We start from the raw sequence: 72,089 nt of genomic DNA, 5'->3' as shown, positions 1-72,089 counted from the left end.
CTGGAACAGACTGTTTGCAATATAATCTTCCATTTTCTGCTGCTTCAATGGCTTGGATAAACTCTCTGCTGCAGAATGCTGGCTCTTCCTCCTTTTCCCCATTCAAGTTTGTTAAAACAGGTTTAAAAATAAGTTTAAAACTGGGTTTAAAAAGATTAAAAAATGGGTTAAAATGGGTTTAGAAGGTTTGTTGTTGTTGTTGTTAGTTGCGAAGTCGTGTCCGACCCATCGCGACCCTATGGACAATGTTCCTCCAGGCCTTCCTGTCCTCTACCATCTTCTGGAGTCCATCTAGGCTCACACCTACTGCTTCATTAGAAGGTTTAAAAAGGTTAAAATAGATTAAAAAGGGGTAGGTTAAAAATACAATATTAAAAGAGGTTAAAAAGTTAAAATAAAAATAAAGTAAAATAAAATAAAGCTTTTACTTTTGGAGGAGCTCTTTACAGCCTTTGCTGCCTGTCCACCATCTTGGCTCCTCCCCTCCCTCCAGGAAAGTGGTTATTTTGATGTCAAATTTCACCAGTGGAACCTAAAGGTTTACTGAGTATTGCAAAAATGATTATAGGGACCATGCGTTTGTCACTGGATTAAAAACTAATTCCATTTATTTTATTTATTTTCATTTACCTGAGAAACAGAAGATGTTTGTTTTTGTTGTTGTTAGCTGCGAAGTTGTGTCCGACCCATCGCGACCCTATGGACAACGTTCCTCCAGGCCTTCCTGTCCTCTACCATCTTCTGGAGTCCATTTAAGTTCATGCCTACTGCTTCAGTGACTCCATCCAGCCACCTCGTTCTCTGTCGTCCCCTTCTTCTCTTGCCCTCAACCTTTCCCAGCATTAGGCTCTTCTCCAGTGAGTCCTTCCTTCTCATTAGGTGGCCAAAGTATTTGAGTTTTAGCTTCAGGATCTGGCCTTCTAAAGAGCAGTCAGGGTTGATCTCCTCTAGGACTGACCGGTTTGATCGCCTTGCAGTCCAAGGGACTCGTAGGAGTCTTCTCCAGCACCACAGTTCAAACGCCTCAATCCTTTGGCGCTCAGCCTTTTTTATGGTCCAACTTTCACTGCCGTACATTGCAACTGGGAAGACCATAGTCTTGACTATACGCACTTTTGTTGACAGGGTGATGTGTCTGCTTTTTAGTGTGCTGTCTAGATTTGCCATGGCTTTCCTCCCAAGGAGCAAGCGTCTTTTAATTTCTTGGCTACAGTGCCCATCTGCAGTGATCGTTTGTTTTAATGTTGCCTAATCAGAAGAGTCTGACAGTACAATCCTATCAGGTACATCAGTACAAAATTATATAGTCTGAGACTGTCCTGTCTTCAAAAGACATTATCACCTCAAGACATATTAACTAGATGCATCAATAACAAGAGTTCTGTGATAATTTAATATTATATAAAAGGTAGATGTTAAAAGAACAAATTAATATGTCTCATCAACTAACCATACTTTGATGTCTGGAATCCTTGTTTTCATATAATTACATTGGATTTACTGGCATATAATGGAGACGGTGAAGTTTTATGTGGTTACCAGCCTCTCTTACAAGTTTCCCCACCCAGTGGAATTTAAATTCTGCCAGGTTTAAATTTATATCTTTTAGGTTCATAAGATATATATTAAGACTATTCAAAACTAGCACTTGGGTTTCTTCTCACAAATTTAATGAAAGGTGAAATGCATCCTGTCTAGGTTGTCCTTAATTTTCAGTACCTTTTTGTGCTGCAGGAAGCCACGGTAGTAATGAAGAAATGGCAGAGAATTGTCAGCACTGCAAAATTGTTCTAATGAATTATGCTAAAACTACCTAGCTCAGGTATATTTTAGACTTTTCAATGGTATCCTATATTTATTAATTTGCTGTGATCCATAACATTAATTTATTTAAGATATAATAAAATAGAGACTTAGATCATTGGCTAGACTTAACATTTGCATTTTAATTATCCCCATCCCACCCCTGTAATCCAGTTTTCTTTTTCATGCATATACAAGAAAGCAGGCTGCCAATATTATGGTTAGTTGGTTAAAAGCCAAATATTTGACTTTATTTAATAAGAAATAGTATAATAAATATATCCATTTATCTGGTGTAACCAGGGCTTTTTTTCTCACAGAACGCTCAGAATGGCGTTCCGGCACCTTTTTTTGCAAAGAAAAAAAAAGAAAAAAAGCTCCCTCTATTGGCTTTCGAAAGCCTATTGCAGGGATAGGCAATCTTGGTTCTTTTTTATGACTCGTGGACTTCAACTCCCAGAAATCCTGAGCCAGCCACGCTGAGGAGAGAGAGAGGTTTCCATGCTGAGCCATGCTGGCTCAGGAATTCTGGGAGTTGAAGTCCTTGAGTCATAAAAGAGCCAAGGTTGCCTATCCTGCACTAGAGGAGGATATTAAAATTATTTACAAGGTTACTTCTTTAGGAACTAAACTTTTAGAATCTAAAACAGCTAATTCAAAAAAGCCAACAGAAAAGAATCTCACATTTTCATCTGCTTCTGACTTTTGGAAGGTAAAATTACATAACAAAATAATCTATTTCCTATGTTAACATCTCTGCACTGAAATCAAAAAGGTAACAGGAAAGAAATGAGAAACATTTTTCTCAATGTAATATATCTAATTTAGCTGATGCTAGAAAAAATAGTATCATTTGTACATACTCTTGAAAACTATTTTGAATCTATAACCATCTAAACCACTTTAAAGTAAACAATTCTTAAGAATGAAATATTCTTAATTTGGACTTTACTTTTACTGTTTGGACTGTTGTGTGTTTTGAAAAATAGATTATTTAGAATCTAGTTATGTTGCACTTCAGTCTTTAAATAATTAACCTAGTATATACATAACAATATATGATGTTTTCCATGGTGAGCTTAACATCAATAACAACATTTATTAAAAAGGCTAAAATAATTTCTGGTGGTATTATCTGTACATTAAAATTTTGTTTAGTCACAATCTTTCACTTTTCACATTTTGGACAAGCAGTGGTCATGTATCCTAGCAAAAGATGTTACATATGTGCATAAGCATAGTCAGTAGCATATGCCTTTTTAAAAATATCAAACATGCAAAGAAACAAAAATAAGTCCAAAATAACTGTATTACATCCAGAAATGCCAACTTTGCAACCAATATTTCTCATCCATAACTATGGCACCCTAAGGATACCTGCATACATGCAAATGCTTCTCTGGGATCAGTAACGCAGCATGGATTGCTTTTTCCTTCCAGTAACAGATTGCTGGGAAATACCAAACATGGCCTTGAGAATTCCAATGTTTGTTACAAATTTTTCTGGATGTGGTTGGAAAGAGGCCTAGAAATGCCAGCACAAATACATCACACTTGCTGAACGTGCACATGCAACTAATTAGAATCTTCAATTATATATGATATATCTAAAATGAGATGGACTGTCTCAACTGCAAGTTGCAAACCGTTCCGTTTTGTGGCAAAACAATCCAGGACAAGCTGATCAGCAGAGCTTAGAGAGGACTCATTAACACAATTTTTGGGAAGGAAAGAAACAGAAGGACAGTTTAACATCTTCCAGTTGATGTTATGTTATGTAACATCTTCTGGGAGTTGAAGTCCACGAGTCATAAAAGAGCCAAGGTTGCCTACACCTGGCGTATTGGCTTTCGAAAGCCAATAGGAATTGCTGCTGAGTGCGCCAAAAGACCCGGCCGACAAACGTTGCACAGGCAAGTTGTCTGCAGTGAAGGCAGGAACTTTGCACCCCTCCCTGCTGCTGCCCAACTACACCATCTCAAATAGGATGGCAATAAACAATTTAGGCTGCATTTACATCAGGGTTTGTCAGCCTTTTCAAAAATTGTACCACTTTTAGGACATGACAATATTCAAGCACTACCAGTGCTTAACAAGGTTTCAAAAACTTGATGACTAAAAAAAAGGGGGGGTATTTTGGGTTTCATTGGTTAGATTCATTTATTGTTATAGAAATGGCTAGTTTATAATATTATAGAAAAGCAAAAAGTTGAGGTTCAATGTTAATGCTTCCTTCTACTCCTGTAACAGAGGAAGTCAGAAGTCAGTGCCTTTTCTTTTTCCCTTCTCCCCCTCACTTTTCCCTTTTTCTCTCACCCTTCGCTCGCAAAAGCCCCCCCACTCACTCACACTTTGCTCACAAAAGCCTCCAGTCGCTCTCACTCACTCCTATGTCTCTTTCAAAGGCACCTCGATCAGTCTCTCCCCCACTCACTCCGTCTCTTTCAAAGGCCTCTTGCTCACTTACTGCCCCGTCGCTTCCAAACACCATTTGCTCGTTCACACACTCACTTACTGCCCGGTCGCTTCCAAACGCCATTTGCTCATTCACTCACTCACTTACTCCCCTATAGGTTCCAAACGCTTCCAAACGCCACTTGCTTGCTCACTCACTTACTGCATTTGGAAGTGACAGGGCAGTAAGTGAATGAGTGCCAGTGCCAGAGGCCATCAGCTGTTTGGCACCATAGACCGCTGCCACGAGGAACACAGCTCTGGATCGGGGTTCGGAGCAGCTCCGGGTGGGGGCTCAGCACGGGCTGTGGCGTGGCAACTGCGGGGAGGGAATGTGGCTCCAAGCCACAGGGGCAGGGGTGCAAAGGACGAGCAGCGATGCCGTAGCAAGACATCGGCATCGTTCCCAGTGACAGCACCTCTGAGTTCCGGCAACTTTTTTTTTTTTAGAAAAAAAGCACTGGGTGTAACATAACAATATTAACCAGTTGTTTACCAAATTATTTTGTCAGTTCCCTTAGATGGAACTCCAGCAGAAATCAGATCTGGCTAGTTTATTATCCGTTATTGACTCACAATCCAGGAAACAGAGAGAGAAGCAGATTTTGAATCAAAGAAACCCAAATCTTGGGTTTAAAATATGGGAATATGTTTGTACTTAATAAATGTTCTCTGACCTTCCTGTATATTTTTAAAAGACTAAACCTGCCGTTACATTATCTTGTAGTGGCAAAGTGGAGGAACCATTATTATTTCAAGGAGTTTAGTGAGCTGTTTTGATTTCTCCATATTAAGAAATGCCTGGACGTTTAGAGCTCATTGTGAGCTAGCCTGCTTGTTTTTCACTCTCCTTTGCTGCACAAAGGAGAAGGGGGAGGAGGTTTCTCTTGCTGTGAAAGTCTTAGACTTTCAATTCTCATCCCAGAGTCATATGCCAAGGTCAGGTTTTGGAATCTTCTGACCAGAGTCATATGCCAAGGTCAGGTTTTGGAATCTTCTGAATCTTCTGACCGCAAGGCCATGAAGTCATGATGCCAGGTTTTGATAAAAAGTGTGGGGTTGTTGTTAGGGAGGAGCTTCTACACAGAACCTAGTATTAGGTACTGTGGAAACTGGCTGCCCATGGGGCATCTCTGCTGTCATTATTAAGGTGCTCCTGGCAGCTTGTAAGATTTGGTGTCATCTTGCTTAGTATGTATGTCTTTTAATGTTATCCTTTTAAATCTGTTTGCTTAAGCTAATAATAAAATTTAACATCCATTTATTTACTGGTGTGCTTAATGTCGCTGGCTCCAAAAGAACCAATTGCCTGGGCATCTGATCACTGCCCTGACACTTGGCAAAACATATCTCAATTATTATTTTCAGGATAATAGCAAAGCACTATCTTTTACTTGTTTGCATGTCACTCAGTGAAGGAAGAAATAATATAATAATTACTATGACAATGCAGCAACAATGATACATTGGCATATCTGCAAGACTTACCATCTGCCTGCAAGCAAGAAATGGTGGGACCACAAAATAGACACAGTAATAGAAAATGTAAAGGCTAAAGTGCTTTGGGATTTTGGAATTCCAACAGACAAGCACCTGCCATACCACAGACATAACAGTTGTTGATAAGACAAAAAAGTCTGGATTGTGGATGTGACAGTAACTGGAGACAACAGAAGAGAAGAGAAAGAACTGGAGAAAATCTCAAAATATAAAGAACTGCAAATAGAAGTTACTTGACTGTGGCAACAGAAATCAAAGATAGTACCAATAGTAATTAATAGGTGCCTTGGGTTCACTCCTAAAATATCTGTAGTACCATTTAAACATCATCAGCACTGACAAAATCATCAGTCATTTGCAAAAGGCACCTTTAGTTAGACATTCTGTGATGATATCTATAATATTATTAAACAATAACATCTGCCTATCCTAGTTTTTGGAAAGGACTTGATAAGTGGACAAGAATGCCAAATCCAGTCTAAACATATGGCTGACTGCATAACCAACATTAATCATAACAACAGATGCTAGAAATAAAATTGAATACATTAATATTTCTTTACTGAGGTTTATCCAAGCTTACCTAAGAGGATAAATAAGTTTAATACTTACACTTCTGAATATATGTATAGGACTAAACAAGATTCAGTATATATTGTACAATATTGTGTTTCTAACAACAGCACATTTAAATAAATCTGTCTAATGATATAATTCAGTCCGTTCACCTCATCATGTATGCCAGTGAAAACATGAGCTCTATTTAGCCGTAGTTTTACTTCAGGGAGCTGAGGTGAGCAAACACTAGCAATACGGTATTTGCAATCGAGTAGGCTGTATGGTGTTACCAATGCCTGTCCATTACACAGCTAGAACTGGTTAGAGCAGTTGTGTAAGTTTTCAGCCATGCTATAATTCCAAATAATTAGGTTATTCATTAACTTCTTCTGGGATAAGTTTAATACGTTTGATGGATTTTGTTTAAACAAATGTGTGTTTCACAGATGAAAACCTGGTTTATTAGAAATGCTGTCACACTTGCAGGAATCTTTTGTTTAAAATATTAAAAACAGTATGGATTTGCAGATTCCAGTTCTAGTCATATGTATTAAAATGTGTCTCCTATATATAGAAAAGGAAACATCTGAGCAATAATACTCAAATTTTTCTGCAATTGTAGGCCTTTCTACAGTTGTACTGAACCATGGCACAAACTTATCATGGCAACCAACTACCGTATATACTTGAGTATAAGCCGACTCGAGTATAAGCCGAGACCCCCAATTTCACCCCCAAAACTGGAAAAAGTTATTGACTCGAGTATAAGCCGATCCGCCGTTCTGCAAGCCTCCGCCGCTGTCCGCTTCCTCGCTCCACGCTGCCATTCGGGGCCCGCGCGTTCCCCGGGCAAATCGCGGCGCCCAGCAGGCGAGGAAACACGCCCGCTCCAGTCGCCCCCCCTTCCCTCAGGAGACGCGAAGCAAGTGACCGCCCGGAGCTTACCGAGGACTCCCCAAACCTCCCCAAACGTCGGCAGGTCTCCGGACTTCCGCGCCCTGCCTGCCTGCTTCTTTCCGCTGCGGAAAGAAGCAGGCAGGCAGGGCGCGGAGGTCCGGAGAACTGCCGACGTTTGGGGAGGTTTGGGCACCTCCCCAAACCTCCCCAAACGTCGGTAGGTCTCCGGACTTCCGCGCCCTGCCTGCCTGCTTCTTTCCGCAGCGGAAAGAAGCAGGCAGGCAGGGCGCGGAGGTCCGGAGAACTGCCGACGTTTGGGGAGGTTTAGGCACCTCCCCAAACCTCCCCAAACGTGGCCATGCCCTCCACCTGTACCCTGCAGCATCTGTGCGCAACGGTCCGCAGCGGAAAGAAGCAGGCAGGCAGGGCGCGGAGGTCCGGAGAACTGCCGACGTTTGGGGAGGTTTGGGGAGGTGCCCAAACCTCGCCAAACATCGGCAGTTCTCCGGACCTCCGCGCCCTGCCTGCCTGCTTCTTTCTGCTGCGGAAAGAAGCAGGCAGGCAGGGCGCGGAAGTCCGGAGACCTGCCGACGTTTGGGGAGGTTTGGGGAGGTGCCTAAACCTCCCCAAACGTCGGCAGTTCTCCGGACCTCCGCGCCCTGCCTGCCTGCCCCCCCTTCCCTCAGGAGACGCGAAGCAAGTGACCGCCCGGAGCTTACCGAGGACTTGCGCGCGGCCGAGGCTTTGGTGCTTCCAGGATCGCGCGCACCTCTCCCAAGCCGCCGCCGTCCGGAGACCTGCCGAAGTTTGGGGAGGTTTGGGGAGGTGCGCGCGCACCTCCCCAAACCTCCCCAAACGTCGGCAGGTCTCCGGACCTCCGCGCCCTGCCTGCCTGCTTCTTTCCGCTGCGGAAAGAAGCAGGCAGGCAGGGCGCGGAAGTCCGGAGACCTGCCGACGTTTGGGGAGGTTTGGGGAGGTGCCCAAACCTCCCCAAACGTCGGCAGGTCTCCGGACCTCCGGACCTTCCCAAACGTCGGCAGGTCTCCGGACTTTTTGGGCTGAAAAATTCCACTTCGGCTTATACTCCAGTCAACAAAAAAACTTACCGAGGACTTGTGCGCGGCCGAGGCTTTGGTGCTTCCGGGATCGCGCGCACCTCTCCCAAGCCACCGCCGTCCGGAGACCTGCCGAAGTTTGGGGAGGTTTGGGGAGGTGCGCGCCTCCCCAAACCTCCCCAAACGTCGGCAGGTCTCCGGACCTCCGCGCCCTGCCTGCCTGCTTCTTTCCACTGCGGAAAGAAGCAGGCAGGCAGGGCGCGGAGGTCCGGAGAACTGCCGACGTTTGGGGAGGTTTAGGCACCTCCCCAAACCTCCCCAAACGTCGGCAGGTCTCCGGACTTCCGCGCCCTGCCTGCCTGCTTCTTTCCGCAGCGGAAAGAAGCAGGCAGGCAGGGCGCGGAGGTCCGGAGAACTGCCGACGTTTGGGGAGGTTTGGGCACCTCCCCAAACCTCCCCAAACGTCGGCAGGTCTCCGGACTTCCGCGCCCTGCCTGCCTGCTTCTTTCCGCAGCGGAAAGAAGCAGGCAGGCAGGGCGCGGAGGTCCGGAGAACTGCCGACATTTGGGGAGGTTTAGGCACCTCCCCAAACCTCCCCAAACGTGGCCATGCCCTCCACCTGTACCCTGCAGCATCTGTGCACAACGGTCCGCAGCGGAAAGAAGCAGGCAGGGCGCGGAGGTCCGGAGAACTGCCGACGTTTGGGGAGGTTTGGGGAGGTGCCTAAACCTCCCCAAACCTCCCCAAACTTCGGCAGGTCTCCGGACGGCGGTGGCTTGGGAGAGGTGCGCGCGATCCCGGAAGCACCAAAGCCTCGGCCGCGCACAAGTCCTCGGTAAGTTTTTTTGTTGACTGGAGTATAAGCCGAAGTGGAATTTTTCAGCCCAAAAAGTGGGCTGAAAAATTCGGCTTATACTCAAGTATATACGGTATATCTTAAACCCCTATCTGAGGCAGTTTTAAATCACCCTTAGATGTTCTCATGTTTTTTCTCCCAATTTGACTAAGCCACAAGCCACAACAATTTTAACATAGGATTAATCTGATGCACCTGAGTAACTATCGGAATACATTGAGGGTTCAAGATATATTATCAGCTTTCTACCACTAGATCCTTTTATAAATAACATTAAGCTTAAGTGCAATTCATAGTGGAAGCAACATGAGATTTCATATGGCTAACAGTTTATATATGAAATTTATACCCCATATCAATAGACTCTAAGCAGTTTAGATATAATACTAATAAAGTGATATTAATAGTAAAAGGTACAGTATTAAATTAAGTACAAAATTATATTAGATAATTAAATAAGATTGGTGCCAATGATTCCAGAGCAGGGATGTGCAGCCTACTTTTTGGTTGAAATAATAGTTTCAATCAACATGGATGAAATGTGCATCATGATGTCATGCTGCAAATCCCACCCCTTACATATATGTTCACAGTATGATGCTGCAAGTATAAAAAGAACAGCCTTTGTGCTACAATGTTATGATGTGCATCTCATCTGGTTTTTGGATATTGCAGCAGATAGGAGGAATGCAGCAGAGAGAGATAGAAGTTAAGAGTTCCCATTTGGTGTTGTTTAATGCATGCATAACTTAAATTTGAAGTCCTTGTGGAATTTGCATTATGCAATTAGCACTGTTAGTCAATAATACAATGGCCATTTGAAATATTGCAGCTTTCTCCAACAAAGAAATTGACGGGAATCATATATCATGTCTGTATGAAATTTAATGCAATATGTAAGCTTATCAATGTGGCTTATTCAATAAATCATGGTTAAGGTAGTAAACCTTTCTAGCCAGTGATTACATTTTTTTTAAAAAAAATCAGCCACCAAAATCCAGGTGATATAGCACTGACATGCAATAATATCAGGGGAAGGGGAGGACCAATATTTTTGGTATTTTTGTTTGGGATTTTATGGACTATTATTTTAAACAAAAAGTCAATAATACAATGGCCATTTGAAATATTGCAGCTTTCTCCAACAAAGAAATTGACGGGAATCATATATCATGTCTGTATGAAATTTAATGCAATATGTAAGCTTATCAATGTGGCTTATTCAATAAATCATGGTTAAGGTAGTAAACCTTTCTAGCCAGTGATTACATTTTTAAAAAAAAATCAGCCACCAAAATCCAGGTGATATAGCACTGACATGCAATAATATCAGGGGAAGGGGAGGACCAATATTTTTGGTATTTTTGTTTGGGATTTTATGGAGTATTATTTTAGAGTCGGAAACGACTAGCACACATGTGCGGGGGAACCTTTACCTTTACCTTTATTTTAAACAAATGTAGTAGTCAGTCTGTGAGGATTGGAGACATCTATTTGCTGACTTATTTTTTAAATCAGAAAAAAATTAGCAATGCCCTCTTGAAACATTTTGGTTAATGAATTGTCAAACAACTGTTCATTAAATGAAGAGTTTTCCTTAAAATGTTTTTGAATTTGTAGTGCTTTTTATCATATGAGAAAAGTTACAGAAGTGATAGAAACATTATGACACCTAGTGGTGTCAAGATAGGTTTGCAAGAGCATATTGTATGATAAGGTAAAGGTAAAGGTTCCCCCGCACACGCGTGCTAGTCGTTTCCGACTCTAGGGGCCGGTGCTCATCTCCGTTTCAAAGCCGAAGAGCCAGCGCTTGTCCGAGGACATCTCCGTGGTCATGTGGCCGGCATGACTAGACGCCAAAGGCGCACGGAACGCTGTTACCTTCCCACCGGAGTGGTCCCTATTTTTCTACTTGCATTTTTACGTGCTTTCGAACTGCTAGGTTGGCAGAAGCTGGGACGAGTAACAGGCGCTCACTCTGTTACGCGGCACTCGGGATTCGACCCGCCAAACTGCCGACCTTCCGATCGACAAGCTCAGCGTCCTAACCCACTGAGCCACCGCGTCCCTATATTGTATGATACTAATGGACAACTTTATGCAAAATTCTGTATGAATAAAGTTACATTATGGAAGTGATACCTATTTTTTTTCCAAAAATGAGTCCTTCACTTAATCCAGCCACTTCCTTTTGTACTAAGTGTAACAAATACAGTTCAGTTTTACCCAGAATAATCCAATTAATTATTTAGAATTTATTTGCACACTGCATGAATTATAATAATGACAGTTCAATTGCAATCTGATTCTTGAAATAACATTAAGACAGAAAGTTAGAAAACATTGCTATACTATTTGGCCAGATTCATACATTTTACTAAGCTATATTAACTGGTTTACATACAATGCTAAACTACTGATTGGTTTAAAATTACAAATAGTTCAATTAACAGAAGTTGCTCAGCCACAGGAAAACCACACGCCAGCCTATAACTTTTCCTTATATAAAAAGAAAAAGTATTTTGTTTTTAACTTATGGAATGAAAGAATATATAAACAATTGTAAGATATGGCAGTAGATACATTTAAAGAACAAATATCTCAACCCATTTAATCAGAAGTATAGCTGTCTTTACCTTCCAATGTTCTGGGTAATGACTGGGCTTTATAACAGCATAGACATTATGTGCATGCATTTTTCTAGTCGTCCCAGTCAATTATAGTAAAAGTGATTGTGTTTATCTTTTTCTTTTCACGTGAAATTGACCAGAATCATAGTTGGGTTTACACACTACACTAAGTTCTGATATCCTCAGTTTGGCTTAGTACTAGCAGGCCCATGTGGAGAATGTGTTCTGAAAAAATAACTGCTACAATGGCATGCCCTGGAATCAACCATTTCATTCTCACCGGCTCAAGGTTGACTCAGCCTTTCATTCTTCCAAGGCTGGTAAAATGAGGACCCAGATTATTGGGGGAAATATGTTGACTCTGTAAACAGAGAGGGCTATAAAGCATTATGAAGCGGTATATAAATCTAAGTGCTATTGCTATTTATTTACTAGAAGACAAAATGACGAGGTTGTTCCCCAGCATTCCCTCTAACAGTCTAGGACAGTGGTGGCAAGCCTATGGCACGTGTGCCGGAGGCGGCACGCAGAGCCCTCTCTGTGGGCATGTGCACCGTTGCCCCAGCCCCGCCTCCCTCCCGCAACCCCTACTCACCAGCAGCCCCCCGGAGAGTCACCCCGGGCAAGGCCGGCATGGAGTAGCACAGCCAAGGAAACGGCAGCCGGGCAGCAGGGACAAGACCCCACCCTTGCGCACCGTTGCGCACAGATGCTGCAGGGTACAGGTGGAGGGCATGGCCACCATGGCGCTGCAGGGCCTCCTGTGTGATCTGTGGCGGGCTGTGGAGGCGTCAGGTGGCCCTGCAGGCGGGTGGGGTGGGGCGGGGGCAGTTTGGGGGCAATCGGTGTCTAAAAGGTTCGCCATCACTGGTCTAGGATGTTGTTTACCAAGTCAGTTTACCTTTCCCTTTTTACTTGGGGTGGGGGAAACAGTCAGTTTCAAAGAAAGCATCAGGCTGCAGCCATTATTTTTATCTTCAAGGTTGTTATGTGGAGTGAGGGTGAGAGGGCCCAGAAGCATTTTTGGAAAAAAAGGACTAGAGAATGGCATTTTGCTTCAAGCATGCTAGAGTCCCTTTTAAAACAAATACTAAAGAATGAACTACCTGACCAACGACCTCCTCTGACTACAAGTCTCAGTCTTGCGTCACAGAATGGCAGAAAAACAGCTGTGTGTTATAATCCATTGTATTGTAGCAACCCAGGTCCTGACTCTCTTAAAGAAGCTGTAGTTGTCTACCATTACCACACTATTTTATTTCACAGTAAACTGCAAGATTTATCATGTTTATTTTTTTGCCTCCATTTAAATAATGTATTTTAACAAATTTATTTGCATTTTGGAAGTACTGTAAACTGATCATGAGGGGGGGGGAAGTTTTTAAAAAATCAGTATTTTTAAAAACCTATTCACTCAAATAAAAAACCTTCATTAGTTGAAGCAATGTCTAAAGAGGTATCCTTTATGGAAGCTTTTTGTTGTTCAGTCATTTTTTGTTGCTAAGTCATGCCTGACTCTTCATGACCTCACCACTCATAGATCAGTGGTGGCGAACCTATGGCACACGTGCCAGAGGCGGCATTCAGAGCCCTCTCTGTGGGCATGCACAACATTGCCCCAGCAGAGTTCGCCAGAGTAGCGAGCATGTGGCGTTTGGAAGCGACAGGGCAGTAAGTGAGTGAGCAAGCGGCGTTGGGCCCCTGGTGATGCCCCAGAGATGGCAAGGGACTAGCCCCGGCCACATTCACCCAGTCTGCTGTGACCACTGCAGCCACGCCCACCCAGTGGGCCATGCCCCCCCCCCGAGGGCACCACAATGCAGCCCTGGCACTTTGCGATAAATAAGTGGGTTTTGGGTTGCAGTTTGGGCACTCGGTCTCTAAAAGGTTTGCCATCACAGTCATAGATGATAGCACGGAAGACACCCCCCCTCCACTGTCTCCCAGTTTGCCCAATTCATGTTCATTGCATCAATGACACTAACCATTTCATCCTCTGCCCGCCTCTTCTCCTTTTGCCTTCAATTTTCCCAATATCAGGTTTTTTTCCAATGAATCCTGTGTTTTCATTTGGGGGTCAAATTATTTGAGAAGGAAGCTTTAGGGAGAAGAATTTTTCTCCTTCTAACTACAGTGACATTAAATAACAAAATGTACATTGTGATATCAAAGTGATAAACGCCTTATTTTTGTACTTGCTTCCTGACATCAAACACAAATTAAGTAATAGTGTTTGTATTGTGATAAAAGATGTATGGACTTACCGGTATTTCCTGGAATGTGCAAAGAATCCATATGAAAACTTAACTGCCAGACCATACATATATTTTAGAAAGGGATTTTCATAGATGACTTTATGTTTGAATGCCCAGTGGGAATTCTTCCTGATTTATCATCTGAAGATTTCTCTGCCATAATGTATTGTATTATATTACTTTTTTTTCCTTTGTAGTTGTTCAACTTGCCAGCTATTGTACAAGATTCTGCCTTATTTATTGCACTGGAAACCAGTTTGTCTAGTTTTTGGTTACGTTGAGTTTCACCCAAGCTTGTCATTCTCACATAACCCCACCTTGAATGTCTAATTATATACATGTTCAAAGCAATGCAAATATATTTCCTTTGGAATTGCACATAGATAAAACTATCTGGCTGCTTCAAAATTGATGGAAGTTGCAACTTGCCCAATAGTCTTTTTATAGCTATAGTATATTAAATTGGGCTTTCTTTACTTTTCTCTTACCTGTGGCTATTGTTTTTCAACACCACCAAATACATATACAAATACACAGATAACAAGCTAAGCCACAGTTTATTTAATCATGGCTCAATGACTAAAATAAATCTGCAAAGTTCTGTCACTAAATTATACAGTATGATTTACAAATCACCAAGCCTGGATTCATACAACATACCAAGTTGTATGTTGTAGAAGTTATTCCCATTTAGGTCTTCAACTCCTTTTTCCCTGGGCCTTCCATTTTAGAAAGTTTGGTGTTTACCTGTCATTACATTTTAAAGTGTAAGCCTCGTGGAGACAATAAATCATTTGGATGAATAAATATAGAATAACCTCAGCCACCTTTCTAATATCTTACTTTATTTTCTTTGATCATATAGTGAATGATCATCTTAACAGGATGTTTTAAATTTCCCTCTAGCCAAATTAGCACACTTTATTTTTCCTGGTTCAATTCAAACCTCTACATTACTAGATTCACGGCTTACTTTGGAAGATCATATAGTGGCTGTGACTAGGGGGGGCTTTCGCCCACTTTCGCCTGGTGCGCCAGTTGTGGCCCTATCTAGACCGGGATGCCCTGTGTACAGTCACTCATGCGCTCGTGACCTCTCGTCTGGACTACTGCAACGCTCTCTACATGGGGCTTCCCTTGAAGACCACTCGGAGGCTCCAGCTGGTACAGAATGCAGCGGTGAGAGTTGTCTTGGGAGTCTCCCGGTACTCCCATGTTACACCTTTGCTCCGCGAGCTGCATTGGCTGCCAGTTGTCTTCCGGGTGAGGTTCAAGGTTTTGGTAATGGTTTTTAAAGCCCTACATGGCATGGGTCCGGAGTACCTTGGGGATCACCTGCTGCCGGCGTCAACTTCCCTCCGCCCTGTGCGTGCCCACAGAGAGGGCCTCCTCAGGGTGCCACCGGTCAGAGAATGTCGGCTGGTGGCCCCCAGGGGGAGGGCCTTCTCTGTGGGCGCCCCGGCTTTATGGAATCAGCTGCCGGTTGAGCTCCAGATGGCACCTGACCTTCGCTCCTTCCGACGCAACTTGAAGACCTACCTATTTGAACAAGCCGGCCTGGCCTGATGGGGGATGCGCTGGGGTTTTTATTGGGGATTTTTTACATTTTTCTACTGTTTTTAGTTCGGGCTCGTATTTAATTCTCTTTTTAATTTTTGTATTCTGTATTTTTATATGTGCCCTGTTCACCGCCCTGAGTCCTTCGGGAGAAGGGCGGTATACAAATATTATTAAATTAAATTAAATTACTGTTTCTCAATTTTTGGCAGCTTTAAGGTGTGCGAACTTCAAGTGTTAACATCCCCTGACAGGGGAATTCTGGGAGTTGAAGTCCACACATATTAAAGCCGCCAAGGTTGAGATACACTGCTCTGCACCGCCTGTAAATTTGCTGAACTTCCAATTTCCAGCAGCCGGGACTCCCATAGCCGATTGCAAGGAAGGTGAGGAGGCTTAGTTCATCGACTGCCTTGCGCGCCGTAGATCACCCGCCAGGCCTCCCGTAAATGAATCTGGGGAGGGGGGGGAGATATATATATATATATATATATATATATACTACCCTCTGGAGGGCAGCATCAGCAAAGCCGAACTCAGCTCGCCAGGGCATCGTTTTTTCTGTACGTCTCTATGATTATCCAGCACTTCCGGGTTGCCACAGAAACCAAAACAATCGCCCTGCCGGAGCTTTCCGTGGAGGTTTGGAAGACTCCAGCTGAGTCACGTGATTTCCCCAAGGCTCGGCGTCTTTAAAACGAAGGCCTCCTGGTTAGGCGGGGTGAGGTTGAGGTTGAGTTGGCGCGTTGCGGAGAGGTACGTGTGCGATAGTGGAGAGCGGAAGGACTGGGTTGGGTTGGGTTGGGGGGGGAGGGGAGGGGGGAGAGGAGGCGCGGCCGGAGACGAAAACGAGCTGACAGGTAACGGCTGCGTTGCCTTCCCTCTCTTGGTCTCGGGGCGTCCGGATGGCAGGACGGGGGATGCGGCCGGATGTGTGTGGCGCGTGGGGGGAACGTTCGCTCTTCTCCTCCCCCCTCCCGCTCTCCGCCCCGAGACTGACAGTTCTGGTTTGCTTTTTTTTTTTTGCCTCGCGCCCCTTTCCTCCTCCTCCTCCTCCTCCTCCTCCTCCTGCTCGCCGCGGGGCTTTCCCTGCGGCGTTGCCGGGCTGTGCTTTATTAATCGTACAAGGAGATGCATTGAATACGCGCTCCTTGCCCCGCCGTTGTCTTCACGTGCAGTGAGCCGTCCCGCCCCGAATGAATTTGGGAAACTCGGGTGGGTTTCCAAAGAGGGAACAGCCCTTGCCTTTCAAGAGCTTGCATCCGGCTTAAGCTTTGCCTGGCGTTTCCCCCGAGTTCTTTGGCCGTCTGGTGAATCAGCCGGTACTAACTTGAAATCCCATAAGCCCCAACTTAGTGTGGCTGTTTGGTGAGTTCCGGGTTATGAGATCCAAACTGTTGGGTTATGAGATCCAAACAGCTGGCCGATCCCCGATTCTAAGTAACACCGGTAAACAGGGCTTTTTTTTTGTAAAAGAAAAAGGTGCCAGAACTCAGACATGTCATACAACCCGCCTTGCCTACCCTACAAGGTTCCATCCAAAAAAGGGGCCGGAACTCCGTTCTGAGCGTTCAATGAGAAAAAAAAGCCCTGCCGGTATACATGATTTGTCTGCCGTTATATTAATCGTCCCACCTTTACCTGCCAACCTCCAGGTGTTTGGACAAATTCCCAGCATTCACTACAGTTTCCTATGGGTAGGAAACTGGGGAGGACAGGTAGTTCTCGACTTAAGACAGCAATTGAGCCCAAACTTTCTGTTGTTGAGTGAGACGTTTGTTAAGTGAGTTTTGCCCCATTTTATGACCTTTCTTGCCACCGTTGTTAAATGAATCACTGCAGTTATTTTTTTTTATTATTTTAATTCCATTTATATCCCGCCCTTCTCCGAAGACTCAGGGCGGCTTACAAGCTTAGCAGTAGCCTTCATTCTATGTATATGCCTGCTTATTAGGGCTTTCACACACACCCCCAAGCGGCATTATTACAAAGTCAGCTTAATTGCCCCCAACAATCTGGGTCCTCATTTTACCTACCTCGGAAGGATGGAAGGCTGAGTCAACCTTGAGCCTGGTGGGATGCGAACCTGCACTAATTGCAGGCAGCTGGTGTTACTTAAGTGGGCATTAGCCCACTGCTCCACCAAGGCTCTTTGATAAGTTGATAAGTTAAGTAACCCTGTTAAGTGAATCTGGCTTCCCCATTGGCTCTGCTTATCAAAAGATTGCAAAAGGTGATCACATGACCTTGGGACACAGCAATGGTCATAAGCAGTGCTTTTTTGTATCAAAAAAAGTGCCAGAACTCACACACACGTCATACAACCCGCCTTGCCTACCCTACAAGGTTTACCTTTGTAGTTGGAAAAAAAACACCTTTAATTTTTAGTGTATCTAAAAGACTAGGATTTTGTTCAAAGTAAGTTAATACTATTAATGTTACCATGCGCTGTGTGGCTTTAAATTACAAGAAGGCATTTTATTAATCTTTTGGGACATTTACCACTGGCATACCCATTTAGTTTAATGAGTGGGATATGTCAGCTTTCTATGTGGAATGAAATTGGCCCAATAAAACAAAATTTGGTTGCTTGTAAAAGATTGAACTATTTTTAAGAAGTTGTCAAATAAGGTGGAAAAATTTACATTTGGAGTTTAATATGGATATTGACTTGAAACAAAGTTGAAATTTTGTCAGTGAACAGATTACTTTTAATTTACCTTTAAGTTAAACCCAATTTAATAAATAGATCTGATTGAACCTCATACTGTAGGTCTACCTTTACATCTGACCAATACATAATATATATTAATAATAATTAATAATACCTCCAAATCACAAGACATTGGCTTTGTTCTTATCCTTCCCCTCTGCAGTTTGAATATAAAGTATAAAAGACTAAAAGAGATTTTCGTAGACATCCTAGCCTTTGAACTATCCAAGGAACCGAAACAGCAAAGTTTTGCTATCGGGCAAGCTTCCACGCCTGCCGCCTTTCTTTCCTCTCACTTCGCCTCTTTTTAACTTCACACCAAACCTGTAAGGGAAGGCAAAAGGCTCGCTCACCCTCTTGTGAAAGATGGCCTCCATGTTTATGTGTCTCCCACCGCCATCATCAGCTTCCACACCACATGGTCTGACCGAGCCAATCAAGCCATGCTCTGGCTGTGGTGGTCCGGCGCCTCATGGCCCCTCCTAGAGGAGGCAGACAGCGCCAGAGGGGACCTCACTCGCACTGTACTGCCAGCGGGGCATTTTCAAAAACAAATGAGGATAGGAAGGGAAACAATAGGAAAAGAACGCAACTCTGGAAAAAAGGTGCTGGAACTCCGTTCTGGTGCACTCTACGACAAAAAAAGCCCTGGTCATAAATATGAACCAGTTGCCAAGCATCTAAATTTTGATCACATGATCATGGGGATGTTACTAAAGAGCCTTGGTGGAGCAGTGGGCTAATGCCTCCTTAAGTAACACCAGCTGCCTGCAATTAGTGCAGGTTCGAGTCCCACCAGGCTCAAGGTTGACTCAGCCTTCCATCCTTCTGAGGTAGGTAAAATGAGGACCCAGATTGTTGGGGGCAATTAAGCTGACTTTGTAATAATGCCGCTTGGGGTGTGTGTGTGAAAGCCCTAATAAGCAGGCATATACATAGAATGAAGGCTACTGCTAAGCTTGTAAGCCGCCCTGAGTCTTCGGAGAAGGGCGGGATATAAATGGAATTAAAAAAAATAAAAATAAAAAATACAGAGGTGGTAACTGAAAAATGGTCATAAGTCATTGTAACCGAACAGTCACTAAATGACCTGTCGAGAACTATTTGTACAAGTCCACACTTTGTCAGCCAGAGAGTGCTTGAGTTGGGGAAAGCTAATGCAGACGTTGGAAGGGGTGAAATTGCTGAAATTAAGCTTGTTTAATGTCCGCTAATCAATTTGTGGATCCCACTACGAGATTTGGAGGTATATTTCATGAACTTCAGTATAGTTTCGGGAGTTGAACTTGAGGAAAGGAAATGTTTCCTTCTCAGATGCTTTCTGTTTTCAGTTCCCCTGTTAATTTCTCCCCAAAACAAGGAAAAGAGTTGAAATAATGTCCTGTTTCCAGAATCACAGTGCCACTCAATGACTTGTAGCTGGCTCCAAAATGTCTAGAGCAGTGATAGCAATAGCAATAACAATTAGACTTATATATTTCTTCATAATGCTTTACAGCCCTCTCTAGGCAGTTTACAGCGTTAGCATATTGCCCCCAACAATCTGGATCCTCATTTTACTGATCTTGGAAGGATGGATGGCTGAGTCAACCTTGAGCAGGTCAGAATGAAACTCCTGGAAGTGGGCAGAGTTAGCCTGCAATACTGCATTCTAACCACTGCACCACCACGGCTTGCTTGCTTGAGTGGCAAAAGGTTTGATAACAAAAGATAAGGATAACCTTTATTATCACTTTTTCCTGTGAACACATGAAAAAATGAAATTCTAATGCCTACTCTCACAAGAATATATATCTGTCTGTTTATTCATCTGTGTGTAATGCATATGCATATATATATATATATATATATATATATATATATATATATATATATATATATGTATGTATGTATGTATGCATGTGTATGCATGTGTATGAGATGGCAAATCTTTTGGGGTCGGCTTGTCAAAAATCCAGAAAATGACTAAATTGACTGCTGGCGTGTTACCCCACTCCCTTTGAACAATTTCAGCCCTAGTGCCATTGTTGTTGTTAGTTGCGAAGTCGTGTCCGACCCATCGCGACCCTATGGACAGTGTTCCTCCAGGCCTTCCTGTCCTCTACCGTCTTCTGGAGTCCATTTAAGCTCACTCCTACTGCTTCAGTGACTCCATCCAGCCACCTCATTCTCTGTCGTCCCCTTCTTCTATTGCCCTCAATCTTTCCCAGCATTAGGCTCTTCTCCAGTGAATCCTTCTTATTGCCACTCAAAAAGGCTAACTCACTGCCAAGAATTCAATTCTGACCTGCTCAAGGTTGACTTGGCTTTCTATCCTTCTGAGGTTGGTAAAATGAGGACATTTTTTTAGAGAATTTTGTAAATAAAGCCCTCATATTAGACAGTTACAGATTTTAGTTAAAGTAAAAGCATGCTGTTATTTGGTGGTGTACTGAGAAGTTAGAATGGACTTGGTAAGTCACTCATTATTTAAAGCAAATATATCTCTAGCTTTAAGAAGAATTTTCAAATCTGTTCTGATTTTCATGTGCATATTCTTCTTGTCTTCCTTTCTCATTGCACTCCTACTAAAATTACTTTTGTCTTCAAAGCTACCATTTGCTGAAACAGAAAAATGAGTTAGAAGAAGTCTCATCACCACAGCATTTAGACTATATTTGGTTTATTACGGTATATAAATTTATTATTTTTAACTAAAGAAATTCTTAGTATAAGTTATCAATTCATAAAGAGTATCATTGCACATTAAGAAGCTATATAATGTGAAGATAGTTAATACCGTTTTTAACTAACCATAATTTGAAGATTCAAGAAGAAAAAATCCTTATGTGTTATGTAAATAACTAAAGGGGTAATATGATTCAGATAATCACGTGGGTTTAAAAGCTGACTCTTTGTTTTTTTGTTTGTAGTGGGTTATCTAAGGAATAATTTAGCCTAGATGTGTTTCTGCACTTCCTGGAAGAATGACAGATGACAAAGATGTACTCAGAGATGTGTGGTTTGGAAGAATACCAACCTGTTTTATGTTATATCAAGATGAGAGTACCGAAAGAGAAGCGGAACCATACTATGTAAGTGTTTAATTCCATGAAAGAGCTATAGTTGAAGAACATTGTAGCTGGGTTTACACATCATACAAAGTCATATTGTGGCTTAGTGTGATATATCAACCCAGAGAATTATTTAGTAATTTATGGTTCAGTAAACCATAACCTAGGATGTACAAATCTAGTCACTGTCTTGTATATTTCATCTTAACACATGATTAACGGTTCATTGGATACATATTTTATGTCAATAAACATTGGATTTTTTTTATTTCAGATCAGCATTATTAACATTAAGTTTGATAATAGGATTTCATTTTGTTACAGGACTGATTCTTCCATTCTGTCTGGCACATTGTCCCATGTTTCTAATATATATTCAAACATGGCCATTTGTTCAATCTCTGTGAAGTTCTGTGAGCTAGACTTCGTCAAACGGGAAAGGATAAAGTATGTTAGGGAACAAAAAAACTGAAGGAGTATCTTTGGTAATTTACAGTTAACAAAAATCCATTCTGTGTAAGATCTTCTTAGATTAATTCAGGTTTCTGACTTCCTAAGAACTGTTCACTTACTATCTTACCTGGTGAAGAGTTCTGAGAAACCAAACCACATGCACGCCATTTTGTAAATTTCGAGTTGGCCTGTTATTGACTTTCTTTTTGTCTCTTCATTCTGTTCTCTTATTCTTTCCATTCCTTTTCTTTTTTGAGATAGCAGTATGAGGATGGGACGATTTATTTTTCTATTTTACTTACAAGAATTCATTAATGAAATGCAAATTGACAAATTTTATTGTCTTTCATGATTATTGTACATAACATCTTCTTGTATGTCCAAATTCCATTTGAAATATGTTTCTTATGAAGTTTTTATTCTGTCAGTAAAGGTTTGTCTGAATCTTTAATTAGTATGCAAGAAATTATGCATTGTGGATTATATCGTTAACTTTTATGCCCTTTCAGCCTAATTGCTTGAATGTCAGTCTCCTAAAAATAAAAAAAGCTCTCTTCTGTGGATTTTAGGGTGTTATTGTGCAGTATGTTTTTTAAAATCACATAACATATACTGAAATTAATGTTTAATTGGCTGGAATCAGAATTTTTTTATTGAGTTTTGTAAAAAAAAAAAAGAAAGGCATTAAATGCAGATTTTGCCCCATAAAGTATAATGTGCTTATTTGTAATTTCTCAGCCTTGTATTTGTGGGCTGAAACAACAATAATGCCTTATTGTTTTAGCAACATTTTATAATAGTGGAATAGGAAAGATTCCTCTATCTTTCTCTTTCCTTCTGTAGTAACCCCATACAGTGCATTTATGTTTTATAGTGTATATTTTAGTTTAAATTACAATTTTTGAATTAAATCCATGCATTCTGTTTGAAACCATTTCACAAAATGTGCAGAATCCATTTTTCAATTTTTTCCCCAGCTGCTTTTACCTAGGATAAGCTACCTGACACTTGTAACTGACAAAGTGAAAAAACATTTCCAAAAGGTTATGAGAAGAGAGGACATTGGAGAAATATGGTTTGAAAATGAAGGTACCCCTTTGAAATGGTGAGTTAAATTTTTGAATGCATATTTTCTAGATGTCAGCAATCTTAAATGAAGTGAAAAATTCCCACCAATGCTTTATAAAGGTAGATTTGCTGGCAACCGTTTACAATTTTCACAATCAAATAAAAGATGGTATTGAACTTTTCTAAAACAAAAACCTTGTTAAGCACAGTCAGTGTGGCAAAGAAATGTTCTTTGCATGAGGTATGTTCTTAAAAGATTGCATATATCTAGACATGAGCTAATTCTTAAAATAAAATTATAGTTTAGGAATTTAAAGTTTTAACATTTGTCTATTATGTAGGAATATATTTATGTCTTTTGCACAGATATTGCTTATTTCAGGAGTGAATAATGAGATTATTTACATCAATCTTTTATTTTGGCACACATGGAACCTTCTTGAACAAGCACTGATTGTGATTTCTGGTTAAATGAAAGTTTGCTTGTTTCAAATTTTGGTTATGCTATCTTAAATATGAATCCTGGTTGGTAAACTACTGGCACAGACTAAAGAATAAAATGCCTATCAGTATTTCTTCTGCTACTGCATACTCATATTTTCTAGGATATAAATAACTGTAACCATATCCATAATTGAGTGGCAATGATGTGATTAAGCAAGAATCTTGCTAATCTCAAATAAAATTTGAAAAGAGCTTGGAATTGTTTAGCTTTAAGTATATTTAAATATAGGGACATGGCTCAGTGGGTTAGGACGCTGAGCTTGTTGATCAGAAGATCGGCAGTTTGGTGGGTCAAATCCCGAGTGCTGCGTAACAGAGTGAGCAACTATTACTCGTCCCAGCTTCTGCCAACCTAGCAGTTCGAAAGCACGTAAAAATGCAAGTAGAAAAATAGGGACCACTACGGTGGGAAGATAACAGCATGCCGTGCGCCTTTGGTGTCTAGTCATGCCAGCCACATGACCACGGAGACGTCCTCGGACAAGCGCTGGCTCTTTGGCTTTGAAACAGAGATGAGCACTGGCCCCTAGAGTTGGAAACGACTAGCACGCATGTGCGGGGGAACCTTTACCTTTACCTATATTTAAATATGGTACTTAATTATTAATACCAAGTAATTAGCATTTTAGCAAGGAAGAGGTGGGGCAGAACAGATATCATATTCTTATAGTCTCTTCCTGACATAAAACATTTGCATGCACCTTAATTATTGTACCGTATTATACATTTGGCAAATAAGGGAGCGGATACAATTGCAAGCTATCCTAAAATGTTTAATCCCATTATGTATAATATGAACAATGCAATAACATCATCTGTATCTTAATATTTTTTAAACATTCTCACAACATTTTTGATTTCCATTTCTCTATTTCTTCTTGGATATTAACTTGGTAGTTACTTCATAAGTTTTATTTTTAATTATACTCACACTGTTAGAAGTGTTGTGCATTTCATCCATTTTCAGTGTAATTCTATCTATCAAAATCACTTTCCAACTTTTCTTCCTATTTTAATTGTAAATGTTCCTTGCTTTTCGTGCCTGTAATTTTGGGAACCATATTTTTCCTCTGTGCACATTGTTCTCTCATACTCACTTTTGGGGTTATCATTTTCAGATACTATTTTACTTATTCACACCCCATTTCACATCATTAGGCATCCTTGTTCATATTTACTAACATCCAAACACCATAGACTTCTAAGAGTCTGTCCAAAGTGCCCTCTTCTTGTTGCGTTCCAAGCAGTTTCCACATTTTTTTTCTTTATATCAACTTTGCTCATGCTGTTGGAAGGTGCATATTTGCTTGCTCTGCACTCATTTTATATTCATTTCAATTGCAGGTTTTTTTCTTCTCTTCCATGTCCTTTTTTAAAATCCATTTTAAATACTATAATTTATTATTTAAAATCTGTTCTTGATACAAGCTTTCTTGTATCATGTCTGATCCTATAGTTTGGTGCACCTCTTCAGTAAAATAATTAATTGCATTATTTTCTTCAAAGCTGAGTGATCAAAATAGAATTTTGATACATCTCTCCAACAGCTATCTTGTTTTTATAGCAAATGCATTATTTAATGAAGGGAGAGTGCTGTAGATGTTCTTCATCTCTTGAATCCATAGGGCTTAAGATCAGGAATATATTACAATTGCTGTTTTATCAGCTTTATGAAATTTAAAGAATCTGGGTTGATGCAGAAAAGAGGCAGATTCAGCTTTCTTACTTCAGTGTTCTGGGCTTTATCCATAATTATATATGGCATGGCCAAGCATATACAGGTGAAACTCGAAAAATTAGAATATCGAGCAAAAGTTCATTTATTTCAGTAATGCAAATTAAAGGGGGAAACTAATATATGAGATAGACTCATTACATGCAAATCAAGATAGTTCAAGCCGTGATTTGTCATAATTGTGATGATTATGGCTTACAGCTCATGAAAACCCCAAATCCACAATCTCAGAAAATTAGAATATTGTGAAAAGGTGCAATATTCTAGGCTCAAACTGTCCCACTCTAATCAGCTAATTAAGCCATAACACCTGCAAAGGGTTCCTGAGCCTTTAAATGGTCTCTCAGTCAGGTTCACTAGGAATCACAATCATGGGGAAGACTGCTGACCTGACAGTTGTGCAGAAAACCATCATTGACACCCTCCATAAGGAGGGAAAGCCTCAAAAGGTAATTGCAAAAGAAGTTGGATGTTCCCAAAGTGCTGTATGAAAGCACATTAATAGAAAGTTATGTGGAAGGGAAAAGTGTGGGAGAAAAAGGTGCACAAGCAGCAGGGATGACCGCAGCCTGGAGAAGATTGTCAAGAAAAGGCCTTTCGAAAGTGTTGGGGACTTTCACAAGGAGTGGACTGAGGCTGGAGTCAGTGCATCAAGAGCCATCACACACAGACGGATCCTGGACATGGGCTACAAATGTCATATTCCTCTTGTCAAGCCGCTCCTGAACAACAAACAACGTCAGAAGCGTCTTACCTGGGCTAAAGAAAAACAGACCTGGTCTGTTGCTCAGTGGTCCAAAGTCCTGTTTTCTGATGAGAGCAACTTTTGCATCTCATTTGGAAACCAAGGACCGAGTCTGGAGGAAGAATGGAGAGGCACACACTGCAAGATGTTTGAAGTCCAGTGTGAAGTTTCCACAGACTGTGTTGATTTGGGGAGCTATGTCATCTGCTGGTGTTGGTCCACTGTGCTGCATGAAGTCCAGGGTCAACGCAGCCATCTACCAGGAGATTTTGGAGCACTTCATGCTTCCTTCCGCAGACGAGCTTTATGGGGATGCTGACTTCATTTTCCAGCAGGACTTGGCACCTGCCCACACTGCCAAAGGCACCAAAATCTGGTTCAATGACTGTGGGATTCCTGTGCTTGATTGGCCAGCAAACTCGCCTGACCTGAACCCCATAGAGAATGTATGGGGCGTTGCCAAGAGAAAGATGAGAGACATGAGACCGAACAATGCAGAAAAGCTGAAGGCCGCTATTGAAGCATCCTGGTCTTCCATAACACCTCAGCAGTGCCACAGGCTGATAGCTTCCATGCCACGCCGCATTGAGGCAGTAATTGCTGCAAAAGGGGCCCAAACCAAGTACTGAGTACATATGCATGCTTATATTTTTCAGAGGTCTGATATTGTTCTATGTACACTCCTTGTTTTATTGATTGCATGTAATATTCTATTTTTCTGAGATTGTGGATTTGGGGTTTTCATGAACTGTACGCCATAATCATCACAATCATGACAAATCAGGGCTTGAACTATCTTGCTTTGCATGTAATGAGTATCTCATATATTAGTTTCCCCTTTTAAGTTGCATTACTGAAATAAATGAACTTTTGCACAATATTCTAATTTTTCGAGTTTCACCTGTAGGAGACAGTGCAGCTCCTAGGAACACTGAGGACAGCCTGCTATTGATTAGAGAGTAGAGTAGAGTAGAATAGAACTGGAAGGGACCTTGGAGGTCTTCTAGTCCAGCCCCCTGCTCAAGCAAGAAACCTATACCATTTCAGATAAGTCTAAGATTTCTTAAAAATCTCCAGTGATAGAACACCCACAATTTCTTCTTTTTTATATACAAGTTTTATTGATTTTTTAATATTTACGTATACATGTATTCGTGAAACAATATGGTGGTTGGGTAGTTAAAATAAGAAATAACCAGTTGTAAATAGTTCAGGTTACATCAACAGATGTCCACTCTAATTCCCTTAGTTATTACATAGTCAAAATAGGTAAGTTAGTACACTTCTAGTTGTAACCTAGTCAATCAACAAAATTTAAAATATATTTTCAGTAATACATATCAATATCCTGTTTTTAAATTTTATCTAATTGCAATAGGATATTCTAGAATAGCCCATAGTATATAGGAAAAAGCTTAATTTTGGGGTAACCCACAAATCCCTATTTCAATAAAAAATAATTCTTTTGTCTACAAAACTTATATTGTTCATTACAAAGCATTCTTATGTTTTACCATTAAAATCTAATTTTCATCTTAACAAATCACCAGTTATTAGAAATATATTTTTTGCCTTAACCATTCAACAATTATTAAAATACTATCTTTTATATATAAAATTCTAGATTCTATACTATAGTTCAAAAGTAACCACTGAATATTCTGTAAGTCATCTTTACCATACATCAATTATTAAAATACTATCTTTTGATATGTCATTCCAAGTTCTATAATATAGTTCGGGGTTATATTCTAAAAGCTTACTTTAGTTTTCCTTTACAGATCTAAAAGCTAAATGTAAAATCAGTTATATTTTTTAGAGATTCCCCTTAATCCATAGAAAGATATTTTTATAGTCTAGAAATCCCAAAAGAGAAACAAGTTCAGTTTTTTAAATCTAACTCTTGCCTTCCTTTTGTGCCAATCATGCTTCCCTCTTGGCATCTTTAAAATCTCAAATGTATCTTCCTTTCTTCCTATGTCCCTTATTTGAATCCAGGGAGCGTATCCAAATGTCAGTTTTGCAAGGAAGATGTCCCCTTTGTACCCATTGTATTTTTGCTTTGATAATTCAGTTTTTGATGGTTGATATAATATAGTTGTCATTAAATCAGTCAAATCTTTTTGTTCTTCCAATTCTATCTGGGAATTGGTTATATACCAATTGGTTAATACCAGCTACCAATTCTAGCTGGTATTATGGTTGTCATTTGATTAATTGGATTCTCAATATATTATATTTGAAGGCCTTTAGTGTCTTTACTTTTGGTGTTGTTTTCTTCAGGTGCTGCTGCTTTTTGGGTTGTAAGTTTTGTAGTTGCCATTAAAGTTTGGACTTTAAGGTCTTCTGTGGGTTGCTTTTGTTGTTCTTTGAAATCTCCTATTTTAGTGTTAGTTTCCACTTCTTCTATTTGATTTTGGGTTATCTTTTCCTCGTTTAAAGTCAAAATTTGATTTGGTGGCTTTAAGTTGTCAGATTTTTCTTGCAGTTTGGCTTTAATTTTCTCTGTCATTGCCAAAATCGTGTCCAGTATCAGTTTATAATCAAGTGGTGGGATGTATTCATCCATTTCGTTGTTGTTTGCAGTTAAATTTCCCATGGAGGCTGTTTTAATAATAGTCAAAGATTTTCCACCTCCTGAAGAGTTGTATTCAGTGCCAGGTGTTCCCACCCTTATCTTAGTGTCAAGGACAGCTCTGTTATTCAGTCAGCTCTCACAACAAAAAAAGGAAATTTACTTTCTGTTCCAGGTTTCGCCACAAGATGTCATCAATAACATATAACATGCAATGTAAGAATTTTCTTTTTCCAAATTAATATAGAACTTTTGTAGGATTAGTCCAATTTTTTTCCTTAATTCACAGCTTAGAGAAAAGATAGGATAGTGGATTCCCAGCAACAAATAGAAGCTTTTTAGTAAATAGAGATGAAATTGCCTAATTGCTTTGCTGAATTAATTGAATTTCTTTTGTAGCTTTGAGGCTTTAAGATTTGTTCCCAAGTAGAAATTCGCCATTTTCTCAAAAAATGGGGAAAGAGATTTTCAGGAAAGTCCCGCAGGAAGATGGTTAAGGGAATAAGAAAGGTAAAAGCTCACCCAGGTCCTCCAGATTGCTTCTTAGTGCTAGGTAGTGCTTTTGGCTTTCGGCAGGGAGTGGCTTAATGATCGGCCATCTTTATGGCCGGTCTCTTCTTCTTTGGGCTAAAGAAGTTTCTCCTTAATTCCAGGTTGCTTCTTTCTTTGAGAACCATTATTTCTTGTCTTGCCTTCTGGTGCTCTGGTGAATAACGTGACCCACTCTTCTTTGTGGCAGCCCCTCAAATACTGGAATACTGCTATCATGTCACCCCTGTTTCTTCTTTTCTTTAGATTAACCAAACCCAAGTCCTGCAGCCCACCTTCATATGTTTTAGTCTCCCGGCCTTTGATCATCTTAGTTGCTCTTCTCTGAATTTTCTCCAATGTCTCAACATAATCATACAGTGGATGTAGAAATCTATGCACCCCTGTTCAAAAGATAATCAGATTTTTTTTCACCTTTAAAATAACATACAGTAAGCTGTATAACTCAATTGAAAAACAAACTGAACTCTTTTAGGGGAAAAAAACTTACAATATTGTGGTTGCATAAGGATGCACACCCTTACACTAATACAGTATGTTGTTGAAGCACCTTTTTATTTTATGACAACATTCAATCTTTTGGAGTATGAACCTCTCAGCATGTCACATTTTGCCTTGGGAATCTTCACCCGCTCTTCCTTGCAAAAGAGCTCCAAATCTCTCAGATTGCCAGGGTATTTCCTATGCACAACCCTCTTAAGGTCACCCTACAGATTTTCAATTGGATTAAGGTCGGGGCTCTGGCTGGGCCATTCCAAAACTTTGATTTTCTCCTGTAGATTTTCATTGTCATGATGAAAGGTCAAATTCCTCTTTATCTCCAGCATTTTAGCAGAGGACTGAATGTCTTGTGCCAAAATTGACAGATATTTGGAACTGTTCATGATTCCGTACACCTTGACTAAAGCCCCAGTTCCAGCTGAAAAAAGCAGCCCTAGAGCATATTGCTGCCACTCCCATGCTTTACTGTGGGTATGATGTACTTTTGGTGAGGCGCAATACTTTCTTTTTTTTTTCCAAAACAAACTTTGGAATTATAGCCAAAATGTTCAATGTTGGTCTCATCAGACCATAACACATTTTCCCACTTGCTTTTTGTCAGACTTGATGCAGATTTTTGCAAAATGTAGCCAGGCTTGGATGTTTTGTTGCTGTTGTTGTAAGAAAAGTCTATTGTCTTGCTACCTACTCCAAAGCCCAGAGACATATGAAGAATACAGGAGATTGTTGCCACGTATAGTAGACAACCAGTACTTGCCAAAAAATCCCTGCAGCTCCTTTAATGTTAAATATCATTGAATGTTAAATATCCTTTAACATTGCTGTAGGCCTCTTGGCAGCCTCTCAAACCACTTTTCTTCTTGTTTTTTCATCGATTTTAGAAGGATATCCAGTTCTTGGTAATGTCACAGTTCTGCCATATTTTTTCCACTTGTTGACCCCTGTCTTCACTATGTGCCAAGGTATACTCAATGTCTTATATTTTTTTTGTCCTTCTCTCCTGACTGATACCTTCCAACAATGAGATTCCTTCTGATGCTTTGTAAGCTCTTTGAAGACCATTGCCTTTGCCATAAAAGGCAACTCTGACTAAATGTCAGAAAAATCCTACTAGAACAGCTGAACTTAAATGACTTGACCAGAGTCACTTTAATTGATGGTAGGTGTATGCTGACTACTATTTAACATCAGTTTGAATGTGATGGGCTAATTCTGCACACAGCTACATCCCTACTTATAAGAGGATGTATGTGAACATTTATGCAATCATGTTATTGTAAGGTTTTATTTTTTTTCTCTTTTAAACTTTTCAGTTTGTTTTCAAATGAAATGTACAGCTTATATGTTATATTAAAGGCGGAAAAAATTCTGAAGTGATTTATCTTGCTCTGATTTTTTTTATATCTCAAAAACCTGGCATTTTAATAGAGATGTGCACACTTTCTATATCCACTGTACTTATTCCCACTTACCTACTTCTCCCTTTTATCTCTTTTATCTCTAGCCTATTGTAGATCATCTTTTTGGGCTACGCTAGTGTATAGTACTTCATATAGACTTTTTTCCCCCATGGAGATCATTCTGTTAACTATTTTTAATGATTTTGTTTTGCAATTCTTCAGTTGCATAATACTGAAATATTAACTAATGTTTCCAGTTGAATTTTTTTTCTTGGTGTTTTTTAAATTGATTAATAGAGCTGTCCTACCGTTTTAGAAACTCTATATTAAAAGCCAGATATGAGTTTGGTTATATTAATCTATAGTAATATTTCCTGATATTATTTAAAAACATGGTGTGTTGCAACATCATTTTGAAACCTAACATATTTTTGTGGCAATTGTGACTTATGTCACCATAAATGATTTAGTCTTTGAAGAGCTGAAACACTCTTGCAACTAGCTATTGGATATATGTATTAATAACAGACTTTAATTTTTCACAACCAGCAGATGGTGCTAAATAACTACATATAATCATATATGCCATGTTCAGCTTTTCCTGTACATGGTAGGTCCCTTTGATCACACAAATTAAGCAAGTAAAAAGTATGACCTATTTTTACTAGGCTGAATTATTAAATGATGCGTATGTTTAATAAGGAATATTGAATTCCCATATTAGAATGGAATTCTAGCTTGTGCTTTATGTTTATCTTATCTTACGTTTTTTCCATTAATGTTCAGTTATTGTATTGTTAACAAACATTTATGGATGATTGTGGGTTTTATGACAATATAGATTTGAGGATATGGCCAGATGTGTATATCTAGATCTAGCTCTCAGCCATTTTGTTGTGTAAAGAACAGTCTCTTTCATATCTTTTTTTACTTCCAGAGTCTTTTAGATGCATTTTCGTATTATAGTAGATTCTCTTTTAGTGAATGATACAATTTCACTTTTTAAAAAATCCCTGATGCATTCCCATTCTGATAATTGGTGTTCTCTTTGCATTACAAAAAGTTTTTTTTTCTCGAGTTTGACAAAGAGGGCTAGATTAATTTAAAACTACCACAACTTTCAAAATGCCCTGAAAATTAGTAGGAAAATCATGAAAAATATAGAGTTACAGTTTACTGCTGTGTAACCACTTGAAAAATATATGACCTGAGAAACTGTATCATTACAGTAATGTAAAAGTTTCATTGTATATAGTACAAAAACATTGTCTTATAGTATAAAAACATACTTATTTTTGGAGAGGGGCTTTGCACATCTTAACATTGTAGCCTTTGGTGTCTTTTGCTAAGAGAAGAATTAAGATTTTTGAATAATAATAGGATTTCTGTTGCAAATATTATGTCTAATAATGTATCTTGCAGCTTTAGAGAGTCCACCTGCCTGCTTAATCATTTTAAATATTTATCGCTTTCAGTTTTTGTCAGCCACAACCTTGAAGTTTGACACGAACTGCCAGTAAAACTTACAGAACATGAGGTTAGACATGGGTTGGAGGTTTTCATTCGATGACTTTCTCAAAAATCTAAAAGACAAACATGACTCTTTGGAATTGAAGGTTAATTTAGAAGTAACATCTGATTCACTTTAGGTAGAGGAGTTAAAATTCTATTTTTCTTAATCTGGGTTCTTCTATAAAACTGTTGCAAATTTTCCTGTACTTGCAGCATTTTAGCCAATCTATTAGCTTACTCTCTATCCCGTTTTTCTTGCCATTGATAAAATAAGTTCCATGTTTGAAAATATTCTCTTCTTTTTTTTTGATTTGCAGTGTAAGTCTGTCCATTTCAGCACAGTCCAGTATTTTCTTGATTATCTCTTCGTCCAATGGTGTTTCTTTATTTTTCCAGTGCTGAGCAAATACAATCCTTACTGCTGTTAATACATGTAATGTTAAATATACACTTTGTTTATCAAAGTTTTCTGGGATTATACCTAATTAAAAAAGTTCAGGTTTAAAGTCTACATGTTTCCCTAACATTTTTTCTAATCAGATGTGTATTTTTGTCCAAAATTCTTTTGCTCACAGGTGAGAGTATGTACAAAGTTTTTGATTAAATTTCCAACATTTACTAGACATATTTGTAAACATTTTTGCTAATCTGGCAGTTGGTAAATGCCATCTATAAAACATTTTATATAAATTTTCTTTATACAAAGTTGCCATTGTCAATTTATAGTTTCTTTCCCATAAAGGTAAAGGTAAAGGTTCCCCCGCACATGTGTGCTAGTCGTTTCTGACTCTAGGGGCCGGTGCTCATCTCCGTTTCAAACCCGAAGAGCCAGCGTTTGTCCGAGGACGTCTCCGTGGTCATGTGGCCGGCATGACTAGACGCCAAAGGCGCAAGGAACGCTGTTACCTTCCCACTGTAGTGGTCCCTATTTTTCTACTTGCATTTTTACGTGCTTTCGAACTGCTAGGTTGGCAGAAGCTGGGACGAGTAACAGGCGCTCACTCTGTTACGCGGCACTCGGGATTCGACCCGCCAAACTGCCGACCTTCTGATCGACAAGCTTAGCGTCCTAACCCACTGAGCCACCATAGATTTTGCCATTTCTCTAATTGTATATTGTATCCAAAAAAATTTGCCCATATTATTGTTTCTTTCACTTGTTCATCTTCCATTTTCAAATTTAATAAAAAGTTACACAATTTCTTAATCAGTTTTTCATCAGAGGTCAACAACATCTGATCAAACATTGTCTGGTCTTTATAAAAACCATATATTTTAACATCTTTATCATATCTCGATTGCATTTGCAGTCGAGGCCACCATAATAAGTCAATACACTGATATTCCAACTCTTGTTTAGATTTTAATTTCCCATCTGTATTCAGAATATTCTTATATGTTAAGATTTTTTCTAATTTAACCAAGTTTGGGTGTACAAATGCTTCCATCGTTGATAACCAATCTGGGATTTTCATATACATTTTTAGTTTTATCTTTTCCCTTATCGATAATAATGCATTTCTTATATAGTGGTTTTGGAAATATCTATGGATTTTATTCTTTTCATACCATAGAAAGGCACGCCATCCAAGTTGTAAGCCATGTCCTTCTAAATATAACAATCATTTATTTCTGAGAGTTATCCATTCTTTTAGCTATGTTATAGCACATGCTTGGTAGTGTAAGACCCAATCCGGTAGTCCAAATCCTCCATTTTCTTTAGCTTCTTGTAGCATTTTCAGTTTAATTCTAGCTTTCCTTCGTTGCCAAATGAATTTCAAGATCAGTATATTCAGATCATCAAAAAACTTTTTCTCTATTTCTATAGGTACTATTTGGAATAGAAAGAGGAGTTTTGGTAAAATATTCATTTTCACAGTAGCTAACACTGATAGTTGTAAATTTTTCCATTTTTCCAAATCTAATTTTATTTGATTTAATAATTTTATATAATTTTTCTTCTTTTATCATTGCAGATCTTGCTGTTAAGTATATTCCCAAATATTTAACTTTCTTAACTATTTGGAAATCTATTTTTTCTGACAGGGTTTTTTTTGTGCTTATTTGTAAGTTGTCTTCTCTATTTAATTTCAATCTTGCTATTTCTCCAAATTCTTCTTTTCAATAATTTAGAACAGACATGACAAACTTGCGACTTCACGTGACGTTGCGCAATGTATTGGGACTGTTTTGCCATTGCTGGCAATGGGGTGGGCGCAGCTTCTGCATGATGCGTCCAGCCCGCAGGCCGGCAGTTTGACACCCCTGATTTAGAAGATATTTGATCTTGGATAGATCTTTGTTCCTGAAATATTATTAATGTGTCATAGACAAAACTATCTTAGAAGATTAGTGATATGTGTACAGCTGTAGCTGCTTTTGCTTGTATTGTTGTTTCCCCAAAGATTAAAAATAATATGGAATATATTGTGTAGTGGGTCCGACGCAAGAGAGACGCCAGCCGGTGTGTGAGTTCAGCTCTTTATTGGAAGGGGAAATGAACTGAGGAATGAGGGCTACCTGGCCTCCTTATATACCTGGACAGGTAAGCTAACAGCCAATGGGGTTGGTCCTAGGTTTCCCGCCGAAACTGTCCAGGCCAACGCCCCCTGAGGGCTGTTGCTATGCAGATGCCTGCATACATAACACCCCTCCCCCCTTAGAGAAGACCCACATAACAACAACAACATGCAACTACTATAACTATGAGTATATATATAAAAAAAAACAGTGGTGTCCTTGTGTGAGGATCACTTGCACACATAGTCCGACAGGTAGGCTGGTGTCCTGTGTGGACGGGTGGATCGTCTGGGTGTGCTTGGCCCCTGGGCTTGGACCGTGGGTTCCTGAGGCCTTTGTGCAGGGCTGCAAGGAGCCAGCATCAGGAAGTCCTCCTCCTCTGGTCCCTGCCCTGTGACATCCTCAGCTGGGTTGACCCCTCCTGGAGTGTGGTCCTCCTGTTGATCGTGTGCGTTGAGTTCAGGGATGTGTGTGACGCGCTCAGGGGCGTGTGTGACGTGCTCAGGGACTCTTCCTCTGAGCTGGTCGATGTGTCGCCTTATGCGTCTGTCCCCCTCCACCCCTACAATGTACGAAAGGGGTCCTGTTTTCCCGACCACTGTCCCCGGAACCCAAGGATGTCCAGCCCCATAGTTCCTTGCCCAGACCAGGTCCCCCAGGTTGAGGACCCTGTGTGTGGATGATGATGGCAATGGTGATGGTAGTGATGCTGGTGGTGCTGGTGATGATGGTGATGTTGCCCTACCGGTTTCGGCTGCTACCCGGTCTGGGTGTAGGCGGTCCAGCTTGGTGATGAGGCGCCGTCCCCATCGCAGTTCTGCTGGGCTCTTGCCGGTAGCCACGCATGGTGTTGTGTGTTGGGCTAGTAAAAATTTGGCCAGTCTGTGGTGCCAGTCCCCGCTGATGATGCGCCGGAGTGCGTCTTTGGTCGTCCTTACCATCCGTTCGGCCTGCCCGTTGGTAGATGGATGGAAAGGCGCAGAGGTGGCGTGCCTAATCCAGTTCGCCTTCAAGAACGCCTGGAAATCAGCAGCAGTAAACTGAGGCCCATTATCAGACACAATTACGTCGGGGAGGCCGTGTGTGGCAAAGAGAGCTCTGAGCACCTGGATTGTCCTCCCCGAGGTCATGTTGGGGACAGGGACTACCTCTAACCACTTGGAGTGACTGTCCACCACTACTAAAAATAGTTGACCCTGGAATGGCCCCGCATAGTCAATGTGAATGCGGGACCATGGCGTGTGTGTGGCCTCCCACCGGTGTACTGGTGCATGTGGCACTTCTGGCCTGGATCTCTGGCACGTATAACAGGCCTTGACCCGATCCTCAACCTCCTTGTCCAACCCGGGCCACCAGAGGTAGCTCCTAGCCAGTGCCTTCATCCTGACCACCCCCGGGTGCCCTTCGTGTAAGGAGTCCAATACCCTGGCGCGTAGTGCGGGTGGAATGATGACCCTGCTACCCCAAAGGAGGCACCCTTTGTGTGTGGAGATTTCATCGCGTCTAATGAAATAGGCCTGAAACCCGGGGATTTGTCCTGCCACCCTGTGCAAACCCATGAGTGCACCCTGCCCATGATGTTGTCTGTGGCTGTGTGGCTGGCAATGTCCTTGGCAAGAACTGGGCACTCGGGTAGTTCCTGCAGGGCTAGGATCTGCGTGGCTGGTGCTGGGTCTGGGTCGTGTGTGTCTAGGGGGAGCCTACTTAGACCGTCTGCGTGGCCCATCTCCTTCCCTGGCTTGTGTACCAGCTTGCAATTGTATGCTGCAAGGAAGATGGACCACCGGAGCATCCTGGGGGACAGAATCTGGGGGGTTTGCCTGTCTGTGGTGACCAGGCCCAGGAGTGGTTTGTGGTCCGTGAAGACAGTGAACTCCCTGCCATATAAGTAATCGTGGAATTTCTTGATTCCTGCCACGATTGCCAGGGCTTCTTTGTCTATTTGGGCATAGTTTCTTTCTGCTCCAGACAGTGTCCTAGAATAGTATGCTATGGGGACTTGTGCCCCGTTGGGCTCAAGGTGGCTTAGGACAGCGCCCACACCATAAGGGGATGCATCGCAGGCGATACAAATGGGCTTGGACTCGATGGAATGGGTTACTGTGGACTTGTCCGACAGCAATGCCTTCAGGGCCTTGAAGCTCTGATCGTGGGTGGCCGTCCAGGCCCACGTTGCCTGTTTGTCTAGCAGCCTGTGGAGCGGTTCAGCGATGGCTGCCTTGTGTGGGAGGAATGTATGGTAGAAATTCAGCAGACCCAGGAATGCCTGAAGCTCTGCTTTGTTCTTGGGTGTGGGTGCTAGTTTGATGGCCCTCACCTTGGATTCTGTGGGGTGGATTCCCCTGGCGTCTACTCTGAACCCCAAACATTCTGTGGAAGGAACGCCTATGCTGCATTTTTCCTTTTTGAGTTTGAGGCCAGCTGTGCGCAGCCTTGCCAGCACTTCCCTAAGCCTCCCTGCCAGTTCCTCTGCTGATGCTCCTGCGATCAGGATGTCATCAAAATAGGGGCAGACTCCTGGAATGCCCTTGAGTGTCTTTTCCATAACCTCCTGGAAAATGCCGGGAGCAACGCTGACTCCAAACTGCAGCCTGTTCACCCGGAACGCCCCCCTATGGGTTACTATGGTTTGGATGTCAGCTGTTTCCCTAGTGACCGTGAGTTGCTGGTACGCCTGTGCAAGATCGAGCCTTGCAAAAATGGCGCCGCCTTGGAGGGAAGCGAGAACGTGGCTGACCGCGGGAACCGGGTAAGCGTGCGGGTTTAGGGCGCGGTTCACCGAGCACTTATAGTCGGCGCAGATCCTTATTTCCCCGTTGGGCTTGAGGGGGGTCACAATGGGGGTTTCCCACTCCCCTCCATCTACAGGCTCTAAGATTCCGTGGGCCACCAACTTGTCTAGTTCGCGCTCGATTTTGTGTTTGAGCGCAAACGGGACTCGCCGCAGCCGGACCCTAACGGGGGAGACGTTCGAGTTAAGCTTGAACGATATGGGGCCCCCGGTGTACTTGCCTAATGACCCGTCGAAGACGTCGGCGAACTCCCGGCAAACGGCCTCAACGGAGTCCCCCTGGATCCGATGGATCCCGGATACTGAGATTCCCAGGGCCTCAAACCAGTCCAGCCCGACCAGGCTGGCTCTGCGGCCCTCTACCACTACAACATCCAGGTGCCCTTCGCGACCCTTAAAACCCACTGAAATGGTGGCCTCCCCCTTCACCTTGACCGGCGAATTCTGAAAATTGGTCAGGGTTAATTTAGTAGGCCGTAATTTAATCCGTTGCTTGCTCCGGCTAATTATGTGGTTAAGGGTCTCGTCCGAAATAATCGAGACCGCTGATCCGGAGTCAAGCTCCATGCTGCAAGGGACACCTTGCAAACGGATTGTTAATCTAATTTTGGGTTTGAGCAGCCGGCGGCTACCCGTATGGTTAATGGCCAGCCGGCTCTCGACATAGCCAATTTTTGTTTTGGTGGGGGCCCCAGTACCTTCGAACGGCGGTTCCTCCGGCTGCAGCTCGTGGATCTCCTCTCGGGGGCGGCGGCTACGGCAGACGGCGGCTATGTGGCCTGTTTTCTTGCAGGACCGGCACGTGGCGGACCGGAACTTGCAGAGGCTGTGCACGTGGTTCCCACCACACCCTGCGCACCTCTGGGGAACGGCGGTGTTGCTGGGAGGCCTGGTCCTGTCTGGGCGTCTGGCTCGCTGGTCGGGGGTCGACTTCCGCTGGAGGAGGTCGATGCTCAGGTCGTCCTCCTCTGTGGCCCCTTGCCGGTGGACGCTGGTTGCCTGGTTGCCGGGCCGGGTTTCCTGGCAGGCTTGGACGGCCCCGCAGGCCGCTTCGTGGGCTAGGATGGCGTCCTCGGCTTCCTGGAGAGAGACCTCCTCTCTTTCGAACAGGCGCTCCTGCAACCGCCTGTCGCGTAGGCCGCAAATCAGCCGGTCCCGTAGTCGCTCCTCCAAATTTGTGAACCTGCAAGCGATGGCAGCTTCCCGCAGGGCGGCGAGGAAGTCGGCACCGGTCTCGTCGGGGCGCTGGTCCCTTTTCTCGAATTGTGACCGTGCGGCCACCTTGGAGCGCCGGGGCTTGAAATGTGCGTTGAGCCTGGCCACGAGGTCTCGGTACGCGACGTTGTTGATGGCCTCCTGGGGGAACAGGTTCGCGGCGACTTCCAGCAGCGCTGGTCCCCCAAGGCAGAGCAGGGCGGCCGCCTTTGCACCGTCCTCGGATATCTGATTGAACCGCATGTACAGTTCAACGTGAGCCAGGTAACAGGTCCAGGTTTCGGGGCGGCGGGTCTCGAATTCGCGGGGTTGTCCGGCTCTAGCCATGGCGGCAGTTGGTCGTGGATGTGGCGCTTGGCGTTGCCGGTTCGGCTGGCAGTCGTGGGGGGAAGAAGGAAAAATGTCTTTCCCTTCAGCTCGCGGAGCGTTTCCCCAGTGACTTCAGCTCTTGGTCGGCAGCAATCCCACCCTCGTCGCCACTATTGTGTAGTGGGTCCGACGCAAGAGAGACGCCAGCCGGTTTGTGAGTTCAGCTCTTTATTGGAAGGGGAAATGAACTGAGGAATGAGGGCTACCTGGCCTCCTTATATACCTGGCCAGGTAAGCTAACAGCCAATGGGGTTGGCCCTAGGTTTCCCGCCGAAACTGTCCAGGCCAACGCCCCCTGAGGGCTGTTGCTATGCAGATGCCTGCATACATAACAGAATAGGCATTGCCTCAATTCTTATTTAAAAATATATTGAAGTACATTCATACATATAATATGTCAAATTTGCTTACTAAATTTTTATCTGGAGATATCTGTCAAATTCATTTTCTCTCTGGCCAGCTTAATTCTGTTATGCCTACAATGTTGGTATATTTCTCTTTGGAAATGATAGTGTGGGAGGAGTTGTGGTTACTTAGCAGTTTATTAATATGCCTAATTTTCTGTAAGAGTGATGTCACTTTATCTGATTTAAGCAAGTGAATTTTACTTCCAACTAAACAACAGAAAGTAGGCTATACTGTGAGGATGCATATGGTCCTCCTTCATTTCTGCTCAAACGGCTTTTGTTTATTAAAAGGATCAAACCAGGAATGTCAAAGTAGGTGTAAATATAGAATTTCTGGTGTACCAGAGAAATGCATGCAAATTCTTCTTTTCATTTTTCAGATAGCACACTTTTTCATGATGACCAATTTGGATAAAAAAATGGTTAATTTTAAATGCAAAACTAAGGTATACTTTCTGAATCTGAATCCTGTCAGGAGTTTATCAGCTATTACCAGAACTAGTCAGCATGCCTGATGGTTAAATATAGATCAAATCACCGGAGGGACTCAAATTGGAGAAAGATGGGTTTAGGAAACCAGTAAATTTAAATCATGTTTTCTAATTCTGTATTATTGTCACAGACCATAAAAAATGAAGCACAATTCCAAGTTTGCAAATAATAAACAGTTGAAAATCAGAGCGGAAACATCCAATTCCTCAAAACTGTGCTAGAAGGCAGTTCAGCATTTATCACTGAAATGAATTTGGCTAATGACCTGGTTAAAATTGTTTTGTCAGAATCATTAGGGTAATTACCACTGGCAGCAGCCATCATGCTAGATATGTGAGCATTTGATCTTTAGACCATTGTGAAAGTATTTGGTGTAACTAGGATGTCATTTGATCTTTTTCTGTAACTGATTTCCAAAATTATGACTCCATTCTGCACAATGGTTATGTACTGGACTGCAAGGAACAGTAAATAGCTGATGAACATGGCTTATAATGCAGGCTATTTGTTTTAAAACTTTATGCAAAGTGTTGTACTGTTAATCTGTTGGAAATGGGATTGCACATTTTAGCAGGGTTCCCCCCCCCCCCACTAGCAGAACATAGCCTGATGGGGAATGTGATGACATAATAACTAGAAAGGAAATGGAGTTTAAGCATTCATTGTTTCAGAATTTAGGAGGATTTTTAAATAAATAAAATGAATGTGTTAAGTTTGATTTGTTTATCATTGTTAGGGGCTCTAGGCACCACAAAACAAGTCATAGTGTTCTGTTACAATTCTTGCAGTGCAGATTATTAATGTTATCCTGCTCTCTGCTTTTTAGGCACTATCCCATTGGTTTACTATTTGATCTTCATGCTTCAAATGCAACCCTTCCATGGAATATCACAGTACATTTTAAGGTATATAAGCAATATATCTCTTTAATATATATTTCAAAATGATATATTAGAAGCAGGATTTATGCTTTAATTTCTGGAATGAAAGGGAAATGGTAAATATCAACAGATAACAAGTAAAGGACTTGTATATTATTATTTGTTTTCAGAGTAGTATGTTTTAATACTCTCCATCTATCAGCTTAAAAAACATAGTTGTAATATCTTTGGGGGGGGACCGAAAAGAACTGCAGAAATATTGAAATTTCTGTTAAAAATGCCTACTCATGTTCATGCATAATAGCAATAGCAATAGAAGCAATATAGCACTTAGCCTTACATACTGCTCCATAGGGCTTTACAGCAGTGGTCCCCAACCTTTCCAGCCCTGTGGGCTGGTGGGAGTGGCGATGGCAGGTAGGAGAAGGAATGATTTTGCACAAGCGGGCGCATATGCATCCGCTACTTGCACAAATGGAGCATCACATGCTCTCCCGCTCACCCAATGCTTGCGTGGTCTGGTTCCCAATGGGTTGAGGCCCAGGAGTGACCCCTGGTTTACAGCACTCTCTGAGCGGTTTACAATGTCAGGATATTGCCCCAACAATCTGGGTTGTCATTTGACCGACCTTGGAAGGATGGAAGGCTGAGTCAACCTTGAGCCCATCAGGCTCGAACGCCAGACTGTACACAGAATTAGCCTGCAATACATCATTCTAACCACTTCACCACCAGGCCTCTTACATATAGATACATGTGGTTAATATACTACGAGCAATAAGCCATAGTCCTGCATATTGACTTCACTACTAAAATTTGGCTCACCAATGAGTGCATAGATCATTAATAATTCTTCGTTGTTGGCAACTAGTTGCTATGATCTAGTGTGTTTATTGCTGAGTTGCAAGTTTGGTAAAGTACAACATCTTTCCCTCATTAAAGCTATTATGTCTTGATGTGTTATCAAATGTTCACTTTCCTAATACAGGTAGTCCTCGACTTATGACCACTATTTTGCCCAAATTTTCATTTACAAACAAGACAATTGTTAAGTAGGTTTTGTCCCATTTTACAACATTTCTTGCTACAGTTGTTAAGTGAATCTGGCTTTGCTTGTCAGATGTTAAAATGTCTATATAGATACTCAATCAACCAAGGTCATGGTTGTCCCAAAGATGCTTTTTTCCAAAAGGCAACTGGATTTTCTCGTGTTTTTTTTCCTTTGAAAATGTTTCACTTCTCATTCAAGAAGCTTCTTCAGTTCATTTCTTCAGAACTGAAGAAACGTCTTGGAAGAGAAGCGAAAACATTTTCAAAATACAAACAAACAAGAAAAAAGCACCTTTGGGTCAATTGTCAGGTTTCAGAAGGTGATCACCTGACCCTAGCATATTGCAACCCTCATAAACACATGTGAGTTGCTAAGTATCCAAGTTTTGATTATGTGACCATGGAAATGCTTCAGTAGTTGTCAGTGTGAAAAATGGTCATAAGTCATTTTTTTTTCAGTGCTGTTGTAACTTTCAACAGTCATTAAACAAATGGTTGTAAGCTGAGGGCTACCTATAATGTTCTTTGCTTTCCTTTGCTCTTCTAAACTACTTTTGAGTATTTTTTGGATTTTGAATTACGATGTTATATTTTTAGAACTTTCCAGAAAAAGATCTTCTGCATTGCTCCTCTAAGGAAGTAATTGAAGCTCATTTCATGGCTTGCATAAAAGAAGCAGATGCCTTAAAGCATAAGAGTCAAGTAATCAATGAAATGCAAAAAAAGGATCATAAGCAACTTTGGATGGGGTTGCAAAATGGTAAGAGCCACTTTTAAGTGAAGTATGGTATATTCAGTCATTTAATAAACTTTTGGGCTAAGGCATTTCCAGTTTCTACTTGTACGTCAGGAATTCAAGAAATTGGAATGTAAGATACTGTGTACATTTTATAATTATCCTAATATGTTATTGAGACATAATTCAATCTTGTTTGTTAAGATCATTTTATAACAGTTGATCCACAGGTTAACAGTTGCTATCCTTTGTCACCTTTTGATTTAGAAGCAGTAGATCATGGCAAACTAACTTTGCATCCCTAATATCAAAATGCCAATGAGATAGTGAAATGTTGATAGATCTAGTAAAAATCAAACTTGCATAGCCCAACAGATTATATGGTACAGGAGGGCAGATCTCTTTTTTTAATTGGGAGCTTTATTCAGTTCTTTATTACTGAGAGTCATTGAGTTGGGCTCCATACAAGTAATGATAATTTCTCTCGGTGCCAGAAAAAGGAGATAATAGTAAGAGGAAAGAAAAAGTCGGAAGTAGGTATATGTGGCTTCACAGGCCCAACTGAAGGGCAGGCTAGTTACAACATAGACAGGTAGTCTTTGACTTACGATTATTTGCTTAGTGACTGTTCGAAATTATGTTGGCGCTCAGAAGAGTGACTTTTGATTGGTCCCATGACCGCCGCAGAGTCCCTGCAGTCACATGATCAAAATTAGGGCACTTGGCAACCAGCAAGTTGCAGCCTCCCAGGCTCACGCGATCTCCATTTGCAACCTTCCAGGTTGGCTTTTGACAAACAAAGTAAATGGGTGAAGGTAGTAAAATTGTGCAGAGTCATGTGATGACTCATGATGACTGCTTTGCTTAGCAATGGAAGTTGTGGTTCCCAACTGTGATCGTTAGTCGAGGACTACCTATACAATGTTTTGTGTTGCAGTGATCTGAACAACTCATCTCTGTTATCTGGAGTTGGAGTGGTTTGCAGTAACCTGGTGGTGGGCTGCTGACATGAGTAAGAATAACTGATAGTTACTGATTGCTTGAAGCAACAATAAGTCACACCAGGTTGCAGAGGACAGGGAACAATGAAAGCAGGGTAAGGAGAGAGACCTTATCGATCAATAGTTCTGTTTTTTTAAAAAAAATAATGGCCTAGGAGTGCTATTTCTTATAAAACTGTTTCTTACAAAACTGTTTCTCATATAGTCTTATATAAGACTATCCAACCATGCATTATTTAATTTATTTTCATCTCAGCAGTATTAGAATAGCTAGAATCACTACTGGTTTAGTTTTTGAAATGCTGTGCGGAAAGAGGACCCTTGAAAATATTAATAATTAAAAAGTGAGTTTTAACTGTTTAGGGTTTCACTGCTTAGCGTTGTTTAATCAGTTTCTCTTACGATTTGTGACATTCAAGATCTGGAGCAGAAGTGTTGGTTTGGCTTGTTTGGGAGAACGGTTTGATAATCCAAACTAAGAGGTGGGCTAGAAATGTTGGTTGTATATAGGTTTCAATGTGTGTCACTGGAAACTGCACCTGTAGAAGCCGACAGATAATATTTTGAAAACTTTCAAAGGCTAATTTTGTGTTTGAGCCATTAGTAAAAGAGAAATAAGAAAGAACCTACGAAACCAAGATAACTTTTTAAAATACATGCGGCATCTTTCAGTATGGCTTTCATTATATAGGGGATGATGTTAAACTCCTCTGTGAAACAATATTTATGACCACAAAAAAAGAAAAGAAAGTAGCAGTTGTTACAACTGCCTGATGGTTGATGATACATCTGCAAGTTGCTTTTTCTATGAAACATTGTGCCTTTGTCTTTTCTACCTATAAGCCTTCTGGTATAACTCTTTGCTTGACACAAAGAAGCCTCTAAAATTCCTTTTTATTATACCATTTTTTCTCAGTTTGTAGAGAAATTCATGTAAATGGTGGGAGTTTACACAACAAAGATTGATGTAAGAAGAGTGAAATAGCACTTCATGATAATCACTTGGTTAATTTGCTGTTCTGTTAGAGTGAAATGTAGATGGCATTAAAAACAAAAGGATGAGAGAAATATATAGAAAGTTTCACCCCTGGTAATAGAAATACCTACTACATCTACGTATTCTAAATTCTGTGTTGAATTATATTTCTTTCTGTTGAAAACTGCCTACTTGAAGTGCTTTATTTGTATATCTTGAGCAAACTGGTTACATAATGAAACAAAGCTTCAATCCCTTTTGTATTTCCCTGGCAATAAGCTCTCTGGAAATTATATCTGAGTGAAATTTGTTGTGTTGGATTTCTTCTCATTCAACTGATATCAATAAACTGATACCAATAGAGAAGATGTCAATAAATTGAACTGGCACTACTATCAATTTTTTTGATTTATAATAAAATGGGTCGTATATCAGTAGAAAGATCAGCACCAGATATGTGGTGCTTGGTATTTTAAGTTTTTAAAAATATAAATGTATGTCAGAGCCATCACATTACAGTGCAAAAGGATGAAGGGTAGTGAGATGGAGGCTTAGCTCCAGTTGCCTATTGCTTCACTCTGCATTTTGTTCCCTGGGATATTTTTTTTTTGCCTACCAAAAATATTGTTAGTAGAAATCATATTTGTAGGGGAATGTAACTATCAGAGAAAAATAAAAATAAAAATGCTACTCAGCATTACCCCACACAGCTTTCCCCCCCACTTTAGATAGCTTTGGGGCAAATTCATATTTAAATTTATTTAGACCTGATGTTTTTAAGTTCAATTATAAAACTTTAAAGTGCCTGGAAAAATATTAAGCCAGAATGATAGTAAAATAATGTTAGCTAATGTTTTAAATGACAGCATTTGCACGATTAGGAGGCCAATGCTCATGAGGTCTAATCTTTAATTCTTAGCTATCTACAAAATGTGGACATGTCTGGAAATGTTACTGAACAAATCAATAGGTCTGTATGATGTAACTTAGGTTTATTTATCAAAAGTGATTCAGGCCATGGAATCAATTAGTCTCTCTCTTTTTTTTTTAACCAAGAGGCAATCTATCTTGTGTCAGTAAAACACTTTAGGTGACCTCAATCTACTTTGGGCTGGTGCTGCAGGAGAAGACTCTTTCCACAATTTGATGAGATTGCTTCATTGATGAGATTGCCTATAGTGTTTCCACTCTAAGCTGCTTCTCCTCTGCCTAGAACAGTGATGGCGAACCTTTTAGAGACCGAGTGCCCAAACTGCACCCCAAAACCCACTTATGTATCATCGGGTACCGGGTGGGCATGGCCCATTGGGTGGGCCTGGCCTATTGGGTGGGCATGGCTGCGGTGGTAATGGCAGACTGGGTGGGACTAAAAAGTTCAATCAATCGATTCCAACTTTGCGAGATTTTTTTTCCCCCCGCAAGAACTTGAAATTGATTGAACCTCTTTCTTTTTTTTTTGCACATGGCGATGGAGGCCTAATGCGAAAAGGTTTTATAAAACTAATTTGAAGTCCTAGGACTGGGGCAATGGTGCGCGTGCCCACAGAGAGCGCTCTGCGTGCCACCTATGGCACGCCTGCTATAGGTTTGCCACCACAGGCCTAGAACATGTCCTGAAACTGCCTGTTGTAGAAAACCTTCATTTCATGAGTGCAAAAGTGTTGTAAGAGAGTGGGATCCCACCTACCTCCCCAACACATTAAAAGCTAAAGTTTCTCACCCAAAAGTATAAATAAGTGGCACTATAAAGTTGCCTCTCATGAGATTTGCTGGCCAGGAGCTTTAGCTTCCTGGTACTGGGGAGACACAAAGATTGGCATAACTAACTGCCTTGCCTGCCCCCTTCATCTGTTGGCAAACTTCTAGGAGCTCTGAGTGAGCTTCAGGCAGGTTGTCAATTGTGGAAACTGAAGCAACTTTGCGTTCCCAAACTTTCTTTTTATTTCTCACTTTCCTATCCAAATAGAAAAAAAATGTACCTTTTAATGCAAATATGGTATCACAAAATGTAGCATGTTAACTAGCTATTCAATAAGTAAATTGATCCCAATCAACTTACTTTGAAGCGTGTGAACATTTACATATTTTATCTACAGCAATAGACTAGGACCACCATATTAAACTTATTTGTGAAAAAATCTCTGGTTTTCTAACTGGTCTTAATATACTTTAATATACAGTATTTGATTGCTGAAAAATAATTCATCCTAAGAAAATTCAATATGATCCTTCCATAAGAATATGGATGTAATCAGTGGTGGGATTCAGCCAGTTCGTACCAGTTCGGCAGAACCGGTAGCTAGTTTTTTTTTGTTGCCCAGGCCCAGAATTAACGCCCTGTTGATTTTTTAAAAAGAGATGGTAGAACTGCCTCTAGATTGCTGTCAAGTGATGAGAGTGTTAAAAGAGGACTGCAGGAGGATCTTTGGTTTTACAGTGTTATAAAAGAGGTCATGAATGGTTCATAAAGTAAACATGAGTTTCCTAGATAAGGAAAATAAGTCACCAGTCTCTAAGAAAAATACTGTTTCAGTACGTTCTTGTTATTTTTCAGAAGATTGGAGTTATGCAGACAAGAGGACACAAGAGGCTTATGTTTCTGTTTATATAGAGAACTTCTTGGAAACATACCTGACCAATCATACTTTCGAGTTTGGCTCTTTGGGATCCCGAAACCTAGTTACCTTGTGTGAACTACATGCCAATCCAGATTGCGCTTTCCTTAGTTATGGCTCATTGGTATGAACCCAAACATTTGATAAAGCGCAGTTTATAACTGAGCATATTGGTCAGGCATAACTAATTGTGATTTAGTCAATATTGACTATTTTATAAACCATGCTTAAGTATAGCTCATGTAAAGCGTGAATCCACTCAAGGAGTACAATCTTTCTCTTACTGTGTTCAGCCACAATAAATTGCAATTATGTTAGGAAAATGCGAACATTCTACAACTGTAGGAAGTATTAACGATTCTACAGTATTAGCAAGATATTCAAATCTTTAAATAAAAAGATCCTTAATCTGCAGGATGACAGCTACCCATCACTTCATAATATTGAGTGACATTCTAGAGTGAAGTATTCATTGAATTGTGCATTTAGGGCCAGCACAAGGTTGTTGTTTTTTTCCTACCTGGGCAAAGGCTGAGTAAGATGCAGTGGTGGGATTCAGTCAGTTTGCACCACTTTGGCTAACCCGGTAGCTAATTTTTTGTTGCCCAGGCAACTTCCGGAAGCGGCATCCACACAGAGAACCAGTTGTTCACATATCTGAATCCCACCACTGGGTGTAATGTGAAATAAATGCAACTATAACAGTGTAGTCAGGTCGTTCATATCCGTTTCCCTGTATTTCTGTATATAGTTGTTTGCAGTTTTGCTGTTGTTTTTCTTAATCCTAGTAATTGCTTTTTATTTTCAGACAAATTCGAACAGTTTTGGGCTATAAACCGGAAGCTCATGGAATATCCCGCAGAAGAGAATGGATTTCGCTACATCCCATTTAGAATATACCAGGTCAGGGAATATATGACTATTATTTTTAATAGAGGTGTTACACTTGGTTACAGGATTGGCTTGTCTTGTACCTTACCTGTGTCTCAGTGTCTTATAGGGAAACTCTCAGTGCATGATAGGGCATTCAGACTATTGACTGTTTAGGCTGAGAGGAAGTGACTTCCTCTTAGTCTAGACAGCCAGCCGTCCATGCCTAAGAGAGGACCAGCGTGTGTGTTTCCCCACTCCTGGCCCAATTACTTTAATTCTGACACTATACAGGCGCTGAGTTTGAAAATGAAAAATACTGGTTAAATAGAATACTAGTTGTACGCAGTATAAATATTTATTCAGAGGATATTTTGTCCATTAGCATTCTCCTGAGACTTTCTCTCTCAGTCGATGGTCCATGATTATATAAGCATCCTAGCTTTTATACACACCTTGATTCTCCTTGGATATAGTGTGGACGGTTGGTTATTGAATTCAGACATCATCTGAGGAAAGGTTTTCTTGACTCTTATTTTGATAAGTATGTGTACATGTGTTATCTAGAAGCTGATGTACTTACTATAAACTAAGGATAGAACCAACCAGTTAGCGTTCGGTGAGTCCAAGAACCTTAGAGGGGGACCAACATGGCTAGAGCAAAACTAATTGGACTGCTTCCTATCCCTTCCTACCTATCCTGAAATCTCATTTGCCAGTCAGCTTCTTGGAAATTGTGTTGCTGAACATGTGGGCTGGCTTGCCAGTTTATGAACGGCAGAAAAAAAACATGCCTGTTTTTTTTTAATCCCATTTATATCCCGCCCTTCTCCGAAGACTCAGGGCGGCTTACAATTTAAGCACAAACCAATGTGCTTAGCAATAGCTAAGCAATAGCAAAGCAATAGTTTTGGGGGAGAAAGAGAGAAAAGAAAGGAGATCCAGGTGTTTCCTTGATTTATTTTAAACAATTCTAGGAAAGAAGTAACGGGGAATCATATCCAATTACACTCTCTTAAAAATACAGAGAGAGAGAGAGAGAGAGAGAGAGAGGGAGGGAGGGAGGGAGGGAGGGAGGGAGGGAGGTAGAAATAGAGAAAGGAGGAAAAAGTAATAGAATTTTACTGAATTCTAGAATTGATCTAAGATGGTTGTCAGTGGGATAGCCTCTAGGGCTGAAGCAATCACCTACGTCCACATTCACATTCACCAACCCCCATTACAAAATCCACAGAGACAGCTGTGTTTGGATTTTCTTGCTTTCCTCTCAGTTCTTTTTGGGCAGTTAAAAAGGCAGCGGGGCTTAAAATGTACTATTCCTTATTGAACTTTCTGTTCAAGAATTCACTGGCATTTAATTGGCTATATAGGTGGGCAGCTGTCGGAGGTTCTTTCGGGTTGATTGAAAACCTTTCTCTTTGCTGCCCATATCCTGCTCCTCCCTCTTTTCATGTGTGGATTATGGTTTGCTGAAGAGTCAGGTGCGTGTTGGGGAAGGGGAATGTGACAGGGAGCTACAAAAACAAAGCAAGATGGAGAGTTTAGGGAGGAGTCCAGAACTTTGAACAACCTCCAATAGTCATTTGAAGGCCTGGTTGCCATCTAAACTATCCTGGACCTCAAGCTATATTTTGGCTCTCACTTTATATACTGTCTGATACACGTAGTGATAACTGCTGGCTTATGTAAGTGCAGTTATCCCAACAATTTTTTTCCTAGGCTAATTGTAATGTTTTCCTGCAAGAGAAAAAAAGAATCTATATTCTGCTCACAGATAAAATATAATTCATCTGCATATTTATTGTAATACTATGCCTAAGTCATTTGTATTGTTTTGTAAATGATGCAAACACTTAGGGAAAGAAATAGGCAACTTACCGGTAAATAAATTATAAAATAAAATCAGTTTGTTGGGTAGTGGGTAGGTTTAAGAGATTCACAAGCAGTCTGTCTGTGTAGGAGACTCAGTCTAAACAGTTGCCATAATTTCTCCCTCATTCCTGAAATAATGCTGCTCTTGATCATGTAGGAGATTAGGAAAGTTTCATTATTCCTTACGACATATCCTGCCAAATGAAAGGATGTGAGGAAGACATGGGTTGTTGCCCACATATGATTAGGAAAATTGTCCTTAACTATTTGTGACCGAAATCTTTGTCTATTGTCTAGACAAAATTGTAATAATGCTTACTATATAAAAATAAATAAGTCTAGCTTCATTCCAGATGTGTGTGTAATTCTAATGACTGCCCTTAATTTAACCACAGTCTCTGAGACATTCATATTATTTACCTTAAGTATCACTGACATTGCTTTGATACTGTTATAGACATAATGATAACATTTTACTAAATAACAGACCGTGGCAATTGAAGGTTTCCGTTACGGGTGCACTACATGTGTATTTGTTTCAGATTCCTTTAGGACTGTATAATTATTAACTTTCAACAAGCAGTAGTGCTTCAAAGTTCCTTAGAAGTAACTTTAAAGTATGTATATATAAATAATTACATATACGCACAACAAACTGACATAGTGTATGTAGCAAAGCCTTTATAGGCTATATGAAGCCTGATAATTTCCAATTACTTGTTGTATTGTAGGACAATTAAATTAACCAAGTTGTTACCATAAAATGTGGTGATTACCACCTACTGAGATTTTTTAAAAGCAGGAGATTATTTAAATTCACAGAGAATAAAGCTACTAATCGTGGCACTATATAAATCTATCTGTTTTGAATGAACAATGTCATATGAAATCTCTATTCTGGTACTATAGGATGCAAGAAACTTTAACAGTATAGCTATAAATTTAGTTTTACAATTTTATTTGCCATGATTTTTTATGTCAAATAATTGGTCAGTGTGTCGATAAGAAAAGAATCAGTTGAAAACAAAGAATTAGCATGATATAAATAGCTGCCAAGTTCAATTAGCCACTGCTTGGGAATTTTAACTTTTTTTGTATATCTAAAGGGAAGGTTTTTTGTTTCTTTCCTTCCTTGCCTAATTATTTTTTCTCCTGACCTTACCTTACATGCCTGAAGTTTTGTTCCACTCTTACTCTTCCTGAGAGTTATACTTCCTCTTTCCCCAACACATCCTTTTTGAAATTATTTTGCTATTTCTGCTGGAATAAAGGAGTAAGTGGGAACTATATAGTATGTACAATGTTTTCTGGGTGTGAGGAAGCATTACCTATTAGAAAATGGTTATAGATAGGAATTTTGTAAAGGGGATGCTTTGTTTAGAGGCAAATAGTTTTAAGTAGTAATTCGTTTAACTTACAGTTTCTTGACTCTGCCCTTTTGGGGAACTCTAGCTTCTGGAAGGTAAATACATATATTACTTTGGAAATATATAATACAGGCGTATCATTTATTCAATTTTTATTCTACTAAAATCACATGACTCTCATCTGTTACAATGTGACAGTAAAACAAGCAAAAAAAGTAATAAAACCCCAAGGTTTTTTTTTTTAAAAAAAGTAAGAAGAAAAAATAGGGATTGTTTTTAACATCTTCCTAAAAGCTACAAGTGGGCGGGCAGTCTGAGCTTAATGGGAGTCCGTTCCATAGCATTTATGTGCTACAGAGAAGCAGTGGCTTCTGGCTTCAGCTCTCATGGCATCCCAGAAATGCTGGACTACAAGAATGAAGAAGGGAAAGAGACCTGTAAGTATCCAGGTGGCAAGCTATGAAGGCTTTTTATAGGTTAAAATTGGCCCTTTAAGTTGCCCTTGAAACAGGACTGTAGGTATAATATATCGTACTGTAGAGCTACCTGTAATTCTGGAGCCGGTTTTAAAGGCAGACCTATGTGAAGCTCATGGGAGTACTACAAGTAGGCCTTAACTTATGACCACAATTAAGCCTGAAATTTCCATTGCTAAACGAACCAGTTAAAGTGAATTTTGCAACCTTTCTTGCCACAATCGCTTAAGCGAATCAGCGCAGTTGTTAGTGGCACTGTTGTTAAATGAATCTGGCTTTAACCCATTGACTTGGCTGATCAGAAGAACACAAAAAGGGATCACATGACCTTCGGACACTGCAGCTGTCATAAATACATACCAGTGACAGGCATCAGAATTTTGATTGTTACCGATTGGGAATGCTGCAACAGTTGTAATAAACCATTTTCCCCCCAGCACCTTTGTAATTTTGAACAGTCACTAAATGGTTATAAGTTGAGAACTTGTATATGTGACTGTCTAGTATAGGTGATGAGATACTGTTGCTAGATCCTCTTGTATTATTTAAGGATGAAATAGGCTATATTCAAGCAGGAGCTGTAAGCTCTGAAGAATCCCCAATCATGAACCTGTTCCTGCATGCATAGGGCCTGCTGCCTAGGAATAACAGTGGTACCGAAAGAGAAGGTAAAGTAAAGGTAAAGGTTCCCCCGCACATACGTGTTAGTCGTTTCCAACTCTAAGGGCCGGTGCTCATCTCCGTTTCAAAGCTGAAGAGCCAGCGCTTGTCCGAAGACGTCTCCGTGGTCATATGGCCGGCATGACTAGACGCCAAAGGCGCATGGAACACTGTTACCTTCCCACCGTAGTGGTCCCTATTTTTCTACTTGCATTTTTACGTGCTTTCGAACTGCTAGGTGGGCAGAAGCTGGGACGAGTAACAGGCGCTCACTCTGTTACGCGGCACTCGGGATTCGACCCGCCAAACTGCTGACCTTCTGATCGACAAGCTCAGTGTCCTAACCCACTGAGCCACCGCGTCCCTTACCGAAAGAGAACTCCAATGTAAAAACAACTGCTTTGCTTGAGTTCTCTTTTGAGTCTGTTCTCTGCCACCCAGACCCTCTCAGCTTCCATGCGCTGGAGTACAGTATCAATAGGATTTCTCCCACAAACCAAGATAGCAATCTACAATTGGATATCACCAATATACTGTTGAGTGACATTCCAGGGGTTTTGTATAGCTTAAAAAGCAGAAGAGCAAGGAATGACTCTCATAAGTGAGGGAATGCTAGCTTAACCTCTCTTCCCTGACGAAAACAGAACGAAATTGTGACAAAGGAAGGAGTGGAAATCAGTTCCAAACACCCCAGAGAATTCCATAAGATGTCACGTGCAATAAGATTGAAAACTGCTGAAGAGAAGGAGAGCTGCACTATACTGATTTAGGTCCTGACGTAGATCAGCAAAACAAAAACCGATGCCATCTTGATCCCATATCCAGGACTGAACACAGATTGAAAAGATCCAAGCCACCTGCTTCTTCTAGGGTGCCACATACCTCAACATCTACGACCAACCCTTCTTTCGGAAGGGAAAGGTGGAGACCAGAAGATAATTATCCAAGACCATAAGACAGAGGTCTCCAGCCCTTTGGGCACCAGGGACCGGTTCTGTGGAGAGAGGTTTTTCCATGGACCGGAGGGTGCGTGGTTTTGTGTGCTGCCTGCATCTCGCGGATGGAGCTTTGCTGGTTTGTGTGGACCGGTTGCTGGCTTGCCGTGACCTGGTACTGGTCCATCAATATACATATGTTTTTTTTTGGCATGAGACAAATTTTCCAAGAAGTCAGGTTAGGTTGAAAAATACAACAGCAAGGTTATACAATTGTGTTTAGCACTCTTTGTCATCAATGCAAAGGTAATTTATTAATGAGCAATACATTTTAAAAGATGCTTGCCCATTTCTAGGCAAAACATTTTTCCTGGCATTGTTTAAAAGACTACTTTTCTTATTCAATCTGTTTAAAAGACAAACTTTCCAAGAGTAGCCTTTGCAGGAAATCTTTTTCCTTAGAATCATTACCCTGTTATTTATTTATTTATTTATTTGAAATTTCATTGCTTCCACTTCCTCATATAGTCATGGAAATTAATCTGTTTGTTTATTTGGCTTCCCCTACATCCTTACTGTAAATTTCACTATAAAGATATTGGTAGCAGCTTAAAGGTGTAGACTGGGTTTAAAATCTTTTCTTTCTATCCTTTCTTCCTTCTTTTTTTTTGAATTAGTCAACCTGCTTGTTAGTACCTATCAGAAATTTGAGGATGCAAAACATACTGTGCTTGTATGGATTTTTAATGATAATATAATTAATATAAAATTTATTTCACTGGGGTACTGACAGTGAAATTAAATGTGAAACTGATGAATTGAAAACCAAAGAAGCTTTAATTCTCAATACAAGAAGGCAAATATATTGTAGTAGGCATAATTGAGACTTGATGATTTCTTTGTTTGGAATATAGCAATTCAAGGATATAATTTGCTAAAAAAAAATAACAGAAACAGGAAAGGCAGAAGAAAAGCACAGTTATCCGCATTGGTTCAAAAATGCAAGTGAATAAATTTGGTTTATAAGAGACTTTGGGTTAAAAAAAATAACTGGAGAAAGGAATAAAAGCAATACAGGTAATCCTTGACGTACAACCATTAGTTTAGGGACTGTTTGAAGTTACAGTGGCACTGAAAAAGTGCCTTATGACTGTTTTTCACACTTAACAACCGTTGCAGCATCCCCGTGGTGACGTGATCAAAATTTGGGCGCTTGGCAACTGGCATGTATTTATGATGGTTGTGGTGACTTTGGGTCATGTGATCACCTTTTGTAACCTGACAAACAAAGTCATCGGAGAAGCCAGACTCACTTAAAAATTGTGTTCCTAACTTAACAAGAGCAGTGATTCATTTAACAACTATGACAATTAAGGTTGTCAAATGGGGCAAAACCCACGTAACAGCTGTCTCTTTAAGCAATGGAAATTTTGGTCTGAATTGCGGTTGTACATCAAGGACTACCTGTCCTGTGATCAGCGTTGTGATGAGAAATAGAAGTCAGATTGTGATCTGAAAGAAAAGCTTTGCAACCAACACCATAGCGTAAATGGAGTGCATCTCTTCCAATGGTTAAATGAGCTATGCTTTTTTCAAGGGATTGTTTTTGAAAGCTATTCCCTGTTGTTCCCTGCAGGTACATCTATTTTGGGCTTTTCCCAATACCACAAACAGATTAATATATATTGAGAAAGGCCTCTTCCATGTGCTTTGCATAGCCCTACCATTTAGTTTAGTTCCTGTTGATAATTCAACCAAGGGGAAAGTATTTTTCTAAAATCAAACTTTTTTCAAGAAGACATAAAGTATTAAAAGACATTTTCCCTGACATTGTTTAAGAGACAGAGTTTTCAAGAATCGTCTTTCCAGGAAATTCCCTTTCTTTAAAATCATTACACAGAGTTTTCAAGAATAGTCTTTTCAGGAAATTCCCTTTCCTTAAAATCATCACACTGTCTCTTTCTCTTAAAGTTTCATTGCTTCTACTTCCTCAGCTAAGCTAAATAAAGGAAAAATTTTGGACAATCAGTGTAGTGCCTAATGATCACTGGAGGGGAAAGGTCCCAAAATTTAGAAGGATGGGGAGAATCTGGGAAACTACAGGTTGGTCAGTCTGTCATTGGTATTTGCAAAGGGACTAGAACATTTCATAATGCAAGAGATCTGTATTGAAAAGATGCAATAATAAGAACCATCAGGAATAGCTTTCAAATAATCATAATCTGGGCATAGTTTAGTCTTGATTTCAGCTACATTTGCGGCAAAGTATTGCTCCATATTTTGTTTTTTAAACTCCTTAACACATTCTAATAGGCTTCCATCCTTATAGAGAATAATTTCCTGCAAGCTTTAACCTCCACAGGAAGTGATATAATCAGGACAAGTGAGGAGTACATTTACTCCACATTCAGACTACTGTCCTACTGCTTAATGGAAGAAAAACCAAATCCAAACTGTGTTGGGTCAGTGACAAATTGAGATAGGCCTAAGATTCTCATGATAGCTACGAAGCATGTCGAACTAACACAAAACTACATTCCAGAAGTCTGCACCAATTCCAGGATAATTTATTTGCCACATTTCTAGGCCACCCATTTTCAAATAGTGGTGAGTGACTTCACAAAACAAAAGCCCAAATACATTAAAATAATTTTTTATTTATTTTAATCCCATTTATATCCCGCCCTTCTCCGAAGACTCAGGGTGGCTTACAATCTAAAGCACAATGTGCTTAGCAATAGCCTTCATTCTATGTATATGCCTGCTTATTAGGGCTTTTGCGCCCCCCCCAAGCGGCATTGTTACAAAGTCAGCTTAATTGCCCCCAACAATCTGGGTCCTCATTTTACCTACCTCGGAAGGATGGAAGGCTGAGTCAACCTTGAGCCTGGTGGGACTCGAACCTGCACTAATTGCAGGCAGCTGGTGTTACTTAAGGAGGCATTAGCCCACTGCTCCACCAAGGCTCTTGCGTAAAGTAAAATAGGCATATAGAGGGAAACCATAAAAGATGCATGATATCTCCATTTCCCTCATTAAAAGGAGACCTCAGCCAGATCACCTAGAGTCCTAGACCCAGACCTGGGAAGCAACTAGCTTTTAAAGATTGCTTAAAGTCAGGTTAAATGGCTAAATGGGGGCCATGCGGACCACTGGAGTGCTTCTGTAGATTTTGAGATGACCTCTTTCAAGTGAGATAAAGGGAATTGGCCACAGAGGTAGGTGGTACACTAGCAGAATCTCTAGTCTGTCCCAAATATCCAAAGTGGTCAGTGTGTGCGTTCTCTAGGTAAGCCTTGGGTGTCTAACGTCAAGTCAACTTTTGGGATGTGTTTTTTTTTAGTCAAGAGACATGTTCTGGAAAGGATGTTGGCTTGGGTTTTTCTTTTCTGTAAATAAATCTTAATATATCTTTAATGCGGGTTAAATAGTATTACATAGACCTGTTTTTTAGGGAATTGATAGTTACTCATTTGAAAAGCTTGGAATCAAATTTAAACCAAAGTTCAACAATGTTAAAATGTTGCTATTGGATATTTTATTTATTTAGAGGCAACACGATAGTGCACACAATCTGATATTTTGGTACACTGAGGAAGTAATGTAGGAACTTTAAGGACTTCAGTTTTTGTATGGCTAAAAAAAAGACATGTGGAAATCATAAGGGGTATTGTGTGGGTTTAACATTTAAGGCAATTTGCCGTGGTTTAAATATAATTAGGAAATCCATTCTTTTATGTAGATGTAAAGACTAGTAAGTCTGTTGGCTTTCATTTCTTAAGAATTACAATTTGTGGTTTATGTTTTTTTATGTTATGATTACATCCTGTATAAATTGTTTGGCTTATACATATTGCTTAAAAGCCAGTTAGCCCATGTTCTTAGGAAGAAGATACTAACATTTAGTCAACTTACCTATAGAAGAAGTTACTATGTAATGGTACATGTTACTTTGAAATAACATTAGCATTTTTTTAAATTTACTGTATGTGGCTGAAGTCTGAGCTTTACCTCTTTAACACCAGTTTTCAAAATAGATCAAGGCTCTTTTAAGGAGGCTTCAAAATGAAACAAATTTTTATTAAAGATTCAAATAAAACTTAATTCCCAGACTAAATTTGTGAAACTACTTTTATTTGATGTTACAACTTTCCATTTTTGGAACTCTTGAGGTACTGTGGGTCAAAAATAATACATATATGATACCTAGAATAATTACAAAGCAACTCAAAAAATGTAGACAAGTCTCCTAACTCCTCAAGAGCAAAAGAGTAAAGTCCTAGTAGCAAATATAAGTGAGGTTTTCCACAGAGATGTTTTATCAGGTAAGAGTCAATTCAAATTTTTTTACATGATTTGAAGAGCTGCATTGATATAGATCAGGGGTGTCAAACTGCCAGCCCGCGGGCCGGACGCGTCATCTAGAAGCCACACCCACCCCATTGCTGGCAATGGCAAAACAGTCCCGATACGTCGCGTCACGAGTTTGACATGTCTGATATAGATCATTAGTTTGTAATAACAATCTAATCTTGCAACCACTGCAGGATTATCTAGTGCAATTTGATAAACCAATTTATTGCACATTTGTATTCAGATAGTTTCACAGTGTTGCCTTTCAGTCAAAGCTTCAAACAGCTGTATTTCTTTTTCTTTTTTGTCAGATCACCTTAGAGTCTTTTCTTTCACTGATCAGATGTACCCATACTGAATATATGGTCCCTTAGGTCAACAGCTTTCAAACATAGTCCTTTGTGGAGAGGTGTTTTATTTGTTTGTTTGTTTGTTTCCTTAGTCCATTGTGGCTACTTGAGTCACCAGAAACCAGTCTGAAATGTCCCACTATAAATAAGGCCTTAAAAGTGAAATGAGCACCTTGAAATTGCATTAAAAAAAACCGGTACAGATCTCTCAGCATAGGCATAATACAACTACTGTATCATGAACCAGTCAGCACTATAGTTACTATATTCCATAATTATCAAAATTTGGAATGCTCTTCAAATATATGTTTCTATAAAGTTTGTTGATTTCTGATTATTATGTAACTTAAGACATGGGTAACTGTTGCCAAACTCAATATTTTGTGATGTGCAGTTGCTAGCTTATACTTCAGGACCAGAAGTTAACTTAATGTTGGAAAATTTCTTAAAACTCAGTCTTCTCTATCTCTCTTTTCCATCCCCCTTTCTGACTGTTAAATGAAAAATATCTCATGTTTAAAACGTCCACCTGATCTACAAACAGTTGTCAGCAATGTGTGTTTTATATTGTGGTTTAACATACCGAATTTTCATGAAGTTGAGGTTTTGTGGTGTTTTCTAATCCGCCATGGCACTTTTATTACACAATTTTGCCGCATTTTTATTTAAAAAAAATATTTCAAATAAAAAGCAAGCATTATTTCAAAAGAGCCGTGGTAGCACAATGGTTAGAATGCAGTAGGATGGCAAAATGAGGAGCCAGATCTTTTGGGGCAACAAGCTGACTCTGTAAACTGCTTAGAGAGGGCTATAAAGAAGTATGAAGCGGTATATAAGCCTACATGCAATTGCTACGTGAAATATTTTATTTTACCACTCGTGCTCTTGTGAGATAATTAGGTATAGCTATTCTAGTTATGCTTTTACTAATATTAACAATTTATTGCTAGATAACACCAGAACGACCTTTTATACAGAAGCTATTCCGTCCTGTTGCTGTAGATGGACAGCTACATACACTGGGTGATCTCCTAAAAGAAGTTTGTCCTGCTGCAATTAATTCTGAAGGTATTCTATTAAAAGATGTAATGGAATATGTTCTTCTTGCTTATAGAGGGGGGCTTGGGAAATATTTTGGGGGGGTTGTTTTTTAAAACCACCTCTTGGTCTAGAGCAGGGGTGGAGCATAGCTGGCTCAGGAATTCTGGGAGTTGAAGTCCATGAGTCATAAAAGAGCCAAGGTTGCCTACCCCTGGTCTAGAAGGTTGCACTGTTAATCTTAACTTTGAAATGAAGCTAAAGCATACAGGTAGTCCTTGACCTATGACCCCATGCTTAGCAATCATTTAAAGTTACAATAGACCCCCAAAAGCTACTTACAACCCAGTTTTGAAGTTCTGATCTCTCTCTTTCCCCCCCCCCCAAGTCAGGAGACCTTATTTTGGGAGCTTGGCAACTGGTCCACATATATGGTTGTTTGAAGGGCCCCCAGTCATGTGACCACGATTTATGATGTTTCTGCCAGAAACTGGCCTTTATATCTCATTTCCAGCAAAAACCGTCCCACGGTGAACAGTAGGTTTGCTTAATGGCCATGTTGTTTGCTTAATAACCTAGGTGTTTGCTTAATGCCTACCACAGAATTGGTCATAAAATTGAGCCCAGTCACATGGTGACTGCTTTATGACCAGCACAACTTATAACTCTAATTTCCAAGCTCAATTATGGTCATAACTCAAGGACTACCTGTCATGAAATATACCGTATTTTTCGGACCATAAGACGCACTTTTCCCCTCCCAAAAGTGGGTGGAAAAACGAGGTGCGTCTTATGGTCCGAAGGTAAGCGAAAACACTTGTCTCCCGTTCAGTCAATGCAGTCCATCAGCTCCATTGGAGAGACGTGATTGAATGAAGACATGGAATTCTCCGCCCCGCCCCTGTGATTGGTCGGCAGGGGAGGAAATACGGATGTGTCTGCCATGCCTTCTGACTGCCTCCCCCTCCCTGCGCGCGCACATTTTCTTTCTTTTACTTCACTGCTAAAGAAAGTTTTTGCGAAACTAAACCTCATAGGCGACTTGCCCCAGCAAAGCCTTGAGGAGTTGACCCTGCAGGTTTCTCTGTGAAGTTTATTGGAAGTGATTTCCCATTTGCAAGATAATACTGCTAATTGTTTGAAATTGCTTCGGCATCTTAGAAAACCTATTCAGGGAAAAGAAACTACCGGTACCTTTCTTTCTTTCTTTCTTTCTTTCTTTCTTTCTTTCTTTCTTTCTTTCTTTCTTTCTTTCTTTCTTTCTTTCTTTCTTTCTTTCTTTCTTTCTTTCTTTCTTTCTTTCTTTCTTTCTTTCTTTCTTTCTTTCTTTCTTCCTCCCTCCCTCCCTCCCTCCCTCCTTTCTTTCTTCCTTCTCTTCCTTCCTTCTCTCTTCCTTCCTTCCTTCCTTCCTTCCTTCTTTCTCTCTCTCTCTCTTCCTTGCTCCCTCCATCCTCCCTCCTTTCTTTCTTTCTTTCTTTCTTTCTTTCTTTCTTTCTTTCTTTCTTTCTTTCTTTCTTTCTTTCTTTCTTTCTTTCTTTCCCTTTCTTCCTCCCTCCCTCCCTCCTTTCTTCCTTCCTTCCTTCTCCCTTCCTTCCTTCCTTCTTTCTTTCTTTCTCTCTCTCTCTCTCTTCCTTCCTTGCTCCCTCCATCCTCCCTCCTTTCTTCTTTCTTTCTTTCTTTCTTTCTTTCTTTCTTTCTTTCTTTCTTTCTTTCTTTCTTTCTTTCTTTCTTTCTTTCTTTCTTTCTTTCTTTCTTTCTCTTTCCCTGTATCTCTCTCTTTCTTCCTTCCTCCCTCCCTCCCTCCCTCCTTCCTTCCTTCTCTCTCTCTCTCCCCTCCTTCCTTCCTAGTATACCGGTACTATTTGGTTCAAAATATTTTTTTTCTTGTTTTCCTGCTCTAAAAACTGGGTGCGTCTTATGGTCAGGTGCGTCTTATGGTCCGAAAAATACGGTAGATGACAAGTAGCAGAAGCAATAGAATCAAATTTTGGATTTTTATTTGGGCAAGGAGAGGGCTTTGCCGAGTCTATATAGTCTCTGCTCCTTTTCTGTGTTTGGCAAGATCAGAATAAATTGTTTTTTGGTTTGCAGCTTTTGAAATTTGTTGTGATATCTAGGGAAGAGGAGACAAATCAGCTTCAGGAGGAGGTCTAGCACCAACTCAACATTCTCTACCTGAGAATGCATTATTTACATTATGTTACACCTTTGTCTAGAATCAATTGATTCAAACTATTTCATATTTATGAACTGTTCAATCATTTCTTGAGTAGACCTCAGATTTAGAGAGCTTCAGTCATTATGGATATGAGTATGGGGAGTGTTTCATTTCGCTTTGTACCCCTGTAAAATCTGTTCGTAAAGTTTCAAGGAACATTTGGAATAGTATGTATATGTTTTGGACAATTAATGTCATCTGTGAACAGATTCATCTATGATCATCTATGAATAGAAAGAACCTAAGACCCAAACATGAAGAATCACTGACTAATTTTCAGATTAATACCCTATAATACAATTCAGAATTTGTCATACAATATACAAGCTCTTACCCATAATTTTGTATGCCTGATTCAAAGATGATGATGATAAATTAATTAATTAATTAATTTTTAATAATAATAATAAGTTGGAAGGGACCTTGGAGGTCATCTAGTCCAACCCCTGCTCAGGCTATTACCTGAATTTTCTTTTTTCTTGTCTTTTCTTTTATTAATGTATGGAAGCACAACCAAGAAGAAAGCAGAAATAAAAAGGGATTTACAAGATATACAAAGTGAATAAGAATTTTGGAAATGGCACTAGACTAGTATGTGTACAAAGGCAGTTTATATAATTTAGCACTTTAAATTTATTATAATCAAATAAATGTTTGGTAATTAGTGGAGGCAGCCAATATAATCATCAATCAGAACAAACACAATAGGAATTTCTGTCTATTCTGAGAAAGTTTCATTATTATAACAAGTCAGGCAAAATCTAGTATTTTTTTAAAAAGTTACATTAGGAGAGACCCAAATTTTGGATGTGCTACAAGTCTGTATGCAGAATTATAAATGTTTATAAATGTTTTCCACATTAAATTAATTAAATTAATTCAGTATCCAACTTGTTTTTTAAATCATTCTTAACACTGATGTGTGCTCACATTGCTTAGTCTGCCATTCTTTTGAGGATATGGCATTGGTTTTTTATATGATAGAATTTTCTGGGAGTGGGATACTTTTAAGTTACAGACTCATTCCTTAAAAGTTAGAAACTTTAGTTGAAAACCACAGCACCATACTCTGTAGATATCATTAAATCGTTTTATATCCCAATTCTCTCTTACAGCATGGAGCTTAATATGTGGAGACAGATTTTCATTGTTATACTTTCTGAGGCGTCCAACAAGATTAACAAGAACTCAAGGGTTCCTCCTAACGTTATTGCTGGGGAACTTAAAAAAGAATCTTTCTTATAATTATGCCATACTGCTGGGATTCACAGAACTCTGAAATACAGTACAGATTATAAGGCCAAACTCTTCCTTTCTATGACCTGTAAAGAGGATGGAGTTTGGTCACGTTGCACTTGCCAGAGGGCTATGGAACACTCCCTGTGAATTGCATGGATAGTAGATAGGGAGGAAAAAAAATCCCTTGACACAGGCTGTCATGATTTAAAGTAATTATGGCAAGCTTTTCCTGTGCTTTCTGTGTTCATAAGTCAAGGTCCCTAGCTGAAACTAAATGAATTTAGCAGCAAAGTATCCTTTACTTCGGTATTGCTGCTACTTCTGTGATCAGAAGTCTCTCTTGCTTAATATTCTGAACATAACTGTTTGATCCACTTTTATTCAGCAATTGTTACGCTTTAAAGTAATGATTAGTGTAGCTGAACCTTGGTATCGTTTGCCATCATTTGTGTGCGAGCCTGGGTGGAGGTACTTGAATTTGTATTATTTGTTATGAATAATACTGCCCTTCTGCTTATTATCATTGAAAAAAAGCTATCAAGGCTTGTATGCACATTTTTACTGCTACATCACGTAGCCTGCTCTTAAGATTTGGCTTAAGATTAATTGCCCTTTTAAAGTTAGGGTTTGATGTATTGGCTCTGGCCATATCCAGACTCAGTTAACCCTCTGTGATTTGATTGATGGCTGCCATCAATATGGCTGTGACTGACATCTTTTAGAATGTTATGTCCTGGACAGAACTTTAGTCAGAGGCTTCTCATTGATTAGGCAAATTTTCACTAATCCACAGAAAAGGAAAAATGTATTTGAACAAACTTATGAAAATATATAAATGGTTCTTTGCCTAGCTATCAGCTGAAATAATTAAAAATAGTGTGTAATAAAAATTGGGCAAAATAGTAAAAGCATGGATTATTAAGGAGAACTACAATCAAGCTTTCCAACAATTACACATCACTCTGTTTTACTGTATGTGTGTGTGTGTGTGTGTGTGTGTGTGTGTGTGTGTGTGTGTGTATGTATGCATGCATGCATGCATTTCACTGTGCATTCTTTTTACTTGTGTGAGCTTGTTGAATTATCTAAACTAATATAGGATACCTAATAAAGTTAAGAATTTATACTTCAAGTGTTACTTCAAATATCAGTTGTTACTACTAGCAGCCTATTGTCTTTAATGCATTGTTTAAAATCTTAATAGTATTGTTACTCATTGTAAGTGTGAACATTTGGGAAATAATGAGCTGTTGTTTAGTTAATGAAAGTAAGGTGTTTCTAATACAATAGCATAAAGTGACTTCATTGTATAATGTAATAGGATTCTACTTTTAGATTTTGTTATAGGATAGAAAAATGTGTTGAGGAAAAGATGAGTTGACTTGACAAGTTATTGCCATTTGAATGAACACACCTTTTCCCTCAACATGTTTTTCAGCTAGGAGAACATTTGAGAATGGCTAAACTTATAGTTTGGTCTAAGGCAAGGGTGTCAAACTGCCGGCCCACTGGCCAGATGCATCATGGCGAAACCACACCCACTCCATTGCCGGCAATGGAAAAAAGTCACGATATGTCGTGACATGTCACGTGACATTGCAAGTTTGACACCCCTGGTCTAAGGTATGGTTTAAGATGATGTAATGTTGAATGTGCTTTTTCAACATTTATTCAAGGCAAAGTTACCTTCCTCTAATTCAGTTTAACAATTAAAAATACATAAATTTAATAGCATAGTACTGCTTATTACAGTAATCAAGAGATGCCAAAAAAGAAACAAAATAGCTCTTAAAACAATAGCATATTAAAATAAAATATAATAGCTTTTTAGTTAAATGTCATTAAATCAGGCCTAACTCTTCACTTCATTGCTATTAACTGTGAGTTCACTAAGCTAGATGGTTGGCACTGTCTTAGTTTTCTTAATATTAACCCAGAGTTTTCACTTTCCATTTTTTTATTTCCATAATGAGCTCTTCCAAGTTTTCTTTAGAAGGGGTATCGTTTACTTATTTTTAATTGTTGGTATTTTTACCTCCAATTTTATTCAGTCTATTATTCTGATAATTTATTTGCTAGACAAGTTAAACAAATATGGTGAAAATGCATATTTCTCTCAGTTTCACTTCTTACTGTGAATTATTCTGTTCTTCCAAATTCAGTTCTTATATAAGCTTCTTGTTCTAAAATTTCCTTGGAAGAATAATTCTGTTTTCTGGTGTATTGCTTACTCTTAATAATTTATATGTTCTGGCATGATCTACAGTCAGAGACCTTGCCATAGTTAATAAATCAAAGATAAATTTATCTTGTCCTCACTGTTATTATACTTCATTAGATATCAGATCTTGTATGTCTCTGTCTTTTCTGAGATCTGTATTTAATATTTTATCTCTATAACTTTTCAAAAGTATATAAAAGTGGAGCCAGGAATACCTCCTTTTTAAAAGAATTTTACAAATAAAGTGAAGCACTATGGAAGTAATTATTCTGGAAAAGCCCAAGCAGATTTGTGAGGTATAAATAGGCTTTCAGCTGTCTTCTTGACACTTCTAGGATCTTGACTTTGATATTTTGAAGAATAAGGTTCTTCAGACTCTTTTCCCAAGGTTTTAGAAGGTCTTCTAAAATAATAGGGACACTCTTGTTTGCTGGTCTGTCATATTAATAATATCAAGTTGTTGGTAGCTATCTCTGCCACACTTAAGTGTTTAATTCAATTAACTTCAAACTTTTAATAAAAGTGCCCACAATTGCTGATCTTTCCCAGAATCTTAGAACTTTCTCCTTTTAAGGACCTCTCTTTGATGCAAGATACTTATCTAAATTGTTCCAATAAATCAACTCCATCTTGAAACTCCTGAATTATGAAGGCTCCTCTTGGAAAAACTCTCCAATTATCACCTTGAAACTATATGCATTATTTACTCAGGAATACCTCTACAATACAAGAGCCTTGGTGGAGCAGTGGGCTAATGCCTCCTTAAGTAACACCAGCTGCCTGCAATTAGTGCAGGTTCGCATCCCACCAGGCTCAAGGTTGACTCAGCCTTCCATCCTTCTGAGGTAGGTAAATGAGGACCCAGATTGTTGGGGTCAATAAGCTGACTTTGTAATAATGCCGCTGGGGTGTGTGTGAAAGCCCTAATAAGCAGGCATATACATAGAATGAAGGCTACTGCTAAGCTTGTAAGCCGCCCTGAGTCTTCGGAGAAGGGCGGGATATAAATGGAATTAAATATATATATAAACACAGGTGTACAGATTAATCTGGAAAATGTGGCCACCACATTTTCCAGACTTACAAAGAGAGTATGGCTTAATAAGAAGCTGACAGAACATACAAAGATCCAGGTCTATAGAGCCTGCGTCTTGAGCATACTCTTGTACTGTAATGAGTCTTGGACCCTTCACGTATGGCAGGAGAGAAAGTTGAACACCTTTCATATGCGCTGTCTCCGATGTATTTTATGGCATCACCTGGCATGACAAAGTTCCAAATAGCACAGTCCTGGAAAGTGCTGGAATTTCTAGCATGTATACACTATTGAAACAGCGATGTCTACGCTGGCTTGGGTATGTCATGAGAATGTCTGATGGTCGGATTCCGAAAGATCTCCTGTATGGAGAACTAGTGCAGGGAAAGCGCCCCAGAGGGAGAGCAGTGTTGCAATATAAGGACATCTGCAAGAGGCATCTAAAGGCCTTGGGAATGGACATTAACAGCTGGGAAACCTTGACCTCTGATAGCTCAGCTTGGAGGCTAAAGACGCAGCATGGCCTTCTCCAATTCGAAGAAACACTTGTGTGCAGGCTGAGGCAAAGAGGCAGTCCTGGAACCAGCAAAATCTGGGGCTGGACAGGGGACAGATTGTATCTGCCCTCAGTGTGGAAGGGACTGCCACTCTCGAATTGGCCTTTTTAGCCACACCAGATGCAACTTTAGGACCTCTTTCCAGAGCATGATACCATAGTCTCTCAAGACTGAAGGATGCCAAGAACAGATTAATCATAGTCTCTTTACAGCTTCATCCCAATTAACAGAGGCACTTTCATCCCCTCAGCATATCATTCTGAAAACCAAAAAACCAATCCCTAGAAAGCAGAGCTGTGCAAATCCCATTTTCAAAAGACTCCAAATACTGTAATCAAAGCCCCTTGTAGCTTTCATATGGAACTTTGATAGGTTTCATTTTGCCACAAATAAAATTAAGTCTATATGTTTCTTCTAGATTTACATTTAGACACATTCGTTCAAGCACCTTAAAACTTTTTTTTAAAGATGAAAAGGTGTTTTTTTAGTAGCAATTTAAAGATATTTAGCAGATTGTATTTAGCTGAAATATGGCAGGGTTATTTTCTCCAAGAAGCAACTTTCGAGAAAGTATTACATTTGGTTGTTTTCTAACGCTGGTCAATGAGGGCAGTTTGATTTGGATTTTCTGCAATAAAATTTAAACCCAAATTAAACTGGCCAACTATGATGTCTACCCAAGCCAAATTTAGCTCTTTGCATAATCTCTGAACCTTATATTCATATACCCCTCTATTATTTGTACATATTTCATTTCTATGACATGTACAAGATGGGGCCTAGTTTAGTCGTATTCTGTAGTAGATTCACTGAAATCTTGAAGAACTGCTCCAAACTATTTCATTCAATCTGCTATAAGCATGTTTAGTCTGGATCCAGTTAAGTATTCCACAATTGTGCACATGCTTTGTCCTTTTGTAAATTACTGCCACTCAAATGTATTTAAAACCTTTGGATTTAAGAAATCTTTTGAAGCCGCCTTAAAACTATTACTTTTCACTTCAGTGTGCACAATGAGAGAAAGGTTGGTGTAGTAAGATTACAGTGTTTTTTTTTAAAAAAACCCAGCAGTTTCTTGATAATATTACGAAACTTCATTTAATACAACTTTCCGTGTACCTTTACAAACTCATTTGAACTGTAGTAAGATAATAATCAGTAGCAATAAAGCAAGGATTCTGCAGAATTTCACTATGAAACAATGTATCATATACTTACAGTATAGTTGTTTCTTTTTAAATCTGACAATTGCTAACTTAGCAATTTCTCTCTCTCCCTCTCTGTGTGAATTAGATGGTGAAAAGAAGACTCAAGTGATGATTCATGGAATAGAACCAATGTTGGAGACACCAATACAGTGGCTAAGTGAACATATGAGTTATCCGGATAACTTTCTACACATCTGTGTTATTCCATTGTCTGCAGATTGAAGTGTCATGTTTGACTGAGGATCAGCCATTGTTGGGGACAGCAAAATGTACACCTAAGTTCAATCAAGCTTGGTGAGGTTGACCTGACCAAAACTCCTTGCTCCTGCAAGCTGAACGGGAAGAAAGATCCTTCATGTGATAACAGCAGTTGAGCTGGCCAATTTTTGCATTAGCCCTTTTTCCCCCCAATGTCATCATTAACTTTGAATGTGGCTCATGAAGACTACTGCAAATCTTCTATTTTTCTAATGGTAAATATGAAGTGGAGAGCATGAGGAATAAGTGGAAATATGCACCACTTTGTGTTTCTTATTAATCAATAAAAGGGTGTTTCCCAAAGTTGTAATGACTTACTTTTAAAATAAAAGTCTGATTTATTCTAGAAAATTAGATGAGTATCCTATAAAAATTAATGTGCGGTATCTCTTTAGAAAAAAAGATGGCATGCTAACGTCCTTTCTCTGGGATTTCATACACAAAGTTTCTTTCCATTTTTATACTTGGCAACTGAATTTTTAAACAACCACATGTTTTGTATTACACAAATTACATTAATGATCTTAAACACATTACTAGCATCAGTAATCTTACTGGCGTTGTTATGCCTTAGTTCAAAATAATACTGGAATGTTTCTTGCATAATTTACTGTGATATTGAATATGCTCAGATAAATGTCTTCTTGAATGCATGCTGCAAGATGATTGGATAACTGGGTTCTCTATCAGCAGAATAGCACCATAGGTGGAAGGTCTTTCTTTCTTTCCCCCCAGCAGTTTCCTATATAATCGACTACCTACTCTGGCAAGTCAAAGAACAAGGTTTAGTGAAAAGTAGTGTGAATATAAGAAGGTGAAGGTGGGGAGCTCTGTTATATGGCCAGATGTCCAGTTATATGGCACTGAGCAGACCCCCAAAACTACTGGACAATATAATGTTTTTTTTAAAGAAATATCAGAAATATATTGGTATCAGTTAAGCGGTGAGATCATATGCAGCAAAAAAGTTTGACATTCCTTCTAAATAGATTGTAAGAAGATTTTGGAAATTTCAAGGCTTGGGTTTTTTTTCAATTCCCAAAGAAGTAATAGGTAGATGATACTGAAGACATCTGAAGACATCTCAAGTGAGCTGAAGCCTCAGCAAGAGTCAAATGGAGGAGTCCTTCTCCTTCCAAACATACCTTCTGTCAGCTTAGGACAGGGGTGTCTAACTGCCGGCCCGCGGGCCACATGCATCATAGCGAAACTGCGCCCACCCCCTTGCCGGCAATGGCAAAGTCACATCACATGACATTGCGAGTTTGGCACCCCTGGCTTAAGATAACTTTAGCACATTAGTTCTGGGCATCTAACATAAAACAAGGCGGATAGGTCAACTATTATCATAGAAACATTTAGACACAAGGCCATTTTTAAATTATGTGTTATGTTTCTGGTCTTACTGGAGTTTGGGATTTATTTTTATAATCGATTTAAAATTATATTTGGAAGTATTAGAAATTCCTTCATAGTTTTGGCTTACATTTGTTCCAGAACTTTCCAAAAGAAGCTTCTAGACACATACTTTGATTATAATGAAGACCTACCAACAGTAGCAATTGCCTCCTTTATTCCAGTAGTAAATAAGAGAAGTAATGTTTGGGAATATGAGTGTGTACTGAATTCTTACCTAACTGCCTTGTATCATCTTCTAAATAAGATTTTTTTTCATGGCCACTAGACATTATAAAATGTAGAACGTTTTCTTGAAATAAAATTTGCCATTCTCAGAATTGTGTTTTTTTTAAGTATTTCACCTATGCATAAAATATTGTTTAGTCACAATTCAAACTGAAACTGTGATGCTAAAATGAATTCATGATATTGAATGCATTGAAAAATAATATTTAAGCACAGATAGTCCTTGATTTATGACTACAACTGACACTAAAATTTCAATTGCTAAGCAATGCGGTGGTTCAGGGAGTCACAACATGTCTGGACCTGATTTTATGATAATTGTTCCTGTAGTTGTTAAGTGAATCTAGTTTACACAATTGATTTTGCTTGTTGGAAGCCAGTAAGTTGCAAATCACAATCACATAGCTACAAAATACTGCAACTGTTGTAAATTTTTACTGATTGCCAAGTAGCCGAATGACAGTCACATGATCATAGGGGTGGTGTGACAGCTGTAACTTTGAGGATGGGTTGTAAGTCACTTTTTCCAAAGTTGTTACATCTTCAAACCATTATTAAACTAATAGTTGTACCTGCATTCTGTTCAGATATCAACCTAATTTGCACACTCACAATACTTTAGATAACTGAAAGAACAATGTACTTCTATATTTGGAAATGCTGGTGTCTTCTTAAACCCAGAGTGATGTCCAGTTTTGGACAAATGTGATTTGCTCAAGCATTCTCTCCTTTTACCTACATGTGCAGAACAGAAGAACTAATCTACATGCTGTCACAGAAAGAACATTGTGCTTGTATCTTTCTGATAATTCCTTTGCTGACAGAAGAAGGTTCTATTTTGGCAATTTTTCCTCCTTCCTGCAACTTTTCACAAGTGCCCAAATCTATTGCCAGCTTCATAGCATTATTTGAGATTATTTGACATGTGAGATTACAGGGGAAAAGCAGCAAAGTTGCTAAGCTGTCTTATTCCTTATGCAGCTGATAGTCTCTTATTAAAGACATATCTGCATGAATCATCTAATTCAAAATAAAAGTAATACAGTACAGCTCACACTTAGTTTATGAGCAACATATACATCCAGGCATGATTTAATTTTCATTATTTATTCCTAGAATTCAACTTACCAATTCAGATCTTGTCCTTTGGTATATGCAGTTTACATTAACAGTGCAAATAGGCATAATTAAGACATTCTTAAGTTTCTCATGTATGTTAGTATGAATGATTGATGACAATGGTCAAGTCAGTCCTCTTAACTGAAAATAGTGAAAACAGATTTTCTAATAATTCTTCATATTCATACAGGGATATCTTCTATTCAAGAAGAACTGCACAATTATAGAGATTTATTCTTGATGAAAGACGGGTAGGTCAGGTGGAACTGCTATACTCACAGTCACTTAAAGAATGTCTTGGTATCGTGGAGGATGTCAATCAGAGATTTTTTTAGTACATTTGTAATTACTCAAGGCTAATTTCAATAATTTCAAGGTAAGCATGACCATATCTGAAGTGTCCAATCTGCGGAATGTAGTGTACCTATAATAGTATAGGGGAATGATCTTGGGAGACAGAAGGAAAAGCAGCAGCCTAAAGAATGATAAAATTTGAGTATGAAGGAGAAGAGGTAGAGTAAGTATCTTAGAAGGGACTCTCCGTAGTTTTCAGGAGAAAAAAATGGATGGAGGGACTTGCAAGCTCCGGCCCTCTGAATTCCTGGCAAATAGATGGGGAAGAAATGGAGGTAGTGACAGATTTTATTTTTCTGGGCTCCAAGATCACTGCAGATGGTGACTGTAGCCAAGAAATTAAAAGATGTTTGCTCCTGGGGAGGAAAACTATGGCAAATCTAGACAGCACACTAAAAAGCAGAGACATCACCCTGTCAACAAAAGTGCGTATAGTCAAGGCCATGGTTTTCCCAGTTGCAATGTATGGCTGTGAAATTTGGACCATAAGAAAGGCTGAGCGCCAAAGAATTGAGGCCTTTGAACTTGTGATTCAGGGTCAGCCTGTGGGTTTGGCAGTTGGGTCGGACGATTCAGAGGAGGAGGAGGGGGGTGTTGGAGAGGTTGCTGAGGGTGTTGGAGAGCTTGCTGATGAGAGCCCTCAGCCAGGCCCCTCTCACCTGGTTACAACGCAGACCCAGCTGTGTGAGCCTGACAGCGTGGATGAAGATGACCCACAGCTGGCCCTGTTCAAGGACGCTTGACGCAGGAGGCAGTCAATCAGGAGTAAACAGAGGAAGGCAATGGGGCACCTCGTAAGGAGGCAGAGAGAAGCCACGCCCTGAACTGTTTAAAAGGGGAATGCGTGGGAGGGCTGGTTTGCTGAAGGCAACCGTTTGAATAGCTCCT

The 72,089-nt window shown here is 40.0% G+C and overlaps 1 protein-coding gene across 5 annotated transcripts; it reads left to right on the top strand.

The window, feature by feature from the left end:
• The first annotated feature begins 16,161 nt into the window (after positions 1-16,161).
• Positions 16,162-69,814, top strand: ATG5 (autophagy related 5). 5 transcript variants are annotated; one of them, XM_081313098.1, is made up of 8 exons: positions 16,162-16,321; positions 21,191-21,352; positions 22,762-22,889; positions 40,994-41,072; positions 42,696-42,858; positions 48,235-48,329; positions 59,260-59,377; positions 67,912-69,814. In XM_081313098.1, exons 2-8 carry the CDS (start codon positions 21,245-21,247, stop codon positions 68,046-68,048), a joined length of 828 nt encoding a protein of 275 aa, XP_081169224.1. In that variant the 5' UTR covers positions 16,162-16,321; positions 21,191-21,244; the 3' UTR covers positions 68,049-69,814. The 5 variants fall into 5 exon arrangements, with proteins under 5 accessions (XP_081169224.1, XP_081169225.1, XP_081169227.1 ...); XM_081313099.1 differs by lacking the exon at positions 16,162-16,321 and adding an exon at positions 16,384-16,425; XM_081313101.1 differs by lacking the exon at positions 16,162-16,321 and adding an exon at positions 16,470-16,572.
• Positions 69,815-72,089: the final 2,275 nt, after the last annotated feature.

Source organism: Vipera berus (genome assembly GCF_964194415.1).
Source record: "Vipera berus genome assembly, chromosome: 1".
Lineage (NCBI taxonomy): Eukaryota > Metazoa > Chordata > Lepidosauria > Squamata > Viperidae > Vipera > Vipera berus.
The sequence above is the reverse complement of the archived record's forward strand: the minus strand, read 5'-3'. Positions and strand labels throughout refer to the sequence as shown.

What these genes read in the sequence shown, in the direction of transcription:
- ATG5 (XM_081313098.1), top strand. Translation starts at nt 21,245, where the DNA reads ATGACAGATGACAAAGATGTACTCAGAGATGTGTGGTTTGGAAGAATA. An exon ending in GAAGGTACCCCTTTGAAATG is followed by an intron (nt 22,890 to 40,993) that starts GTGAGTTAAATT and finishes TCTGCTTTTTAG; the next exon opens with GCACTATCCCATTGGTTTAC. An exon ending in TCCCATTTAGAATATACCAG is followed by an intron (nt 48,330 to 59,259) that starts GTCAGGGAATAT and finishes ATTTATTGCTAG; the next exon opens with ATAACACCAGAACGACCTTT.